Consider the following 72,089-nt stretch of genomic DNA (forward strand, 5'->3'; position numbering starts at 1 on the left):
CCAGGTTATTAAAACAACTCAAAAAATTTCTTATCCAGAAGCAAGAAAATTAGTCGACTCTCGCACACCCACAGTAGGAATTTCCTACTCTGCGGCAGTAAAAAAGATCTTAAAATCAGCAAGTACTCAGACAGAAACACAAACTGTTAATAATAACACTTCGCTAAACTCCACAACACAGACAAATAAACAAACCTCTTCCTCTAGCAGTAAAACCAATGTAAGTAAAACACAAACCAAAAAATCCACCAATGCAAATATGAATAACACTGCTGTTGAACCATCTAAGAAAACTGTCGAAAAAAAGAAAATTCTCGCACGCGCAAAACTTGGGGTATCCTCCAAACAGAGACCCCCAAAACATTACAATTTTAAAAAGGAGGACTTCTTGCTTACCAGCAAGAAGGTTAAACTAACAAAATCGCCTCCTCTTCCCTCTGACGAAGAAGTCGAGGACATTGAGTTTGAGGAAACTCCCCCAACCGATGATGAAGGTTGGGTGGAGGATCTTCCTGCCTCTTGATGTGCTTCTCTCTCTTTGGCCGTTTTTCTTTCTCTTTCTTCTTCATGGCCCTGAATATTTTCTCTTGGAACTGTCAGAGTTACTCGCATAATGTCACAGACATCAAGGATCTTGTCGACTACCTCCAACCGGCCATATTTTGTCTGCAAGAAACATTTCTGTCCCCTGCTGATAGACCGAGGTTGAAAGGTTTTGACATATACCGCAAGGACTGCTTGTCAGGTGACCGTCGTTGTGGAGGAGTGGCGTTGCTAATCGCTAATGATTATGCATCCAGCCAGCTCAATATCAACACATCCCTGCAAGCAGTAGCTGCGCGCGTTCACCTTCACTTGCTGTTTACAATCTGTTCTGTATATATTCCACCTTCTTACGATTTGAGAGGCGTGGAATTGCAAACACTTGTAGATCAACTTCCTCCCCCATTTGTCCTCTTGGGGGATTTTAATGGCCATAATCCTCTCTGGGGGAGTCCAGACTCCAACAGTAGAGGTTTAACAATAGAAAATTTTATTGAAGACAATGATCTTTGCATCCTTAATAACGGTGAAAACACTTATTTTCATCTTTCTACCCAATCTTACCATGCCATCGATCTCGTAATATGCTCACCTTCTTTTCTGCCACGTTGGGATTTTCAGGTAGAGGGTGGTCTCTACTCCAGTGGCCACTTTCCGATCAGGATAACCTCTACTGGACGCTGCGGCCATCAGCAGCATCAGCAAGCTCGACTTCGCATTGATCGAGCTGATTGGGCAGCATTTACCCAGTTGGCAGAAATTAAATCAGAAGACGTAACTGATATTGATATCGATGTAGCGGTAAAGCGAGTAACCGACATTATCCTAAACGCAGCTAATGCTGCCATACCAAAAACCACTAAAGGCAGGATCAAGTTTCCTAAGCCTTGGTGGAACCTCTATTGTCAGGAGGCTCATAAGAAGCAAAAAAAGGCATGGAATACGTTTCGTCGTTATCCAACCACACAAAATCTCGTGGCACTTAAACGAGCTCGTGCTGAAGCTCGAAGGATTCGACGGAAGAGCCAGCGGGACTCGTGGCAGACCTATGTCAGCACAATCACGACGTCCACCCCATCAAAAACCGTATGGGGTAAAATAAAAAAAATCGTTGGCAACTACAATATATCTTGTGCACCCATTCTGGAGAATAACGGTCGTATTTTATCCGATCACAAAGAGGTGGCTGACTGCATGGGGACTTATCTGGCAGAAGTCTCCAGTGCAAACAACTATTGCTCAAAATTTTTAACCATCAAATCACGCAAAGAACAAAAAGTTCTAGATTTTAATTGAAACATTTTTAATCAATACAACACAAAATTCACCCTTCAAGAACTGAATGCTGCCTTACAAAAATCAAAAAACACATCACCAGGTCCAGATGAAATTCACAATAGTATGTTAAAACATCTAAGCAGGTCCTCTTTAGAACATATTCTGCATCTTTTCAATAGAATTTATTCGGAACACAGATTCCCAAAATCCTGGTGTCAAGCAACAGTAATTCCTATCCTTAAGCCCAATAAACCATCTGAAAAACCTGAGAGCTATAGACCTATAGCTCTCACTTGCTGCTTATGTAAAATAATGGAACGGATGGTCAACTCCAGGCTGATATACATTTTGGAGTTGCATCATCTGCTATCTCCATATCAAAGTGGATTCAGGCGTGGTAGATGCACAATAGACAACCTATTGCTTCTCGAAACATCAATAAGAGAAGCATTTCTCAAACGAAAACATCTCGTGAGCGTAGTTTTTGACATTGAAAAAGCATATGACCGTACCTGGAGATATGGGATCCTCAAAACCCTGCACGAGTATTGGTTACGAGGTAATCTACCCATCTTTCTCTCTAATTTTCTAAGAGACCAAATTTTTCGCGTACGTGTCAAGTCTGTTCTTTCAGATGCATTTATTCAAGAAGGAGTTCCCCAGGGAAGTGTACTAGGCGTCACTCTTTTTGTAATTGCAATCAAAAGCTTAATCGAACAACTGCCTCCCGCTGTCAAAGGTACCATGTTCGTTGATGACTTTCAAATATCTTTCACTTCATCGAGCATGAGTATCATTGAAAGACAACTTCAAATGGCTATTAATAAAGTAACACAATGGGCGGAGGAAAATGGCTTTACTTTCTCTGTTCAAAAAACTTTCTGAATCCACTTCTGCCGTAAAAGAGGTCTTCATCCTGATCCAACACTTCTCCTTAACAATCAACCAATAGCTGTAAAAGATCAAGGAAAATTCCTCGGTCTTACACTTGATAACAAACTCAAATTTATACCGCATATACAAGAGTTAAAAAAGAAATGTTTACTAAAATTAAATATCCTTAAAGTCTTATCGAACACTTCCTGGGGTGCTGATACAGAGTCTCTCTTTAGAATCTACAGGGCTCTAATACGCTCAAAACTTGATTATGGATGCCAAATTTATGGCTCCACGGCAAAAAGCTATCTGAAAGTTCTAGATCCAATCCACAATCAGGCACTGCGCATCTGCACAGAAGCTTTCCGAACCTCACCTATCAACAGTCTTTATATCCTTGCACACGAGAAGGGACTTTTGTTCCCTTCCTTCCCTCATCACACTTACCAAATTCGGACAGAACCCCTTAAGCCAAGGTGTCTCTACCGTGCCCGTGGCTGCGTGGTACCGGGGGTAGTCGGTGCCTCAAACGGTTGACGTCAGGGATAGCAGGCGAACCCTGGTGTAAAAGCCTTACCCCTGTGCAGGGGGGATACACAGGGGCTAGACCCCAGTTTTTCCCCTCAGTTCCCAGGCTAATCCATGGATGAAAACATAAAAAAAACCTCTCCCCCTTGTGGGGAGCGTCAGAATGAATCGTATACCTCCGCAAAATTTTTCGTTATCAAAAGAAATGAAAACCTTACATTTACTGCTGTATCTCCTTTTCTAATCAACAAAGCTCTTGTAAATCTAATCGGCGAATTTAAATCAGTAAAAAAAACACGAACAGGCGAGCTTTTGGTAGAAATAAAAGATAATAAACAAGTTCAACTCATACTAGCTATTAAACAATTAGGTCCTTATCTTTGCACTGTTACAGCTCACTCTACATTAAACTTTTCTCGGGGAGTAATTTCAGAGCCAGACCTTCTATTCACACCAGAGAAGGAAATCCTAGATGAAATGAAGGACCAACACGTAAGTGGAGTGAAAAGGATCACTATTAAACGCAATGGCGTAATGCAGAATACGAAACATGTCATTCTGACCTTTAGTACGCCTATCCTCCCTTCACGTGTCAAAGCTGGATATCTCTCATGCCCTGTTAGACCATACATTCCTAACCCGCTACGGTGCTTTAAGTGCCAGCGCTTTGGGCATTCCAAGCTGTCATGCCGTGGCACAGAAACTTGTGCCAGATGTGCTGAGGCCGGCCACGATAGCAATGAATGCTCAAAGGAATTCAAATGTGTCAACTGCAAAGGAGATCACCCGTCCTGCTCTAGAAAATGCCCTAAATGGCTCTCCGAAAAAGAAATACAGGTTATCAAAACTACTCAGAATATATCATACCCAGACGCACGAAAAATAGTTCAGTCTCGTACACCTCTATCTGGACTTTCATATGCTGCAGCAGTAAGAAAAGTATTCAATTCCACCGGTACACAAACAGATCCTCAAATCATTACAATAACCAGCACTAAATCAACTAACTCTCCTAAATCAAAAAATAAACAGCTCAATACTCCTAAGCCTCCACAAAAAAAATAATAATGAAATTCAAGTACAAAGTACACAAATCCCAAGTACAAGTTACTTAACTAAATTAATTTCGAACAAACCAACTGATCAAAAACAAAAGAAAACTGTAGAAAAAAAGAAATTTATTCAAACGCGCGCAAAAATTGGGGTAGCCTCTAAACAGAGGCCCCCAAAATTTTATAATTTTAAAAAAGAGGACTTTTTACTTTCTAGCAAGAAAGTAAAATTAACTAAGTCCCAAATCGAAAAACTCCAACAACCTCCTCCCCAAGAGGAGGACGAGGATGTCGATTTTGAAGATCTTCCGCCATCCGAAGATGAAGGGTGGACGGACCATCCTCCTTCTTGAGTTACTTTTTCTTCTTCTGGCCGTTTCTCCTTCCTTTTCTCTTCATGGCCCTGAGCATTCTTTCTTGGAATTGTCAGAGTTACTCGCATAATGTCACGGACATCAAAGATCTTGTCGAATATCACCAACCGGCCATATTCTGTCTGCAAGAAACATTTCTGGCCCCTGTTGATAGACCGAGGTTGAAAGGTTTTGACATATACCGCAAGGACTGCTTGTCAGGCGACCGTAGTTGTGGAGGAGTGGCATTGATAATCAACAATGATTATGCATCTAGCCAGCTCAATACCAACACATCCCTGCAAGCAGTAGCTGCGCGCGTTCACCTTCACTCGCTGTTCACAGTTTGCTCTATATATATTCCACCTTCTTACGACTTGAGAAGCGTGGAGTTGCAGACATTGGTTGATCAAATTCCTCCCCCATTTGTCATCTTGGGGGATTTTAATGGCCATAATCCTCTCTGGGGGAGCTCAGACTCTTACAGCAGAGGTCTAATTATTGAAACTTTATTGAAGACAACGATCTATGTATTCTTAACGACGGAGAATATACCTATTTCCACCTTCCTACGACAACCTACCATGCCATCGATCTTGCAATATCCTCACCTTCCTTTCTGCCACTTTGGGATTTCCAGGTGCAGGGTGGTCTCTACACTAGTGGCCACTTTCCAATCAAAATAACATATACTGGACGCTGCAGCTATCAGCAGCATCAGCAAGGCCGTCTTCGCATTCATCGAGCTGATTGGGCAGCATTTACCCATTTGGCAGAAATAACATCGGAAGACGTGACTGACATTGATATTGATGTAGCGGTAAAGCGAGTAACCGACATCATCTTAAACGCAGCGAACGCTGCTATACCAAGAACCTCTAAAGGCAGGATCAAATATCCTAAGCCATGGTGGAACTCTGCTTGCCAAGAAGCTCAAAAGAAACAAAAAAGAGCATGGAACACATTTCGTCGATACCCGACCACACAAAATCTTGTGACACTTAAACGAGCTCGTGCTGAAGCTCGTAGGATTCGACGGAAGAGCCAGCGGGACTCGTGGCAGGCCTATGTCAGCACAATCACGACGTCCACCCCGTCCAAGACTGTATGGGGTAAAATAAAAAAAATCGCTGGAAACTATAGCATATCTTGTGCTCCAATTCTGGAGAAAAATGGTCAACTTTTATCTGATCACAAAGAGGTAGCTGACTGCCTGGCTTGGCTGATCACTTGGCTGAAGTCTCCAGCGCAAATAATTACTGTTCTAAGTTTTTAGCTATTAAATCTCACAAAGAACGAAGTGTTCTTGATTTTAATTCAAACATTATTCATCAATACAACACAAAATTTACCTTTCATGAACTAAATATTGCTTTACAAGAATCAAGAAACACATCACCTGGCTCTGACGAAATACACAATAGCATGTTAAAAAATATAAGCAGGTCTTCATTAGAAAATATTCTGCAGCTTTTTAACAGAATTTATTCTGAACATAGATTCCCAAAATCCTGGAGTCAAGCAATAGTTATCCCTATCCTTAAACCAAACAAACAATCTGATAAACCTGAGAGCTATAGACCTATAGCTCTCACTAGTGTCCTATGTAAAGTCATGGAACGGATGGTAAACGCCAGATTGATGCACATTCTGGGGTCACACCATCTCATATCCTCATATCAAAGTGGGTTTAGGCGTGGCAGATGCACAATAGACAATCTAATGCTTCTCGAAACATCAGTAAGAGAAGCATTTCTTAAACGAAAACATCTTGTGAGCGTATTTTTCGATATTGAAAAAGCATACGACCGTACCTGGAGGTATGGGATCCTCAAAACCCTTCATGAGTATGGGTTGCGAGGTAATTTACCCATCTTTCTCTCCAATTTTCTGAAACATCGTTCTTTTCGTGTACGCGTCAAGTCTGTTCTGTCGGATACCTTCATTCAAGAAGAAGGAGTACCCCAGGGGAGTGTACTAAGTGTAACTCTATTCATTATAGCAATCAATAGCTTAATTGACGAATTGCCCCCCGCCGTAAAAGGTACCATGTTCGTGGATGATTTTCAAATTTCTTTCTCATCAACGAGCATGAGTATCGTTGAAAGACAACTTCAAATTGCAATCAATAAAGTAACCCAATGGGCGGAAGAAAATGGGTTCACTTTCTCTGCTCAAAAAACATTCTGTATCCACTTCTGCCGTAAAAGAGGACTTCACCCTGATCCCAATCTTCTCCTCAATAATCAACCAATAGCTGTAAAAGATCAAGGAAAATTCCTTGGTCTAATCCTTGATAATAAACTAAAATTTATACCGCACATACAAGAGTTAAAAAAGAAATGTTCATTAAAATTAAATATCCTTAAAGTCTTAGCGAATACTTCTTGGGGTGCTGATACAGAGTCTCTGTTAAGAATATACAGGGCTCTGATACGCTCAAAACTTGATTATGGATGTCAAATTTATGGCTCCGCTGCAAAAACATATCTGAAAAGTCTGGATCCAATACATAATCAGGCACTGCGCATCTGCACAGGAGCGTTTCGAACTTCGCCTATCAACAGTCTTCATATCCTTGCACACGAACAAACCCTAAACAATAGACGCCTCAAACTTTCTTTAAATTTTTACTTCAAAACAAAACCCTGCACCAATCACCCACTACATCTCCACATTTTTAATCCATCTAATGTTGCTTTATTTCTACACCGGCCTTCGATGACCCCAACATTTGGGATCCGAATGCATCGGGTACTCTCAGACCTGCAGCTATCGGATTTCAAAACCGTTAACACAATAAAACTAATTGAACCATGGTGCGAAGTCGTACCTTCTATAATCAATGATTTCTCAAAATTCCCAAAACAAACTACCGCTAATACAGTTTATCAACAAGTCTTTCATGAGATCAAAATCAAGTATTCTGGTTACAAACAAATTTTCACTGACGGATCAAAAGCAAAGGATCACGTCGGCTTTTCCACAATAATTAATGATCTAGTTACGGCAGAAAAATTAAACACATCTTGCTCTGTATTTACTGCAGAAATAAAAGCTATATTTTCATCTCTAGAATCAATAGCCCAATCTGTTCATAGAAAGTGGGTGATATTCACTGACTCAAAGAGTTCAGTGGAAGCCATCACTCATTGCAATAATAACAGCCATCCTGTAGTCATCCAGTCATATCTTTTATACAAAAACCTTATGCAAAATAATTTTCGTGTTCTTTTTTGTTGGATCCCTGGTCATGTAGGCATTGCAGGCAATGAGGCAGCCGACTCAGCTGCCAGAGCTGCAAGTATCCTGGTCGATAATAGTGTCCCTTTCGATGACATCAAAAACGCCGTCGTTGTAAGTCTCAACACGTATTGGCAGGGGACATGGAATTCAGAAATCCATAATAAATTGCATTCGATCCAGCCCTCCACTAGAGGTTTTAAATCATTAAATATCACCAGGAGAGAACAAGTCTTATTAGCTCGACTTCGCATTGGACATACCAGATTTACTCATAAATATATCTTATGTCATGAACCAGCTCCAACATGCATTACATGTGATGTAAATCAGACAGTGTTGCACATTTTATGCAACTGCCCAAATTTTAATCTAATTCGTTATAAATATTTTAATAATTTTAACCCATCTTTGAAGGAGTTGCTGGGGGAGCCGCCCCATCGCAATTTGTACTCCTTCCTCCAGGAGATTGGATTCTCCTTTTTAATTTAGTGTTTCTCTCGACATTATGTGATTTCGTCCTTCCTTTGTTTTTCAAGATATTGTTTTGCCCATTTTGTGTTTATCTTCAAATTGTTTAAATGTTTTTATCGGCTGCACTTTTTAACACTAGCACTTGAAGTTTTATGCTTTCTTCTTCAAAATATGCTTTTATTTACCTTGTTCTTTAATGAAAAATAAATAGCATATAATAAAATATCATCTGGCGCAGTATAGCCCTCAAGGGCTCTTGCGCCATAAAAATCAAACCAACCAACCAACCAACCAACCAAGTCTGAGATAGCCAAGAAATATTTATGCGGCCGAACAAAAACAACTGCTTTTGCAAATGAACTATCTGTAAACTACAAAGAACAAACTGTTAGCTGCCTCAAGAAGTCCCCCTTTTCTCTCGCTATTGATGGTAGCAATGATAATATGGATGCTAAGTTGTATCCTATCGTCGTCACTTACAATAATGATGAATTATCGAAGCTTCAATGTTGTATTTTGTCCTTAGTTGAACTGGATATGGAATATACCGGAAAAAATATATCCCAACTTATACTGGATGAGCTGAATCGTTTACAAATTCCGTTTTCAAACTGCATTGCATTTGGTTCTGACAATGCTGGAGTTATGCTTGGTGCAAAAAAAGGTGTAGTTTCTTATTTGAAAGAGCAACATGAGGAAATTGTAGTCATGGGCTGCCTGTGTCATTTGCTTGATTTAGCTGCTGAAAAAGGAGCAGCAACATTGCCTGTAGATATAAATCAGGTTATAGTAGATATTTTCTACTACCTAGAAAAAAGCAGTAAAAGGAAAGAAAACCTAAAGTCATTTCAAAACCTTCATAGTGCTGAAGTTAGAAAGATACTAAAGCATGTAGCTTCACGCTGGTTGTCTTTAGGAAGAGCTCTATCTAGAATATTAGATCAGTGGGATGCACTACAGACCTTTTTTCTAAGTGAAGTCAAGTCAAAGCCTTTTACATCTTCTTCACTGGCATTAAATACCATCCCAAAGTTAAAAGAAAAAACTGTAGCCTCGACTTCTCAGGAGCAGACCAAGAAGAGGCCTTTAGAAACCGATAAGGAAATTTGTAACAAAAAGAAAAAAATAAAGGTTTCTTCCAACAAAAATGTTAGACCTACTGAGACCAAAAGTGATGCTAAAACAAGCTTCAGTGTAACTAGAGAAGAAAAACTTTTTTTATTTATTATCATCAGATCTTAACAAAGTTTATTGTTTATTTCTATTAAATTCCATTTTAGATTTTGAAAAGATAAATACTGCTCTGCAATCATCTTCACCGAAAATACATGTTTTAAATAACATCCTGTGTGATTTTTTAAAAACATTGTTTATGAAGTTTTTGAAACCTGTGATAATAAAAGATCAGGCCCTGTTGGAAATAAATTACCACAATGAAGCCAATCAGTTGGCAAATTCAGATTTATTTATTGGTTTCAAAACAAATGAAATGTTGAATCAGTTAACTGATGAAGAGATACACAAATTTTATTCTTCAGTTAGAGAATATTACATTGCAGCTTGTGATTACATGATTAAGAAGTTCCCCATTAATGGAGAGATCCTTAACCATTCTCAAGTTGCAGATTTGAAAAATATAGAAAATGCATCATTTCAAAGCGTTGAGTATTTTGTGAAGAAGTTTTCTTTTTTGTTAGCTCTCCGAGAAGGAGAAACAGAAAATGAGGCATGGGACTGTCTGCGAAAACAATTCACGGAATTGCAAATTGAAGATAGTTCAACATTTAAAGGTGATACCATAGATGCGCAGTTGAACTTTTTAAGTAGTTACTGATTATAATGGTCAACTTAAATTTGATAAAATTTCAAGTGTTATGTTAGGCATTGTTACTATTCCGCATAGTAATGCTGAATGCGAAAGAGTGTTTCGTATTGTAAAGAAAACTAAAACTGAATTCAGGGCTTCTATGTCCACAAAAACATTGGAAAATCTTCTTATTGTAAAATGTCACAAGCAAACAAATTGTTATAAAAATAACTTTAGCCCTGATTTTTTGAAAAAAGCTAAACAAGCTACAACAGCCTTTGTGAAAAGATAAATATTAGTTTACTGTAATAATAAATGTTAATTTCATTTTAATTTTGTTTTAATTTATTTTGTTGAATTATTCTTAATATTAAGTTTAAAAAATAAAATCTTCCAGATTATTCTGAGGATTTTAATTTTTCCTAAACGTAAGCAAGTTAAATTTATGTGAAATTCATAACTAATTTTATACTGTTAAATTTAAATAGGGTAGGCTTGTGTTAAAGAAATGTCTTGTTTGATTTTATTTCGCGTTAAAAACCTTCTGGATCAAAATAAAAGATCTTCTGGATTTTTTTTCTCAGAGGTTGGCAGGTATGTCGTATTAAGTTCATATCTCATCCTACAAATTAATTATCCTTAAACTTATAAGATATGCGTGTACTTCCTTTTTTTTTTCATAACATGAAACACTTCATTTTTAACTGAATTAATTTTCAACAAATGAGTCACACATAATCTACATTAAACTTTAAATTCTCTCCTTAAATACATTTTCATCAAACTATTATAAACGAAATGAATAACAATTTAATAATATATTATATGCTGTATTTAAATTGAGAATATCTCTCTATAATTACAATTTCCATTAACAATAAAGTGAACGAAGCACATAAGTATAGTCTTACACATCGTGTGTAAAGGTTCCAATCCAGATATACCTAGTTCGTAACGGCCTTAGGCGGACTGCATTTTATCGATGTAGTTGTGCAGTTCATAATACATACCGTATATCTTGAGATGATTGACGAACTTTTTGAATTCTGCAAAAAATTCTTCACGGCAAATTGGGCATGACATGTTATTAATACCCCAAAGTATTAAGCATTTTTCATGGCATACATGACCACAGTTCAACTTTACGAATTCATCTTCTCCTTCAATAAGACATATTAAACAGTCTTCTGTAAAGTTGCAAAAATATTGAGTCCGAACTTCAAAGTATGAAGCTTGGTCATTAATTATGAAAAAGTTTTCAATTTCAACTCGCATCCTTTGTAGTAAATTATATATAATATTTCTATCTTCATATGTACTCTCTACACTCAACCTCAAAACTGCATAACAAATATCATCAAATAACTCCTTCTGCTCCTCCATTTTCAGCATACTTGACAAATCTTCTTTCACATACGCACACACTTCTAACGTGCTCGTACAAGCTTTTTAAAGTAAAATAATCATTTCGACTTTCGCTCACCTGGACCTTCAACCTTCGCACCCCTCAACTCCCTCCCACTCTATATGCTCAATTGTGAACAACCCTCTGATAAGGAAAGTGTTTGTGTGTAAAACGTTGACGATGCTATTAGTAAGTGCATTGAGTCATCACCCCTCCAATTTCCCACATTCATTCGAGACCAAAATTATAACTTTGCAATCTGCTATGATTTTAAATATTTACAACTTCGAATATTTCTTTTTAATTTTTTAACTTATATAATAATATTTTTTTTTCACAACTTGTACATTATCCACAATACTTTCTCACATTGTACTTATGAAATTACTTTACATCTATAACATTTACGTACCTGCGAGACTTACATTTGATATAGACATACATTACTTTACATACAATTCACTACAAATGAATTTTTTACAATTTTTTTTTTTTTTTTTGGATTTTTCCCACAATGAATAGACTTTCAATGACTCCATTTATAGCATGTTTTCTAGTTTCGAATCTAATTCATTGTTTTTTTATGCACGTTGAATAAAATCAATGTTCCCAAGCATTTTGTAAAAAAATAATTGTCAGATGTTACTCCTGTCTTTTCAACCTTTTCTTTCTGGGTGTATTGACAAATTTAGGTTCAATAACAGTTTTAGGTACAAAGAAAATAATAAATGACTAGGGGGCTATCGCCCCCTGCTCGCTAACGCTCGCCAACCCCCGGAACTGCTTACGCAGTTCCTTCGGATCGCTTCGCGATCCGAGCTCGTTACGCTCGCTCACCGGTCACCAAATATTGGTCTAGTTTTATCTTTATCTTAAAAAGTAGTTTTTCTTTTCTTAATATGAATATCATAACACTTATTATTTTCATACATTTAAAAGGGGAAAATTACTTTGACATGCAACTCATGCAGTGGATTATTATAAAGCAAAAGTTTGCAATTCCATTATCTTTTGAGAGAAGTATGCAAAGGGATATTTTTGTACTAAATTTACAAACATAATATAATCTTTCTTTCCTACATTTTCTGAATGCAAAAGAAATTGCAGTGAAAAAAAACCCTACAATGTTAACACACTTAAAACCATTTCATGGTCATTAAGTATACTATGTTCAGTGTCAAAATATGTGTATATATATGTTTCAAAATGTCTAACAGTTGCAAAGAGCAAGCAACTTTTGACATTCTCTGAAAGCAGCGATTTAGTCAAAAAATGTTAGAATGAGTGTTTTAAGAATCAAGAAACCAAATCCAGTGGCACGACAGCTTATGAGGGCCAAGGCCTACTGTACCCATCTCACTCCTTCTGACCAAGGGCTCTGGGGTGCTAGGCAGATGTTTTCGTTTAAGAGGTCAGCCTAATGCGGAACCCCCTGGGTTTAGTTCCCAAGCATACTTGGTACTTATTTTATCGACCCACTGAAGGAATGAACAGCTGAATCAATCATGCCCAACCCGGAGATCGAACCGGAACCTGCAGTGTGGAAGGGCTACCTCTGGGCTTCAGAACACTTGAATATAATTTACGAAGAGAGCAGTGGGCTATGGAGTCTTTAAATGAAAGATCTAAACGCGGATTGGTCAGAAATGCTGGCGATACGCTAAGGTGCACAAATTTACACCGTCTTCAAATCGAGAGAATTTTGCAAGTGTTTCCGAATACATTTACGGACTAATCATGCACTTTACTGGAAAAAAAGGGTTGACCTAAGACTGATAATTGTAAAACTGGAGAAAAATATTATTGTACCAAAAAAAAAATTATTGATTATTATATAACACTAATATTTGTCATACCTCGGATATCATTTATTTCATTCGATAGCAATATGCCTTTTAAATTCAAACGTAAACAATTTCCTCTTAGATTAGCCTTCCTAATAACTATAAATAAAACAGAGGGACAAAATGATTTTGTGAAAACATATTAGCAGTAAAATCAGGTTTCCCGATTCAATTTGTTGCTTTACTTTGCCACTGTGGCTCAGTTCTTAACATCAATGCCATTGCAAAAGTATGTGAAATGTTTTGCTCTTCCGGTCTTCACGATTCAATTTGTTGTTTTACTTTGTCATTGTTGTTCAGTTCTTAATTTCAATGCATTGCAAAACTAAGCGACATGTTTTGCAATGAGAATTGTCCAATAAATTCATTTAGTCTATGTGGAATAACATAGTACAGTGAAGCACGGTTTATACGTTTCTCTTCTATTCGTTTTTATCAATTATACGTTTTTTAAATTGTCCCTGGAGGGTCTAATATATATTTTATTTACCAATTATACATTTTTTCATTTGTACGCTTTTTTCATAGTCACTTCAAAAACGTATAAGCGGCGCTTCACTGTATATAAAAAATTTGTTTGGAAAAAAAATTCAGTATTTACAGGTTGCAATTAGTTAAGCTTGACCACGAAAAGAAGGCGGATGACCTTTAAGGGACACATCATTTGTAATAGGTAGAATCTTCCAGAAAGCACCAAAGAGTAAGAGGCATGGTCTCCCTAATCCTATCTATTCCAAAATAATAACAAACAACCTATTACAAATGATGTTTTTGCATTAAGGTCATCAACCTTCTTTTCATGGTAAGTTATAGCAGGGCTGTGGAGTCGGACTGGTTTTATGGTAAAGGAGTCGGAGTCAAAGGTTTAAAATTTCAAGAGACGGAGTCAGTAGGATTTTCTATCCAAATTCGCAGCTCTCCCAATATTTGAGGAGTCACAGCCGGAGTCAGACTAATTTTGGGTAAAGGAGTCATAGTCTCTAAAAATCCTGTAGTCAGAGTAAGACATTTTCCTCCGACTTTGCAGCCCTCGTAAGTAGGGAACTTTATTTTTTGTAAGCACTATGGTTAAGGGCAATTTACCTTTTGACATCAACATTAACTTTGCAAAGGATTTTTTTTAAAAAAAGAAGAAAATCATAATACTTCTCTGGATACACAATAGAAAATTTCTGGGTTTTCAGATACTATGACTTTTGAATGCCCTACATATGACATGTCTGTAACTGAAAAGTGGTTTTGTCAAACTAAAAAAAATTTATCAAAAGTTTGACTCTGTGCGCTATTTATAGTTATTAGGAAGGCTAATCTAACAGGAAATTGTTTACGTTTGAATTTAAAAGGCACGTTAGTATCGGATAAAATAAGTGGTATTCGAGGATATAAGTATCAGTGTTATTATTAGCATTTTTTTAAAAATAAAATAATATTTTTCTCCAGTTTCATTACTATCACTGTCATTTCAACTCTTTTCTCCAGTAAAGTGCATGATTATACCGGAAATATGTTTGAAAATCACTCGATTTGCAATTCCCGGTTCACGGCGTGCGTTTGCGCGTCTAATCCAATCGGCAGCATTCGGAACTGAAAGTAAGTAACACGCCATCTGGCGAGAGAATCTAAATAGGATAACATGCTATTTGCACGTAGATCTGTGTGTTGAGTTTTTGAGCAGCAGAAAAAAAAAACATCCGTGGATATCAATTTATTGAACGAATATGAAAAGATCTCAACCTGTTATGTCTGCAGTAGCTATCGTTTAAGAGTAAAAACTCCTGCTATATCTGATAAACGCATTATAAAAATACTTGTCTTGGCACCGCTTGTCACTTCATCCTATTTACGAATCACGATCATTCGCATCCTGCTTGTGAGACATGCGCGCGCACCAGTGTGTGAGATAACTGATTAACAGCGACGTGTTATTAAACATGTGGAACGAAAAGATGTTTGACAATTCTTATTGCTCTGTTCCACAATGCAAATCAAAAGGAATGGATGTGCCTCGTCCAAATTTCCACAAATTTCCAAAAAATATAAATTTACAAGTTCAGTGGAAAAACAAACTGAAAATAGGCAAACCATTAACGAGTGGAATGAGAGTTTGCTCCAAACATTTTAAAGCGAGCGACTTCTATGGTGCTGGTAAGAATATCTTTTGTTCCAATTAATGTTTGTATAGTTTTTATGCACTGATATTTTAAAAGAGTTCTTGGTCTATTTCGGTTTTTAAAAAGATTAATGACTAGAATGGCTGTTACGAGACGAATCAGTAACTCAATGGGTAACGTATCCAGGAATTTTCCAAGGGGAGATCCAACTCTATTCGATCATACGATAATTTTTAATTATATATATAATATGTGCAGCGTTCCTGCTAATTTGCATTGATACTTTGTTTTTAATTTTGCACTCATAAAGGTATATTCAATTCATACCTACTTGTGTATTATCTGTCAGCTTTAATGATCTCTCTTTCTTTTCTTTTTTTTGAATATATTTGCTAATCTCCTGTTCTAAAAATATTTTTTTTAATAAAAATCCGTTACATGGAGAAATTTTATACAGTAAAATCCCTCTAATGCGGACATAACGGGACAGTTTTTTTTCGTCTGCAATAGAGAGGTGTCCGCAGGACAGGGGTTTAATAATGTTAGTTGCATTGGAACTGGGGAATTAAAAATTGTCCGCATAAGAGGGGTGTCCGTTAGGAGGTGTTTCACTGTATTTCTGTAGTATAATAGACACTGCTTATTGCTAATTTAAGTTACTTGAAGAGTAGAATTCGACTTTTATCAATTTTCCTCTATTGAAACTGATTTTTATTTGCATAGTAAAAACCAATAATCATTTTATCAGAAAGAATTTCCTTTACTAATTTATTCGTATGACGGTTGAATTTTTGTACAGGTTAGTAAGAGAGGGTGGGGGAAGGGTCTTTTTTTTTTTCAATGTACTGTTTGAATTGAGTTGAGTGAACTCTCTGACAGGGGGAAATTAAAATGATGTGCCTACCCAATACATTTTTCATCTCTTATGTGATAGCTGTGTCGTCACAAATTTTTGTTTTATCAAATAATATAGCTAATATTCCTACATTAACTACTATGAAAAGCATAAGCCTATTGTGACAAAGCTTGATGTTTGTAGAACGCTTGCCTGGGGGCAAGGGCTAAACAAAAGGGTAGCAAAGTAATCTTCTTTGTCCCACCTATTGCTCTTGGGCCATTTCAAAGTACTTTGTCCAAATGTAGCATCTATGACATGAGACGTTTTTTGCCATAACTGTTTAATTCACTGTTTGGTTAGCACCTTGTTTTATTCGGAGTTTGTGTGTTGATAGGTCTAACTCAAAATAAAATGTGCAAAACAACCAGTTTTCGTAAAAAAAGTGTGATGTTGCAGACTCTGGAAAAAATACTCGGAAATGGCCCATTACGTATTCTGTTATAATTATATTTTGATTAAGCAATAAATTAATGGGATTTTTTTTCTCTACAGAGTCTTGCCTTAAAAGGAAGATGAGAATGAATGTTGTCCCATCATTGTGCTTGCCGGTGGGTTCTGCCAATACTTCAGTGAGAATTGCAAAGCAAACTGAAATTCGCATTAAGAGAAATTCAAGTTATACCAATATATTAAGGTTTGTTTCTTCTATACTTTTTATGTTTTAAAAATACATTCATCCTGTAGTTAACTCTTCAATCCACAGCTTGAGACCCAACACCGAGTTTGTTTTTTTTTGAACTTGTACTTCAGGTCAATAAATTTATATTGTTAAATAATTATTTTTAAAATGTTCATTAAAAAGAAAAGGAACAAATCTGTTATACCCCCCTCTTGGCGACTTTTTCCTGTTGGCGCCAAAAAAGCGTCGCCAAGAAAACTATGTATGACGTCATATGTCATACATCGTTCTTAGCGATGCTTTTTTAGCGCCAACAGGAAAAATTCAAATTAAGTTATTAATTATTTAATGAAATTAATGCATTAATTTTTTTCCGTTGTTTCTCCGGGATACGAGCCCTCGGTCTCATAGTACTTTCGTAATGAGACCTCGGCTCGCCGGCCCTGCCTCGGTCTCATTACGAAAGTACTATGAGACCTCGGGCTCGCCAGGACCTCGCTGCCGCTCGGTCCGTTATCCCTCCGACTTTTAATATACATACAGTCGGATATAAGTCACAGATCTCCTCCGTTAAGTATACAATAAAGTCACAGATTTTATGTGAAATTAACACCATTTTTGTGCTACAAAAATGCCAACCAGACCAAAATACAAACTACCAGAAACACACTAAAAACACAATAATTCAAAATATGTTCACTTACCTTTTTTACTTTTCTTTTACTTCCTCACGTGAGGCAGTGCACATATGTTCCGCTCTTAGGGAAATTATCCCATTTTTTATTATCATTACTTTACAAAAATATTTAAATTATGTTTGTTTTGACAAAAAAAATTCCAAAAAAAACAACCTTATTTTACTTGTATTTTGTACTCCACCCAATTAATTTCGCGAATTATTTCCAAAAATTCGTAATCTCCTCTATTTTCAACTTGCTAGAACTAAACCATGACCCACTCCTGATCGTTGCTTCTTTTCCACAAACAACACCCCCAATAACCTTTCTACAAAAAAAAATTAACCCATCTGAACATTTTTTAGTTTTTTTAATTTTCATAACAGAATTACATCTAGAACATAACATTTCATTCTTAAGTAAACCAATTTCCCTTAAAAATTCTAAAAAAAACCTCTTTATTTTCAATTAGTTTAAATATAAAAAATCTATTTAGGACTCCGGTACGTCCAAACGTTGGACGACCTGACGAAAAAGAAAAAGAAGATTCATTCAAAAATTTCAATTGATACATTTGGACAACATCACAAACCGAACTCATAATTAAAATAGAAAATTCAACTACATAACATTAAAAAACAACAAGAAAAAGAATACTCTAAAATAAAGTTTGAATTGAAACTTTATTTTAGAGTATTCAACTTAAAATCTCCCTAAGAGCGGAACATATGAGCACCTACCTCCTACCCCCGTGCAAAAAGACAGACTTCGAGAAACTACTTTCCAGCGTTCAAGTTGCAAAACCAGGGTTGCCAAGTTGTCGCCTTATTGGCGATTTTCGTATCGAGCGAAAAATTAAAATCTCGCCAAGAGGGGGGCATATCAGAGGAGAGCCAAAGAAAAATACTAAACTAAAACTATTCAGTGTAAACAATGTGAAAAAGTAAAGTTCTGCTGTACATAGTATGGACATTTTGTTGGAAAGCAGCAAAAACCATCCCCACTAATGTGTTAAAAGATTACTTTTTAGAATCCGGAGGCTGGCAGTTGACCTCTCTCTTGACCCTTCTAAACGACAGGTCTGACTGCTGCAAGAGAATTTTCTGATTCAATTTTATGCTCAGAATTTCAACAATTTTAGAAGTAATATCCTTCTTTAAAAAGCTTCATTTGTGTTAAATTTTTACCCATCTACTTCCTTTGAATATTTTCTTATAAATAAGCAACGGCCACTTCTTTCACTGCTCCCTCGGAATACTTTTGCTGCTTATTCAGCTCCATTTTTGTTTAAAGAGTCAACTCTCAATTCAAATTGATTCCTTGTTAAGAAATTTGTTAAACTGAACCAATTCCATGCATTTGATGGTAAATCTACAAACAGGCTTCCATTTAGTGACTCTTGACTCTGAAATTTAAAGTTTTTTTTCTTGAACCCAAGTTCGGGGAACCTGTAGTTTAAAACTCGAAATTTTTTATCAAAAAAAGTTGTCAAGTGCTGTTCTATTTTATTGAATGTCAAAAGTCCTGTAGTGTACATAGACTTTGGTGCTTCCCCCCCCCCCACGAGATTTATAGGTGGGCCTCCCTCCCACAGAATAAAAAATATTTTTTTTATCCAAACTTATTGTAATTTTTTCAGAGCTTGCACCCCCATGTCTCTTGTGCTCCCTCAAACATAAGGGGTTGCGGGGAGCAGGGTACTATGTACGCCACTGTCAAAGTCACAGAGTCATAAGTTTAATTCTAATAAGAATGCTATATGTCTTTTTATTTTTTTATCACCCCCCCCCCCCCCCCCCCCAAACATGATTTCCTTCAAGCTGGAAGTGTAATCTTCATTATTTGATTATTTTTTCTTCTCTCTTGGGAAGAAAAATGAACATGCCGTAGCTGGAGAGGAGATACCACCTGCACAGCACTTCTGCTTAGATGATAGCTTTAATGAGGAAGAAATAAATATAGCAGAAGCCATGCTAGAGCTGGCAAATATTCTCCCTTCTAGTCAGCAGGAAGAACCCGTGCGGCTTGTTGACGCTTGTGTTGGAGGGACCTCTGGCGATTTAGATTGCAGACCCTTCAAAATAGATGCCTTATCAGAATCTGCTATTAATTCTTTGACTGGGATTAATTCCAACTCACTGTTGAGAAAATTGGTTGATCTTTTTGAAAACAAATTTAAAAGATCAAGAAGCAATCATTCATTGACAGCCAAAGAAGAACTAGTTTTGACAATGATGCGCATACGGGTGAATATCAGATTTGTAGTCTTAGCTGCTTTATTTGGCTGCACTCCACGAACATGCAAGAACATTTTTGAAAATTGTGTACTGAGATTGGCTGCTCTTTTGAACAGTGTTGTGAAATTTCCCGATCTGGAAGAAATTTCCAGAAATATACCAAGATGTTTCTCAAGTTTTCCAAACTGCAAAGTTGTTGTTGATTGCACTGAAATTTATGTGCAAAAACCCAAATGTTTAACATGTAGAGTTACGGCATATTCCTATTATAAAAAAAACCAAACTGTCAAAGTTATGGTAGGAGTTACACCAGGAGGCATAATTTCATATATTGGAAAAGGATATGGGGGTAGAGCCCCAGACAAAGCAATTTTTAAGGAAAGTGCAATCATCAATTTTTTGTGTCCCTCTAGGGACAGTGTTATGGCAGACAAAGGATTTCTGATTCAAGACATTTGTGATGAGAATTATATTAAGCTGATTCAACCACCCTTTTTAAAGGATAAAGAGCAATTTTCTGCAGAGGAATCTAAAGCTACAAAAGAAATTGCTGCCGCTCGTGTCCACGTAGAAAGGGTTATCCAGCGAATCAAAGTTTTTCAGCTCTTAAACAATCAATTACCTTGGAATTTACTTCCACTTTTTGATGACATATTGGTAATTGTTGCAGGGTTGGTGAACTTAGGTTCACCAACACTTGCTAATATCAGATTCAATAAATAATTTAAACCACAGATATTTGTAGCAAAATGAACTAAAAAGTAAATCTTTGGAAGATAAGTATATAAAGAAATTTACCTAACACTTAATTTTGACGTAATGATAAAAAGTGCGAGGGGCTTCTTGTCGGTACTCCACCCTTTTTTAATTACATTAAAAGTAAAAGTTTAGTCAGTTATTACTCTATATATTATTATCATCCAAAGATTATTGTTTACTTTTTAGTATATTTAGTTACAAAAGCTTGTTTTTTTGTATGTTAAAACTATTATTTCATTATAAATTATCTTTAAAAATAGTATGATTTTGCTTTGATTTTTTATCCATGTTTATGACAAAGACCGATTTTTTTACTGATTGCCTTCGGGGCTTTAAACATGCTAACTGCATTAGTAGTAAATTCTGTATTATTCTTCATTAAACAGAACATGTTATACTAAATTGTATTTGTTTATTCAGGGGTCGTAGTTACATATTTTCTTGCTAACTCCTGTATTATTTTCATCAGATGTTAACTGCTGCCCAAAAATGCAAAAATCTTTGATCCGTTTCTTTCTTCTTTATCCTCTGCACTCGTTCATATTGGCAATATATACAAAATATAGATGATTTTACTTGCAACGTTTAACATGCTTTTTTTTATCAATTAACTTTTTCTTTTAATGAATTTACTTTGTGAAATTTTAATAGTATCATGTGTTAACTTTAAGTGTTCTGCTGTAAATGTTGTAAAAACTTTTAATTTTGTTGCATATAATCTTACATGGAGTTCAAATACTCTGCTTTTGACATTGAAAACGGAGCGTCTTTAATTATCTTTTTAGCAATCAATAAGAGATGCATTTTTGAAAACACATTAGTTAAAATTTGATTTTTTTAAAAAAAATTTTGTTTTACAATAAAACGCTTTAGATAATCAGAAAGTAGATATTTTGATAAAGAACGGTGTTTTCTAATAATGTCTCGTTTGACTAAAAATTGAATGAAGTTCTCTTAAATTGTATGTGGAATTCATATAAGCAGGGGCCAATGTAGTAGGATTCTGCTGATTTTCCAAATGTGCTCAGAGGGTTTATTTTCTTGTTCAACTGTTTCACTTTAACTAATTCCTGTGGTTACAAGGATACATTAGCTCTCAAGAATATATGTTACTCTTATCATTGCTGTGACTGAATGCATTGTAAAATTGTATTGATAATAGCGGTTTCCCCCTTTTCTTTTTTTTGTACATGTGCTGCAAACGTATTAGATCTTATATTTCTCTACCACACTGCTCTATTTTCCCTTTTAAGCTCTTATTCATTTTCTCTCACTTGCTATGACCCCTGTCCATTGCAAGTTTAAATTTTTGGTTTGTGTTTATACTTTTATAACCTATTGTTTATTACTTTGTACAGTAACTTTTTCTTCAATTGCTGTTTGTTTTCGATACAATAAAACATACACATTCATCAAAATGTAAGCTTTTATTTACAATAAATGGCAAGGGATGAGAGCGTTTAGAGAATGAAAAAGAAATCTAATAATTCATTGCAAAAGTGAGCTACAGACTATATCCAAAAATACTATGTCCAATATAGAATTTGGATAGAAAAAGACAATATCCAAAACATCAACAAAGAAAAAATTTCTGAAAAGGAAGCAAAATGTAAAAAGGTCTGATTTACCAATTTAAAAAATACATTGAAAACTTTCTTTCCCATAGAAAGTAATTTACAATTAACTTTCAACTGTAACAAACATTTGAAATTCTGGAACATACCTTACCTTTTTATAACGAAATCAGTTTTGAATGTTGACTATGCATTTCTGTGTACATGGGAAGTTTTATTAGTAAGGTAAAGGGGAGCAAAAATATAAGAATAATGAGATACATTAATATTTATTATTCTTATGAACAAGAATACTTATGATAAAAGATACATAATACATTTATAAGGAAACTAGGGGGATACCGCCCCCTGCTCGGTATTGCTCGCCTCGTGATCCAAGCTCGCTCGCTGTATGCCAATACATTAGCCTAGCTAAAATTTTCCGTAAAAATTAAAGTTGGTACTTGCATTTAAGTCACCATCCAGTTAACCAATATGAAAATGACGTTAATTTGTCTGCTTTAGCCAGATTTTTGACAGTTTAACTTTGCTGTATGTAAGATGACTGCCTTGGCAATGTGCACAACTTTACCATTATAGATACAAAAGTGTCTGTCATTGCTTTGGAGAGATTGCACTTCTACCTGTTGGTCCGCGGAAAGTATTTTATTTCCCTTCTACCACCCATTGGAGAACCAATGAAGGCATTCCCCTATCCGCTACCCGGGGACGCGCCCTCTAGGGGTTACAGGCTCCCCCAAGGGATGTATTTACATTATTTACACTCTTATATATTTACATATTTACACTCTTATATTCTAATCTGCAAACTACACATTAAAAAATGGTAAAAACTGATTGAAATATACATTTTTCAATTTCTTTAAATATTTTTCTAAGAAATCAGCATCATAATCCACTTTGACAGAAATATATGACTTGTCATATGTGCAAAAAATCACAAAAAGGCATGATTTGGTCGATGTTAAAAATAGACCAAGCTGGACTTGACCATAATAAGTATGTCTTTTTTTGAGTTTATACTCATTATCAACAACATTAACGTAATCAACAGTTGGAATTACACGAAGAGCTGTTTCACTTTTTCCTAGAACTGGACATTTGATTTCTAAGAGGCAGACTTCTCCATTGTATAAGATAAGTCCATCAGGACTGCAGCCCATCCATGGCTCCGAAGGATGGACAAGAAGACCACAGTCTATCACTTGTTGTGTTTCTTTTAGGAATTCCTTGCAGATTCTTTCAGCTTTGGACCCATATTTGGTACTAGCGTTGCCCATAAAACTGTTATTGACTGTATTGTGAATTTTTTGTTTCCAGTTAGAATTTTTCCGCGAACCATAAGTATATAGCCCATAAGAATTGGAGCCTGTTATTCTTATCTTACGGGCTTGCAACCACATGTCACGTTGTTTGCCATGGCCTTGCCCTCTTGTCTCTTTCTCCAACTGTATGGCAGCCTCCTTTGTTATCATGACATTATTTCTGTAAAAATCCTGAAATAAATGAGAATAAATGCCATGAGACTTTTTTTTAAATTTTTTACTATGCTAGAGAGGGAAGGAAATTTTTAGGAAATACTTTTTGTTGGGCAAACCTAACCTTGCAGCATTGTGAAGGCTACACAGATCCTAATCTCGGCAGTAAGATGATGCCAGTTCAGGTTTTGTCCCTTCTTTACATAGCTCAAAAAAAAAAAAAAAAAAAAAAAAACGCGAGAAAAATTATGACAGTACTAACATTATAGAATTTTTTATTTTTATGTTCAATAATTTGTACACCAACTACTTAGCTTACGCATATTTGTTACATACAAAGAGGTATTCCAAAACATAACTAGGATAAGCAGTTTTCCTTAGTAATTCATAGAAATTTCAAAATTTCAGTAAAAGAAACAGGCACAACCAGAAAGTATTTTTAGGGTTATCACAATTTATTTTTCACAACACTCGATCAGTGTTTTCTCTCTCTCTTTACATCAATATATAATTATCATTAATGTTTAGTAAAATTCCATAAAATTGTATAACTTTTGCAATTTATTCAAAAACTGTTGCAAAAACATTGTTCTTATGCGAGAATTGAAATCACGTTAGAACTTTAAAGTACTTGAAACAACAATATGGAGGTAAGATGTTCGAATTAATAAATGGAAATCAATACCTGTTATTACTTCATTTTCTATATTAATGAAATAAATCAAAATGCCCACAAATTTTTATCACCAAAGGATCTAAACTATTCATATTTTTAAGATCATTCAAGGAAAGAAAAAAAAGAAACATGTTAAAATGGCATGAAATCACTTAAAAATACAACAAAATAATTGATAAAATCACTCACACTTAATGAGTCCTAAATATACATATGTACACTTATAAAGTTGTCTACAATACAAAGTTTTTTAGTACTAACTGGCCTCATCTAAAATATCTTGTTCCCTTTCCCCTTCAGCATATCTAATTCGTTCCTCGAGAAAATTCCAATTTCAGTAAAAGAAAATAACTGATAAACTTAGAAATTAAAGAAAGGGAGGAAATATGATGGAGAATAAAGGTAAGCACATACAATTTTTTCCTTCATAAAAAGTAAAAACAAAAAAGCGTCTTGCAAAAATAAATATGAATATTTGTTCAAAATTAAGAACTTTAAATGGCCAACAAATCACTGAAATGAAGCACTTTTAAGGATCTGCATGAACTTTGTTATTATACACAAGGAAATAAATTAATAATCAATTTATGCAGAATTACTGATAACAAAGCATAATAAATTAATCATTCACTAATTTAATTTGCTGACTTTTCCCAAAAGACACAAAATAAATAAACATTTTCTGTTTAAAATTATCATAAAATAAAGATACACTATTAGAGCTTATAAAATGTAACCAAATATTTGGTTACAGCACATCTTAAAAAAACAAACCAAATAAAAAGGATACAACTCCAAACAAGTAGTATGTCTACACTAAAAAACTACTACAGAGGAATTGATCGAATGTCATACACAAAACCTTTGTCGTATACCATTCAATATTATCAGACACAGAAGAAATTCTGATGCAAATTCATTCGTCAAATATATATACGAGGGTTGTCTGAAAAGTTTCCGACCTAACAAAGAAAAACGATATTTACCTTCCAAGCCGACTTTTATTTTTCAACATAGTCTCCTTGTAAGTCCACACACTTGATCCAGCGATGCTCCCATCCTTCATATCAAGGTCGGAAACTTTTCAGACAACCCTCGTATATATAACAAGAAAGAAGAAAGATCAGTATACACATGATTGCAAAAAAAGTTGCTAGCTAATAGAAACAAAGATAATGAAATGGACTTACAGTTTCCTTCTCGGTTATTTCCTCATGTGTCATGCAAGAAACAACGATTGGAAAGTTGAAGATTTCTGCATGATGTTTTTCTAATAGGCCGTTAATTGTACTGCAAAAGTAATACATGAAATTAACCTGATAATTTCCCTAAAATTTTACTACATGTTAAAGGCATCAGTTGAAATTTATTCTATATTACTTTTGATGCAGAAAATTTTGGAATAGAAAAAATGGAACATTAAAAACTTATAGACTGAACTTGCAGCTTTTTCTATGCAGCATCAATATTTAAATTATTAAATTAACTGATAAGACTGCTGAAATTTTCAGACAACTGTCCGAGCATCAGAATTTTATGATTATGTATTCAATAACCTTCTCAGTCAATTTTTATTTCTAAAATCTTCAAAAAATTAAGATGAGCACTGATAAAGATTAATATTACTTTTTACGAGAGGTTTGAATTGGAATGCAACTAAATTGACATTTTAAAATGGAAATGCCAAAATGAGGATTGAAAAAGATCGCTACAACATAATATAAAAAAACAAATATTGAAAATAATGGAAAATACAAAGTTAGTGATGTTCGTTCAAGTGATAGAATTACATTCTGAACAAAGCAGAGGAGTTTTACATAAGCGACACTATCGGATTTCCAAAAGCATAAAATGGGAGACAAAACGTAAAAAACAGCCCTGATATTTACATTTTACCCAGATAGCTCAAATTTCCCCCGATCCTAGATCATACATAGTCTTCCCTAAGATTCATGTTGTACAAGATTTGGTTGAGCGTATGACTGCTAATATTAGAAAAAATATCTTTTGCCTCTAATTTCTGCTTTTGATGATTGCTCAATATCAACTTTGAAAGTGCAGCAAAAACTTAAGATGTACAGGTGTTTGGGAACATTTATTCAAGATAAACAAGGCTGGAAAACATTAAATTTATTCTAGAAATGCAGGGAAAATGAAAAATTTCCACGTGTAGAGGTTTTTGAGATGGGCAGGTTTGAGACAAAAAGGTTTGACTGTTTTGCTCAAGTTTAAAGTAAAATTATCTTGCTACTTTAAATATTAGTCTGCTGATGATACATTGAAAAATCTAGAACTATGATATCTCCCCGAATAACTTGTAGCACTTACTTCTCTTTGTCTGGCATCTGTAAAACAATTTCATCAAATGCTGCAGCTCGGTGCCTTGCAACAGCCGATTCGGGGCATGCAGAAAGCAACTGCTCAGAGATAGAAATTTCTTCTTCCTCAGAGAACCTCAGGCTTTGTTTCCTCCTTTTCACGCAGCAAAAATCTTGTACAGGCAAAGAGGGATTGTACTGTTGTTTTATGGAGCTTTTTTTTTCGCTCCACTTACACTCAATATCGGTGCATGACAAATCCTCTAGAGCGGTCACATCATATCTTAAAAGAACAAAAAAATAGCAGTTAAACACAATGAAGCTTATGGTAAAAAATATGGTTTCCAAGGACGCGTCAAACTATAATTTTTTGGTGGGAGAAAATTCTTAATTTGCAGAATGAAATCCTAATTTTATTGAACTATAAAATACAAACATGCACATGCACATCATTAGGTGTCATTAAAAAGCAATTTAAAACTTTTTAAAAATAAAAAGTAATCAAAAACCTGCCACAATGGATCCAAATTTTATAAATTGTCAGTAAAATTTGACAAATAATAAGGAGAATTTTGGAAAGGTCATGGTAAACTCCCATCTGGGTACCCCTGATGGTTATTTAAAAAGCATCTCCAATTGTTTAACATGAAAAGTGTAGCAAAACCTCTCCCTACATTATGTTTTTAAAGTTTACAAGCTAAAAGATAACAGAACTATTGCCTACCTGTTACAGTACAATAGAGTGGCACAGGTGTGCTTGCAAATGTACTGTCCTGCCTTACAGGTGCATTTGAAAGGGCCGATAGTCAACTTTGATGCCGATCGTTTTAATTCCCCAGTTACTGTGTGGGGGAAAGAAAACAAAGCGGATGTTTGCAAACAAAGAGATAATATGCCATAGCTGGAACTATCAGTCTTCGTTTTTCCACAAGTTATGATGTGGCCGGCATTTAAAATTTGTTCTGCTTCTACAATACAACGCGACCGTTCACTGCCGGACACGTAACTGAAAATGTCTACAATCGACAAAGTTTCCATTTAAAAAACAAATCGACAATTGATGAAGAAATAAAAACAAGCTTAAAATACACAAATTGAAAAACAATAAGCAAATAACAGAATCAACAAGTCTAGGTATTTAAAAAGGCTACGCATTCCAGAGTAACGTTAGTGTTAGCTATTCATAATAGACATAAACAACACGGCTTCTTTTGTAAATAATATTTGAAAAAAATGATCAATGCATTGAAAATGAGACAAATTTATCAAAAAAACGAAACAAATGAAGCTTAAACTGGAAAAAAATGGGCCCGAATAACTGTAAAATCGACAAGAATAAATACTAAGCGGGAAAAGCAAATCATCCCTAACAAAAGCATAAGCATTAGCATTGACGTCTGGTCACGCCCCCTTCCTGACGTTTGTCTTCTGTTTTCCTATTTAAATAGCGCCCCCTATAGTTACTTTCCGTTCCGAATTTCTTACCGCTCAGCGTTTAAATCTTTCATCTAGAGACTCCCAAGCACACTGCTTTCTTCTTTGTAAATTATATTCAAGTGATCGAAAAGACTCATTCAAAACTCAAAATTCTAACGCTAGACATCTAACGCTAGAAGCGAGTCGGCAGCACTTGTAAACAACGATCGTAAACAAAGCGGATCGTTGCCAACGGAGAGAAAGAAATAAAGGCTCGTTTTGCGCCACGCATAAGCGTTTTATATATATAGATACATGTAAAAAGTACTTATCGTTCATAGTTGCGATACCACTCATTTATTTTTTTTTTTTTAGATTCATATACAATAAAATAATATCATTCATTCGGAGGATTTTTACAGACGTACTGCCTTTCTTTTCTCACAGTAGGAAAAGAGAACGTAGTTTACAAGTTTGAACAATGACATGTTGGGGAAATTTTTCTTCCTTTCACCTGTATTCGGTGTGGGGACTTATCACGCATAGAAAAGTCAATTCTTCCATGCAGCTCGCTTTGTTAAGTGTTTATCACAACCCATTCTGCACGTACTATTTCTAATCGAACTAAGTGAGTGTAAAATTCAATGGAGTGTAAAATTGAATTAGGAAATAAAATAAATTTTCGCGAAGAGTGATGGATTTTTAATTCAGAAAACGGCAAGATATTTAATTTCATTTTTGTCTGCGACCTTTTTTAAAATAAATTATTCGATCTTAATTTATAAAAACAAATTGTGAATACCATGTTCGCATGGAATTGACCTTATCGTTTCTGAACAGCGCTCGCTAACAGAGATGTGACGTGTTATCATTGCTTGCTATGAGCGTGATATCAGATGAATCAGAATCACAACATCAGAGAGGGGGACTGATTTTACATACGACACTGACAAAACGTAAACAAATTTTAATTGGTTAGAAACAATGATGTCACTTTTAAGAAAGTATATTGGGCCGAAACAATGACATCACTTTGAAAATACATGATTGGTCGACATAGACAACAGTCTTGATTAATGAATTTAAGCTTATTGGTTAACGAATTGGAGTCATCGCGAGTATAAAAGGGCCTTGATTACAAAATTAGTCACTTCTGAGTTTTACCTTGTGTTAGCCAGACGTTTTCCCAACAGCAGCTATTGCCTTGTGCTTTTTCAATCTTCGCTTTTTAGATATTTCGTTCCTTTTTTTTTTTTTTTTTTGGAGTTAGATTATTTTTGAGTGATTCAATCGTTTAGTCGTAGAAATGGAATACAACATGGAAAATGCTGCTTCAACTTCTTCTTCTTCCGCAAGTATCTTCTCATTCTTAATTTAATTTTACAATTAATTTTAGTTTTAATTTGTAATTAATTCTTAATTTAATTTTGTAATTAATTCGTTTAACTTTGTGATTCATTTCGGATACTTCATTTAACTTTAGAAGTAATTTCTTAATTTCTAATCTTAATTTTATTTGTAATTCATCCTTAATTCAGATACTTCATTCAACTTTTTTAATTTATTACTTTTTTAAATTTAGTTTTATTTCTTAATTTATTGTTCGATGACTTAAAACGAACTCTTTTCGAAGTTTATCGATTTTGCGTTTGATGAAGCCGAGTGGGATAGAATTATGGCTTCAGTTCCTGAAACATCCCTCGGAAATGGTGTTGCACCACCTCCTGGATTTGCGACAATTGTAAGTATGATTTCATATTGATGCATTGTAACCATATTATTGTCGAATATTATTCATTATTTTCATTATTTTGAAACAGGCTGGTCCTAGTACTGCAGAAACTTCTGTTCACCAACCCGCTGCCTCATTACCCACTCCTGATAATCCCTCCGGCCTCCGGGTCCAAGCCTATGCATGTAAGTACAATTTTATATTTCAATGATATTACATTTCAGACTCTTAACAAAATGATATTGATTAACATGAAAAAATGTTGTAACTTGTAAAAATCTTTTGATTCTTTTTCATAATACAGTAAACTCTCGTTAGTACGCCCCCGCTTAGAACGACTTCCCGCATATATCGACGTTTTTTTTCGGTCCCTGGGACCAATATGCTTTTAATATTAAAATCTATCCGCTTATAGCGCCCCCGCTTATAACGACTTCCCGCTTATTTCGACGTTTTTCTAGAGTCCCCACAGGAAAAATCCCGTATATTGCGTCCGTATATTGCGTCGCTAGTAAACTTTTGTATCTTCGCGTTAAAACATGAGTTCTGTTACCGGAAGGCAACCAGTTCGACTACTTTATTCCGACCCGTGAAGTACGCCTCTTTGTCCCTGTTCGCATTCGTTATCTCGGAATTCCAAGAATTTCTCACCCCCTCCCCCTCACCTAAGGAAAAGGTCCACCTTGTAAAAAGTCAAAAAATCATTGATGGGGAGCTCTCAGATCAAGTAAGTATGCTCTGCGAAAATACTCAATTTTATCTTAAATCGCCTCCAATGTTGACCATTTTTAAATGAGGCCTTCTAGTAGTATGGTTAAATAATTTTTCACATCAGTTGAAAGATTAAAAGAAATTCAGAAAAAATACAAGCTGGGAAAGTTTGACAAATTCTCGTAGAAAAGCATTGCGCGCCCCATTTGCCTGTGCCGATACGAAAGAGCGAGGAATGGCAGGAAAAGGCAACCCGGATTCGTTTGATCTTCGCCGCCGCGTCATCTCCCCTCGATTCTAGCTCCATGACAGGAAACAGGCTGGCGCATCAGCCATTCTGGTTCCAAAGGGTTGTAAGGAAATTTGAATTCGCCAAAAGAGCGGTGCTTTTATTGGTGCCAAGAGAGCGATAACTACGCCATCTACGCTACGTGCTGTGAGGGTCCATTCGGTTACTTGTTCACACGTTAAGAAATGGCTAAAAGAAAAGCTCTTAGTTTCGATGAGAAATTAAAAATTATACAGCAGTATGATGAGAAAAAAGGAGTTACGAATAAGCAGCAATTTGCAAATGAAATAGGAATACCTGTATCTACATTAAAAACTTTATTAAAAAAACGGGAAGAAATTGAATCCAGCGCCTTTTCAGGCATCAGTAAAAGACGGAGGGTACGTAAAGGCAAAAATGAGGATTTAGAAGAAGTGCTGTACCAATGGTTCCAGCAAGCTCGAGGAAATAACTTGCCGATCAATGGACCCATTATGACGGAAAAAGCCAACGAAATAGCCAAAGGCTTGGGCATAAATGATTTCTCTGGATCAGCTGGTTGGCTGGATCGATTTCGAAAAAGATATGGCATTAAATATCGTCAAATTAGTGGTGAAGCCGAAGCCGTAGACGACGACAGCATTGCTCCCTGGATAGAAAATCTCCTCCCTAATCTACTAAAAGACTATGCACCTGAGGACGTATATAACGCTGATGAATTTGGATTATTTTTTAAATTAATGCCAGACAAATCCTTAGTTTTAAAAGATGAAAAGTGCCACGGAGGTAAGCTAAGTAAAGACAGACTGACTGTATTAGCATGTTCTAATTGGACTGGATCTGACAAGTTGAAGCTGATGGTGATTGGAAAATCTAAGTCACCACGGTGTTTTAAAAATGTGCGAACTTTCCCGTGCAACTACAAAGCACAGAATAGAGCCTGGATGACTGGGTGTTTGTTTACTGAATGGGTGCAACAGTTGGACCGAAAATTCGGTAAAGGAAAGAGGAAAGTCCTTCTGTTTGTGGACAACTGTCCCGCTCATCCCAAAGGAATCCCCCTCAAAAACATCAAGCTCGAGTATTTCCCCCCCAACTCTACCAGCAAGCTTCAGCCATTAGATCAAGGAGTCATTAAAGTTTTGAAGCAGAAATACCGTAAAAAGCTGGTACAGCGTTACTTACGTGAAATTGAATCAGGAGAGGACTCTTCCTGTAAAATAAATGTGTTGGATGCTATCCATTATGTTTCGGCTGCGTGGGATGAGATCGCGCCAGATGTGATAAGAAATTGCTTTCGAAAAGCGCATTTTGAGAGCAAATCTAATGAAAATGGCCTGAATGTTGCGGATTTTCTGGACATCGAATTTGAGGAACAGTATCCTGGATATTGTTCAGTTGATGATGATTTGCCTATCACGGAAACTCTAGAAATTCAGGATATGATTGACATGGCGAAAGGTAAGTAAGTTAACTTATTAAATTTTTTCCTTTTTAAAGTTCACCCTTACTTCAGTTTAGTATTTATTTTACTTTCTCATTTAAAGATGGAGAATTCGAGGTTGATAATGAGGAAGAGGAAGAAGATGAACCTCCCCAACTTCCCTCTTTTATTAGCGCCTGCGATTCCGTAAGCGTTTTGCGGCAGGCGCTCTCTTCTACCGAAAACTCGGAAGCGATGCTGAGAGAACTTAACAGGATTGAAAGTTTTATAATAAGAAATTTTAGGAAACCAACTTCTTATGATGGAGGAAAGCAACTCCTTATGGAGAATTTTCTTACAAAAAAATAATAGCATAGATGTAACTAAGATGTAATAAAGTTGTAGAGGTTAAAATGCATACGCGTTTCTTTTGCTTTTAGACTGTTATTTTTATTTCAGCGATTAAAAACGAGTCATCAGATTTTTGTAAGGTATGTTTTTTTTTTTTCCTGTTATCTTCCAAAACGGCATTTTAAAGAGTTCTGCTTATAACGTCGTCCCGCTTAATACGACGTTTTTCAGAATCCCCGTCAACGGCGTACTAACGAGAGTTTACTGTATGTAAAAAAAATTTTCGTTACATGTAAAATCTTGTCTTAGAAAAAATCTTTTGATTTTCCGTTACACTTATAAATTGTTCATTTCTAGTAAAAATCTTGTTAAAAAAAAAGTAATCATGTCTGAAAAATAGTATCATTCGTTTTTAAACCTCTCTCTCTCTCTTTTACTATTTGTGTTTTGTTAATTTTTAAAAACTATTCAAAGAGAGAGGGATCCATTTTGGATGGGAATCGTATTTATGTGTTTTCAGGTGCGCGATTAATGGGGGAAAAAAATTGTATGTGTGCACTTTTGAATGTCTGAGAAATTGATGAGAGGAAAATTATTTTTTGAAAGTGAGAAAAAATTTATTTGATTACAAGTTTGAAAATATATATGCTAGAAAAAATTAAAATCGCAAGATAGAAAATTTTTGTTTAATTATTTTCAAGTTTGAAAATATTTATAATAGAAAAAAAAAATGCGTAGAAAAATTTTTGCGTTTGAAAAAAAATATTTTATGTGTCAGAAAAAAATTTGAGGAATTATTTACAAGTATGAAAATCTTGCATGTAAGAAAAAATCATTTTATTCGTTTGAGGGGGGGGGGATTGTTTAAGAAAAAAAAAAATTTTGCTTATGAAGTTATTCTGATTGTTTGAAAATTATTTTGCTTATTGAAGAAATTATTTACAAATAGATTAAAACATTACATGCGAAAACTTTGTATTGATTGTAATCGCATGTTCGAGAAAAATTTACATGCAAATAAAAAGTATTTCTTTATAATATGTAATTATTTACAATTTGGAAAAGGGAAAAAAATGTACGAGAAAAAATTTTTTCGTTAGAAAAAAATTATTTTTATACTTTTTATAAATTTGAGAAAAAAATTATACTAAAGAAATTTTACATGTGTGTAGTACACGAAAAAGAAAAAATAATTGTTTAAGAAAAAAAAATATTTGATTCTGAAGTTATTTTGATAGTTTGAAAATTATTTTGCTTAAAAAAGTTTATTTGGTTTTGCAAAAGAAAGAAATTATTTTCAATTCTGAAAAATTCAGTTTAAGAAAAAAAAAGTTATGCAGGATTTGGAAATTATTTTAAAAAATTTAGAAGAAGCACACTAGAAGGAAATCTCTCCTCTCTCAATGTGGAAAAATTTTCACTCTTTGTACAAAACTTCTTTTCAAACACTCATGCTGAAAGTTAAATAGCCGTTTCCCTTCTCATACATTCATGCTCATTGACGCGTAAAATGCTTTAGACTTTCGAATGTAATGAAGCGTTAAGTTCTCCGAGGGCTGTTTCAATGCTTTGATCTTTTCGCCTGCCGCTGGGTCCCTGCTTCCACTGGTAAAACTAGTTTCTGACGTCACGGCGCTGACAACGCGTCAGCCAGGATGGAGAATGTTGCTTTTTCTTCGTAGGGTCACTACAGTTTTAGTACGTTTAACCCGCTCTTGTATTCTCATAAAATTATTGTTTCAAGAATGTCAAGCTGTGCTGTTGCGACCTGTAAGAATCATTAAAGGAAAACTAAAGGTGAATCGATAATTTATCATGTTTTCCCAAAAGATCCCGGTATTTTAAGAGAATGGCTGCAGAAATGTAAGAGGAATGATAAAGTTAATGTTCAATTCGTAAGGATCTGCAGTATTCATTTCAAAGAAGATGATTATGAACTGGATCTGAAGAATAAGCTCCTGGGATTGCCAGAGAAAAAAATTTTGAAGCTGAACGCAGTGCCAAGTCTTTTGTTACCTTCAAATAAATTTCAAGAGATTAGTACGGATAGAGAAGAACGCAAACGGAAAAGAAATATTCGAAAAAGTGCTGTAGAGCGATTAGAGAATGTCAGCTCCAAAAAAATATGCTTAAACTATCCAAATGAAACATCACAACTCCCCGCAATTAACGAAGAAGCTGATGAATGCAATTCCTGTTCCAGATTAACAGAAAATAATATAAAGCTTCAGAAAAAGAATGCAATGCTTGAAAATGAATTAAAAGAAATTAAGCAGCAGAAAAATATTTTGCTGAGAAGGTACCGAAAAAGAAGCTACAGAATTTCTCATTTACTCAATGAAAAAAAATCTCTGAAAAGAAAATTAAAAGCTGCCGAAGAAAAGAACAAGAAATTAGTACAGATGGAAGCAAGTTGGAAAACTGTTCTAACAACAACGCAAATTGAAGCGATTGTGAAAGAAAATAAGAGATTAAATTGGAAAGCTGAAGATATTTCCAGGGGTATTATATTGCGAGCTATGTCAAGAAAATCTTATGATTTCTGGAGGACGAAAATTAAAATTCCACTTCCAAGTGCTTCCACTTTAAGAAGATGGTGTTCAAAATTTTCATGTGAACCTGGGGTCTTGAAAAACGTTTTATCACTCATGAAAAAAAATTCCGAAACACTAAGAATTTCAGAAAAAATATGCATACTTAGTTTTGATGAAATGCATCTGGACGGCAGATTGTGTTATGACAGCGCAGAAGATCAAGTTCTTGGCCCATTCTCTAAAGTTCAGGTTGTACTCGCTCGAGGTATTATGTTTCCATGGAAGCAGCCAGTGTATTTTGATTTTCAAAAAACAATGACAAAGACTTTACTCGAGGAAATTATAATTGCATTGGGAAAAAAATGGAATTAATGTGTGCGCAATTGTTTCAGACATTGCTGGTTCAGCTACTGTTTGAAAGGAGTTTCAAATTTCAATAGAAAAAACATTTTTTCCAAACCCTTTTCATACCAGTCGAAATATTTGGGTGTTTTCAGATCCATTCCATTACTTAAAATTACTCAGAAATCACTTTTTGGACCATGTTTTTTTGTTAGAAAATGGAACTGTACTTAACTCAACTATCGTAGAAAATGTGTTAAGAAAAGATAGAGGTGAGATGACACTATGCCACAAGTTGAAAGACAGTCATCTCACAGTGAAAGGCAACGAGTTGCCACCGCAAAAACTTTGTTATCTGCCACTACAGCAAAAGCAATTGACTTACTGACAGGGGACAAGAATGCTGCTGAATTTTTCGAACTCGTTGACTCATTTTTCGACGTAATGAACAGCAGTGTTAGACAGCCACCAAGTCATAAACCCTTACAAGCAGCATATGGAAGCGAGGAGCATTTAGTCAAGCAAAATGAAACCCTGAATAAAATGAAAACTACAGTATCTTCATTTAGAGTTGTTGGGAAGAATTGTTTATTGCCTTTTCAAAAAGCAATTATAATCTCCATAACTTCACTAATTGGGTTATTTGAAGATTTAAAGAAGCATAATTATAAATATATTTTAACCTCTCGACTAACCCAAGACGGATTAGAAAGTTTGTTCAGCCAGATAAGAGGAGTAGGAAGTTTTTTTGATCACCCAACTCCCACAGAATTCAAAAGTCGCCTAAAAAACCTTTTGTTGGCAAACAAACTCCCTACTTTATCTTCAAAAGCCAACACTCAAGAACAAGAATCTGTTCCCTGCTATTTAACAGCAAATGTGTTAAAAGATGCTTTTGCACAAAAAGATACAATAACCTCAGAAGAGGAAGATGAAACAATTTGTGAGAAAATTTATGCTGATGGTATTCCAATGTCTTGGCAAGTCGACGTAGACAGAGCTTCAACCTGCCTATTATCCCTTCCAGAACATGAAGCCCTTAAATATGTATCAGGATATTTAGCTTTCAAAGTGAAAGATAAAGATTCCTCTCTCGGATGTTTGTCGGAAGAAGATGGAGCAATTAGTTCCGTATGGATTGATACAATTTCTAAGGGAGGATTGACGAAGCCAACAGAGGAATGGATGCACATTATTGAAGATTTTGAGGGTATTTTCAGCAATATCCATGGAAAAGATAATATCTTTAAAGCAAAAAGAGTGACAAGGGAGCTATTTGATATTTTGGCAGAAAAATATCCAGATGTCTGCAAAGATGCAATCAAAAGATATGCACGAGTCCGGACATTCATCAGAATAAGATATTTGAACGAATTTCGCTAAGGGAAAACGAAGCCATAATAAGAAGCAAAAGAAGTGGATACAACCAAATGTAACCCAATCTATAAGTTCCGCAAGCTAAATGTTATATTTTTTGAAGAATTTCTATTCCTAATAGCATATCAAATATCCACTAATTACAGTTTTTAGTCTTTCATATGTAAAAAGTTAAAGGCGGCTTTAATAATCAATATCAACTCATAATGTCTTTTAGCACATTAATTACAATAATCAGTAATTAAACTTTAAAACTTTAAATTAAACTACACAATTTTTAAACACGCCAGCTTCAAAAGCTGCCAGTCCTAAGCCTGGGTAAAGTGTGAAGGAAAATTGGGTAAAATTATACTTGCACCAATGTTTTAATTTGTTGTATTCATTGCAGTTTAATTCTAAAAGAAACACAAACAAAAATAATTTTAGCTATCTATTAAGTTGGTACGACATAAAAAGAAAAAAAAAATAATTTGTCATGTTTTCTTCATTTTTAAGCGAGCTTTTTTACTTATCTCAACAATGAAAAATTATATATTTATTTTTAAGCGAAGCAAGCTCAATACCTAAATTTTTTTAAGAAGACTGTTCTTCAGAAAGCACTCGTAAACTTCAATGTTTTTAACAGCTTTACTGCAAAAATTAGTTGCAATTTTTTTTGGAAAGAAACGAAGAAAGTACGCGTTTTCTTTAGAATGCATATGTTTTTAGGTTCATCAGTATAACGCTTACTGATATTTATAAATCGAAAAAAAGTAAATAAATTTGTAAATTTTATAATACAATGGAAATAAAAAAAATCAAATTTTTATCACGCTTCAAAAAAAGGAAAAAGAGATGAAGATTTCTCATAGCGTTTACTGATATCAGTAGTTTAACATTGAATGGGGGAAAAATGTTTCAGCGTGATGACGTCACGAGCCAATCGGTTGGGTCCAGGCTTGGAGTCAATTACGAGGAAATGTAATCGATTACGATTATGATTACGGGCACAAAAAAAAGGGGGATTACAATTACGATTACGATTATAATCCTCTGGCAAAACGTAATTACGATTACAGCAACTATCCGATTATGTAGAAAATGTAATCGATTACGATTATAATACGCCGATTATGATTTTGATTATGATTACGGACTTGCATCAACAACGTGATAGTTGAAAATGATTTTTGATTTAATATAAGAGATAATTGCAACTACTGTGTAGTATAACCTAAGATTATTTATTTTGTATTATTGCGCTGTTACAGGAAAAGAGCAATATATGAAAGATAAAAAAAATCTAGGAAGTTCAAATTGCGTACATTACACAATGCTACAATGACTGTACAGGTATAGGCATACTCTTATTCAAATGTATACACAGTGCATATTGTTTTTGACTCAGCTGTTCATTATTATTTTGCCATTGCAGTAGTTCTGTTTTAGCCCTGGCTTAAGGGCAATACCTTACTGCTAAACTTCTCAACATTTTAGAGCTTATAATTTCTGAAAATTGTGTGGTATATTTCAGTATTGTATTCTCAATTATTTAGTATACTGTTAGTTAATTTAATACGCAGCTATTTAAAAGAAGAACCTCGTATGGTTCTTTATGCAGAAAAACTGCAAAGTAATAAAATACGCAGAAAGTGTAAATAAAAAATACGGAACTAAACAATTGAAAATTAAAAAAAAGGAATTAAATGCACTTAAGTGTAATTAATGTATCAAAGACGTCTGTTTTTTTCTTTTTTTTTTTTCATTCTTTAAGAAGTAAAAAAATTTCCAGCAATGCTAAACAATCGTTGAACTGGAGCAGAAGACGCAGAAATTAAAAAAAATACTTGGGTAGTATCATTTTTAGCAAAAAGGATACATATGAGTGTTAGACCCCTACAACTCTACACTGTAAAAAAATTCCGAAACGTTACTGAGTATTTCCGTGTAACCTTTCGGGATTTTAATCGGTTTTATACACTTCCCGGAAAAATCAAGTATCATTGTCTAAAAGTTTCCTGAATTGCGACAAGTCGCACGAATGCCAACTTCTCATTGTTGTGAAAAATATTTTTAGCTCCTAGTTTAAAGATGAACTGAGCGTATTTATATAGTCTATCGGTTTCGCCCGGAATACGGCCTGTCCAGACTGATTAAGCTCCTAAAGGGAGTAAAGAAGTCAATGGACTATGTAGCTTTGCCAGAATTGCAGGCGAGTAAAATTCATGATACTTGCTTGCAATTCTTTCTTATCTTTGGCCATGTTTGCATTACCACAATTGGAACTTTCTTGATAAATCAGGAAGTTACCAATCTACTATATTATGCGTATCAATGTTTACTTTAAAGTTCCAGAGACACGACTGGCTTTAAACGGGAAGACTTCGGGTTTTTTCAGGAAGTTTCCAGGGTAATGTCAGGACGATTACTGAATTTTAGCGGAAAACGTTCCTGGTTTTTACAAGACATGTTACTGAGAGAAATTGGGCACATCAGCTGCCCATTATTTTATAGGAACGTTTCTGAATCGTTTTTACAGTGTACAGGATCAATTTTATGATCATTTGATAAGCTATTTGTATATGCATTGATTTCATTTTTGAATCAATCATTTACTAAAGAAATTGCACTTTTACAAGTGCTAAAAGGTTTCAACTTAACACTCATAAAAAATAAGATTGGGCATAATATGTTTTGCTATGATTTCCACACTTTTTAGTTATACAGCTTTTTTTTTTTTTTTTTTGCATAAATGAGCATTTCATAATAATATTTATGCATCACAGTTTTAATGCAGCAGTGAAGTGCAAATTTTCTCACTTTAAAAATGTGGCATAAAAAGATAATTACATTTCAAAATTTGTTAATTCCTTGATACAATAAAACATAAACAAATTTTATAAAATCTATCAATGCAAACTTTTTACTTTCATACATACTCATTAATTAGAGATAATATCAGTTGTAAACGTATAAACATACATTTAAGATAAAACTATGCGAGAAATTATTTTGAAAGCATACAAAAAAAAAAAAATCTTATTCACCAGGGTTTAGATTGCATGTTATGTAGCAAAAAATAAAAGCAATACCTACAAATGCGAATTAGGTTTTCTTTTGACAAAATCTTTTTTCAGTCATTCACTATTTTTTCATGAAAGTATAAAAAAAACCAGCAGCTTTTGTTACCCGAAACTTACTTGTACTTTTGATATCATTGTACTTTTTCTGCTATCATTCTACTTTCTCTTCTTAAGGCGGCACACAGTGTGGCATAGTGGGCAAAAATCCACCGAACTCGCGGGTTTTGAGCTAGGATCTTCTATTATGGCTCAAAATGCGGCAAAATTCTTCGACTATTTTGTAGTGGTGCTACAATTTTGAATTTCTTAACCCTCTAAGCCCCGCAGAGCTCAGAATGGACCCAAGTCGCGATTTTGAAAACTAAAAAATATGACCATATTTTTTCCCTGATATGTGGCTCTATGTTTAGTACAAATCGAGGAATTGGATGATAAAACACAACTTTTGATCGCTGCCGCGTGTTTAGAAATGCTTTTTTCCACCGCATAAGTCATTAAAAACATGATTTTTCAGGTTTTTTAGTTGAAAAAAATGGGTTTTAACGGTCTTCACACATCTTTCACGCAAGAACAAATATATATTTTAATTCTAAACTACAACTTTTCTATCATTTTCCAAAGTTCAAAAGGTAAAAACCTCCCTAAAACACCGAAAATTGCTCAAAATCCGAATTTCAGCTTGAGATCCTACCATTGCCCATTTCCTACCATTTACGAGAATACATCTGTGCAATAGTGGCAAACAGCTTATTTTATATGTATACATTTATGTGTAATACATTTTGAGAATAAATCGTCTGTGTTCGAATAAAGACCTTTACATTTAGAATTTCCTAATGCTTTTGATGTTTTTAAGAGAATTTAATGCATTAAAGTAACAGTTGAGCAAACGGTGTAAACGCAAAATTGGTATGTTTGTCTGTTTCCTTGGATTAATCGTAATATTAGAATTGTAACAGGTATGTTTACTCTTCTACATAAGTATACAAAATGGAAAACTTTGTCCTCTGTTGCATAAATAAGTATTTAAACAAATTATGTAAATTACATTTTTTTAAAATTAGTATCTGCGTGTTAGACCAACAAAACAACAATAACTTTATTATAAAGTTTGATTGAATTTATATTAAAGTTAAAATAACATGTCTTTACTGTTTTTCATACTTCTAAAGTGAAAGCTAATGGACACATGTTTGTAAATATTCGTTTTTTTAAATTAAATAATGTGAAGTAAAATCATGCTGTCATTTATCCTTTCAGTACTACCTTAAATTTAGTTGCATTATAACCTATAAATGATGTTGTTAGGAACAACACAGAGGCTAAAAAGGTTCATCTGAGAATTTTTTAGTTTAAAACTTAAAAATTTTAACATGTGTTTTTACATTTTAAATTAGAATTTCAACAAAAACACTTACGTAAAAGAGTGAAAATACCTGTTACAATTAGATTATTACGATTATTCCAAGGAAACAGACAAACATTCTAATTTTGCGTCTACACATTTGCTCAACTGTTACTTTAATACATTAAATTTTCTAAAAAAATGAAAGAATTTGAAAATTCAAAATGTAAAGGTCTTTACTTGAACGCAGACGATTTATTCTCGAAATGTATACACATACAAAATAAGCTGTTTGTCGCTATTGCACATTGCCAATGGTAGGATCTCGAGCTGAAATTCGGACTTTGAGCGATTTTTCGGTGTTGTAGGGAGGATTTTACCTTTTGAACTTTGAAAAATGATTGAAAAGTAGTAGTTAAGAATTAAAATATATAGTTGTTCTTGCGCGAGAAATTTGTGAAGACTGTTAAAACCGATTTTTTCAACGGAAAAACCTGAAAAATCATGTTTTTAATGACTTATACGGTGAAAAAAAGCATTTCTAAACACCCGGCAGCGATCAAAAGTTGTGTTTTATCATCCGATTCCTCGATTTATACTAAGCATTGAGCCACATATCAGGGAAAAAATATGGTCATACTTTTTAGTTTTCAAAATCGCGACTTGGGTCCATTCTGAGCTCTGCGGGGCTTAGGGGGTTAAGAAATTCAAAATTGTAGCACCACTACGAAATAGTCGAAGAATTTTGCCGCATTTTGAGCCATAATAGAAGATCCTAGCTCAAAACCCGCGAGTTCGGTGGATTTTTGCCCACTATGCCACACTGTGCGGCAATGCGCTTCATTTGATTGCCTAACATTGACAGATGAAAGAGAAACTGATGAATGACCAATTGGGAAAGTGGGTGGGACCCACGTTGGGAAGATTTGGAAAGACATTCCCAAGAAGCCCTGAACGGTTCCTGTCAAGCCCACAAGGTACTAATTGTACTAAACACTTAAGATAGGGCTCGATTTATGACTCTCATTTGTAAACAGGGATGAGTGAGGACGAGCACTGAATAAGTCCTGGCACTGAATAGTCGTTTAAAGAAAGAAGTCGTTTTCTATGTTACTATTGAACTATGTTATCTTTCCATACATTAGTAAAAGGGCGGCTTAATTTTTTTCTCTTTTAGAAAGTCAAGATTACACGATTACAAGGGGGAAATTATGGATTATTTTACTTAGATTACAGTTACGATTACGCATGAAAATCCTGATTATGATTTCGATTACGAGAGTATCCCATCGACTGATTATGATTATGATTACACAAAAACGTAATCGATTACTCAGATTACGATTAAGTAATCGGCGATTACTCCAAGCCTGGTTGGGTCCCTGCTTTTTCTCCCGCTTGAAACAGCCCTTCTACTTGGACTCTCTTGGATTTCTTGCTTTGTTGATATTATGTAATGCGCGATTACATTGCATGTTTTTAAAGAGGGGAAATTGTTTTTGCAGATTTGCGATGGGGAAAATTGTATTTCATATGTTTTTAGGTTCGCGATTTTTATATTATGTTTTGGAAATTATTATTTCATGTGTTTTTACAGGGACATGATTGGGAAAAAATTGTATTATTTTTGGAAATTGTATTTTATGTGTTTTTGTGGACTTGCGATTGCATATTATGTTTCGAAATGTATACTGTGTTAGATTATATTGGAAGTGGGTAATTTCAGGTGCGCGATTTGGATTTAGTGTTGATAATGTATTTTTGTTAGGATTTTCAGGTCCATGTTTTGGTAAGTTAGGTATTTGTGACGAGAATATGATTTTTTGACTTTCGTTGCGAATAGGTTTTCGTAAGAGTTAGGAGCTGCAACAAAACATGAACCAATCCGTGTGATTGCCATTACAGATTCAATCTGTTCTGTGTCCCTAAATTCAACTAAAAGCCCACCGCCGCGTAGTTCCCCAACAGATTGACACTCTCCCACCAAATGATTGGGAGCTCCATCTATCAAAAAGGGGGAAACCCCAAATTGAGGTTCGGATCGCTGCGCCCAACAAGAAAAAACCCAGCTGCGCTCGACAACATGCCCCGACGCCCCCCGCAGGGGGGAGAAAGGTTATCTATATTATCATCCATAAACAAACCCGGGAACCAGGGGGAAAAGATGGGGTCCAGCCCCTGTGCAGCCCCCCCTTCCACACAGAGGTAAGGCTGCGCACGACAGGGCTCGCCCGCCATCCCCGAAGACTCCCGCCCGAGGCACCGACCACCCCCGGCACCACGCAGCCATCAGCACGGCCGACACACCCCAGCCTAGGGGCCCTCGCCCGAACTTGGCAAGCGTGATGAGGAAAGGAAGGGAAGAAATGTCTCCTCCCGCCGACACTCCGCCCGAGCAACCGGGGGCTCACCACCCGCCCCGAACCCACCACACCGCAAGCCCCCCACCACGACAAGGTAAACGGACACGGGGGGGGGGAAGGCGCAACCAGCTGCGCCTCTTGTCGGTAAACTGTCCTTTCCCCCCTACTCACGCTCTCATTTCTATTACTTTCTTTCTTCTTTTATGCAAGGGCATTTTTTGAGCCGTAAAGCAGTCACAACTGCGAGTTTTTTTCGAACAAAATAAACAATAAAATTTCGATCCTTTCCTTTCATTTTTTGTTTGGGTTACAGCAGTCGAAGCCGTTGAAACTGGCGCCGACTTATGTAAATAGCGACTATCATCTGTTTTATTTTTTACACTCGGAATTTTGTTTTTATCTTTTTCTACCGAACAAAATGATTTGGTGATACATAAGCGTTCAGTGCTAACAACTTCAGATCGGAGAAATTGAATTAAAAGGTCGAGGTCATGCGAATTTGTATTACTGTTACGAGAAATTGAATTCCTTTCTCTTTCCCATGCTATTAAAATTTGTTCAGAAATAGAGGCTTCGACTTAAGGATAAAGCATGCATGCGTATTTTTCCTTAGTCACACCTAAGTTTTCTAAACAGCGCAAATGAGTATCTAACTGATGAACTAAGTTTGTGAAAGACAAATTTTGAGATTGATTTAGAACCAATTTCCACAGTTCGCGTACATATAATTCAATAAGCATTTTATCATCCGCGAAACGTGCTTTCAAGCTTTAGATAACAACTTTATAATCACTTTTAGACACTTGATAAGACTGAACAAAATCAAAAGCCTTGCCTTTTGTTGTTTGCATTAACCCTTTCAGGGGCGGTTCATCAAAATTTATACTCGGGTAAGAAAAAACCTGCAGGATGAATTGCAGTAGTCTCACATATGACGGAAATAAGTTTAAATTTTTTTTTTACTGTTCCCCGTATTAGAGTGGGGGCCGGTTGCACAGTGCAACCGGCGCCCCTCCAGGACATTGAAAAATGTAATATGACTTGGTTTCATTGAAGAACTTGGTCATCTACAGAATTTGAGATTGCATGTTTTTTCTTTTACCATTACTATTTTTAAAATATCTATGCACAGGGCCGCCGCAATGAAAAGTACGGGAGGTCACTGTGACCTCCCTCAAAAATCCTTATTTTGCAAATTCGGAGACACAATTGTAGCACTTATGAAAAAAATATTTAAAAATGAAACAAAATGAAGAAATTTTTTAACTAACATGCATTTTTAATAATGGATTCACAGACTTCAAAAATAATCAATTAATAAAGTAAAGTAAAATTAAAGAAATCATATTTTCATACCATTACAAAAATAGATTCATTTTTGGTGAAACTTTTGAAAGCATGTAACACCTTTTTGAATCATGCACAAACCAACATTGCATGTTTCACACATCCATCGACTCCTGTGCAGTTTTTTGGTGGTACTGCAAAATGCACACCTCCGTGGTTTACATTTTTTGGGAACATGCTCCACATTCTGAAATCGTTTATCGTCAGGGACACAATGTTTATGTTTTTTTTTTATAGGAACAGGACTGGCACTTTTGATTGCACTTTTTTTGTGGCTCAACCGCATTTCCTAAGGATACCAAACATCTGATAATTTAAATTCTAAAATCCTTAATCAGACTAAATTCAGGCTGAGCTAGGATGCTGCGGACATAAAATAAATGAATTTACGATGACAACATCTAAAAAAGTGGAAGAAAATCCTATGCCACCGTTTTTTGCTTTTGCGATTAATCTCATAGATGCTTTTGAGATGGTCAAAATGATCAACGTAGCCCATATGTTTATTGTAACTCCTCACATTTTAGGACATGGCACTTTAACTCCCCCCCCCCCCCCACTTTTTTCTGTTCTTTCTACGAAAATAATGTCTGTTGGGTTTCTTCAGTGGAAAGCATTGTTACACATCGTTTATCTTTCCACTTAACGCACACTATATTTTCATTGTTTACTGCCCAGTCGAAATTTCCACGTTGCATTTTTTTTTTCAGCAGTCAAACATTTAGGTAGATTTTTCTGATTTGCTTTCACAGTCTCAGTAGAGTAAACATTTTGGCTTTCAAGGAATCTAAGTAAATCATACGATGTGAAAAAATTGTCCATGAAAATTCTGTGGTTGTTTCCATAAAGTTTTTCACAAAGTGTCTTGACCACTCTTTCCCCTAATTTCTTTTCCACTTCTTTTATTTTTCCAATATAAATCTAGAACTGGCAAGCAAATTCACTTTGGTCACACCGCATCCATACTTTATATCCTCGCTTTATAGGTTTTTTGGGCATATATTGCTTCAAAGAGCTTCTCCCTTTGAATTTTATTATCGATTCATCAATCGATTGATATTTTCCTGGTCAGAACACTCTTACAAATTTTTCTGACAAATGCAATAACAAGGGTTGCACCTTGTACTGTTTGTCAAAATTTTCTGCACCACGCTGTGGCTGTAAACTGTTGACATTCAGGTGAAAGTGAGACAATATCCACGAGAACCTCTTTACCGACATTTGTTGGCAACGCTGTTGACATGAAGAAATTCACTCGTAGACCAAAAATCTCTGTAACTGGGAAGCGTATGAACTTCCAAAAGCAGGTTGATGGCCAAAAACTTGTACATTTCAACCAAACTAATTGGAACATAACTCTTTCCAAGCTGGGTTGCGTATAAATTCGTTTGGAAAACCATATGTTCGATGAAAGTCACTGAGAGCAAAGCAAAAAATAATCCTACAGGAGAAGGATCTTCCATGTTGATGATTTCATTAGTTAATCCGAACTTTGTAACAAATTCCGGGTTTTTTTCGAACTATTGGACTTTGTTTGGTCCAAGTTACATTTACAGGGCATGACGGACCTGGTGAATCTATACTTGTCTCTTCTGGTTCATCAGCTTCATCATTATCATCGTCTATATCATCAAGAAAATCATCATCTAATGGACATGGATCATTCCCCACGTCCTTACTAGGGAAAACATGATCATCATCACTATTTTCTGTGATCGTAGACTCAGCATCTGATGGAAGCTCTTTCAATAAAGTCAAGGTTTCAGAAATGCTCAGCCAGGCACGGGGCATTTTCTTCAAGCAATTAAACTACATACTTCTAAAAACTTTTAAGCATTTTACAAATTTATATATGTTCAGAAGATTCTTACAACGAAATCAAAAGCAATACAAAAAATCAGCCTATCAAAAAACAGAAAATTCGAATCTGAAGCTCTCTGATTTTCTGTGAAAGATAAGAAATAATTTCCTCCTTTATCAATATACCGAAGAACCACCCCATTCAACACATGAAGAGGCTAGACTATTTACAATACAAATCTTCAAACATTTCCCCAATCCCCCTTTGCGAAAGCTACTCCTACACATCAGACAGAAAACAGCTGTGAGAGAGAATCAGCTGGAAGGCTGTAAATCAATTGACACTACTTGTTTAGCGGGGCACCGGTTGCACTGAGGAGCCGAAACATAAACATTGAAAATTACGTAGGTTAGAATGTTCTTTTTTGGAAACTAGGTATACTTCAACGATCCTTGACCAGTATTTATGAGTTTCATTGCCTTGGATCTGAATATTTTTTTGTTATTTATTTTTAAAATAATTTAAACAAAATAGTGCCAAAAACAGCTTTTGGTATATACCCTGGCTTCTACAGATTAAGAATTTAGGAACTATGGTGCTGCCAGCTATTAAGAGTTATTGAAAGTAACTGTGATTTAAAACTTCAATTAAGAAAATTAAAGTTTTTTGTGGGTAAAATTTTTAATTGAAAATTGCGGTTGCACAGTGAAAACCGAATACGCAAATTTAACGTCATCCTCAATTTTTGGATCCTCGTCAATTTTTTGAAACATTGACCAAAACGAACACCATTGTTTGATATTTCCGTCGAATTCAGTCAATTGCAGTTTCCGTAAGTTTATACTCAATCGGTCTGTTGACGGGGAGATGTTTCGTTCTTGCTGTACTGGATTTTCAAAAGTTTTTAAAAAGTCTTGGTAACGAACTTTCGCAGAGGTGAAATTATCCCGGTAGTTTTCAATTTGCTCAAGTTCATTCTCCACAATATTGTCCGGTTCCGCGCTCGAACCCGGATTTGAAGAGAGGTAAATAATGAAGAATTCTTCATTCTCATAAAGACGCTTCGTCTTTTCCTCAAGCTTGGCATATGCCAGTGAAGCAGATTGGACATCGTTTGCTGTGAAGCAGTTATCGAACTCAGTTATCGTTCTTGTTACTGTTGAGCGTAGCACCAGGGGTGATAGTAACTCAACATCAAAAACCCTGAAAGTGAAAATGAAAAGCAACGAAACCCTGAGAGGTTACTAACACTATGTGTTTCATTTCCAGGGGTATCTTCAATGAGGGGAGGGGTCATATTAACACAGATTGAACCATAGAAATTTTTGAAGGAGTGCTTTATGGTGTTTTTCTCCCTTTATTTTTTCTTTTTTGAGCAGCGCATCCCTGTCGTGCAAATATCACAGAAGTTGAACATAAAAACAGCAAATAGGAAACAAATATACACTCACCTAAGTAGTTTAAAGAAAAGCCAGAAGTTCGTTTCTTAACATGAAAGGAAACTAATATTGAAATTTTTGACAAATGAATTATTTTAGTCATATGAAATTTTATTCTATGATGCAAAAATTAAAAATTCCTTGAAGGCCTCTTGTATACATACAGAAAAAATCAATTAAAAATAACTTAAAATGAACAGTGAATATAGAAATGCTCAATTTCATTGACAAAAGGTCCACTTATTTAAAAAAACGTCCAATTTTTGTTTGTTTTGTTTCAGTTCTGTTATCTTGTGACAAACTCCTTTTTTTCTGTCTTTGTTTTTCCTCACCAGAAGTAGTAGGTGATGCAGTTTCAAGAACATGATTGCTACTTGTACTACTCGATGCTTCAGATGGATTTACAGAAGGATTTTTTGCCTGAAGTGTCTGCTGATAAGTAGCCCAACTATGCAATAAATTTCTTCCAAAATTTCCTTGTAGCGGTTCATGCACAGGATCATTACTGCCGAATGTATCACAGGTGCTTGTGCCCATAGAATGCAAATAATACTTGACAGTTTGTATAGCATCTAAACTTTCCATATTTAATGAAGTTCTGCTATCAGTGACTATATCGTCCATCCAGTTGAATGCACTTTCAACTGATGGCCCGTGAAAACAAGACAATACAGCTTTGATCAGTTTTGAAAGTTTAACATATTTTAGGCTATCTCCATTCTGAACACTCATAACATGTGTCCAAAACGAAATCAAATTATTACTCTGCTGAGATAGAGAGCTATCTATTTGATACTCTCTTAGTTCTGCATCTAAGAGAGGTATTTCTTCTTCGGGAATTACAGTAGGCAATAATTTTGCCAAATTTATGATGGCAGCAAATGTTGTTGTTACCCCTCTTAGAGTAGGATTAAGGGCAGATAAATTTATTAGAAGTGAATTACTCAACGGCATTTTTTTTTTCATATATTGAGCACATTTAGTATAAGCAACTTTCAAAACCTCTTTTAATTCTTTAAAATCAAAACTAGGATCATTTCCTTGATTGGCATTCATCCCTGTGAAAATTTGTTTATCGGGAAGAGAGTTTGCTCTATCTGCGATATTAATCTTTAAAATGTCATTAAATGAATTAATATTTGTAACTAATTCATGCTTTAAGAAAAAGGCGAAAAATGTTTTTGTCAAGTTAACCATTTCCACATGCAGTTCATGTAAAAGGCATTCCTTGCTCTGGAATAATTTTACATACCTGTTAAAATGAGGTAGAACAGATTCATAGATTCCTATGAGAAACAGAGTCTTTTTTTGTTCTTCAAACAGTCTTTGAGTTATTCTGTTTTTTCTAATTCTACCTTCTGCAGTTAATCTTTTTTTTTCAACAGTTTTTGAACTTTTTTAATTGATTCTATTTCTTCTTTACGCAATTGCTTCTTTTCATAAATCTCTTCTAACTGTTCCTCATATAATGGTGTACTCCATGAGAAGTAAAAAATTAATAATGCATCCCATAAATGTTTCCCATAAAAATGCTCGCAAGGCAGGGAAGGAGGAGAAAATGCGCAAAAAATAAAATCACGGAACAGCATTTTGGGAAACCCGGAATGCTTTTCCGGAAAACCCGGAAATCCGTGGTAGCCCCGGAAAACTAACACCCCTGGTAGCACTTTACGTTGAAGCAGGCAGCTTTTTTTCCCCCATTTTACTTGTTTTTTTTTTTTTTTTTTTTTTTTCTTCTTTTACGTTGGGCGCCAGAAATGTTGGAACACGAGTAGGGTCAAGTTTGATTTAATGGAAAGAGGACCCAAGTATTATTTTGTGACAGCTTTTATTACACACATCACAAGAACGACAGCATATACACGAGGACAACAGAATACAAGAATGGATGACTAAAAGTTGAAGTGGAAGTACATTCTTCCCGCGCTCTAATAGCGCCCTCTATTCCGTAATGGGGGAGATGCAACAGATGGGACAGCATCAGGCTTCAATTTGACACATTTTCCAGTTCAAACAAAACAGCCGGCTTCAAAATGAGAGTTGCACAAGACACTTAAACGGCTAGGGCTCCAATTTTCTCTACGCACGTCTTGGATCCACAACTGCAATATTTCAGGACGACTGAATGGAAACCTGAAATAATAATGAGAAACTTGAAGCTTCCTAGTATATTTTAAATGAATTCATAACTAATTATCCGTCTAATACACTCAATGTATACTTTCTCTTATGTGAAACATACAAATACAGTGTTTTTGTGCCTTTTTTTTTTTTTTTTTGAAAAATCACCATTGCTTATTGTTTCCATTATGCACATATCACACGATAGAAATTACAGGACATAGCAACCGAAGTAGCAACCGTCAATGCTATCTGGAACCGGTTTTTCTACCCACTTCCAATAACGATTGCTCCAAAATACTCGTGTGCTATTGAAATTCGCAGTTGCTCTTCGAGGAGCAATTTTTTTCCTCCGCTAGAAAAAAAAATCTCTCTAATTTTAGGCAAGTTACAAAAGAACCAATCAGAAAGCTGGAATTTCATGACGTCAAGCACCATCGCTATCAGAGCATTTTCAGTCATGGCGACAAATAATAACATGGAGGTTCGTGAGTGAAATAACGGAATTACTCATCATTGAAATCAAATTAAAGGATCATTTATGGAACATAAACTCTGGTGCGTACAAAATTCGAACGCTCAAGCGAGTTTCCTATGGAGAAATTGCCGGGAAGATGAAAATCATATTCCCGGCTCATGCATCCCTGTTCACTGGAAGTAAGTGAACTTTTTATGTACTCTTTTGATTTTGTTTTGAAAATGTTTTATTACTTTAACACTATTAGTGTTATGATTTTATATCTTTTGCTTTTACAATCATTTATTTGTAAATTCTGTCATTGCTTTGAATTCTTCTCAGTTTTTAATATCAAAATATTCGTCAAGAAACTCACCAAGTTTCTTTGGTGTGCAAGGTTTTCATTTGACGTTTCACAACTAAAAGTTTCATGTGTTTTTAATTTTTTTTAAAACAAATCATTATAGATTCACTGAATTTTTTTTTACTATTCATTCCATTTGTTATTTATTTTAAATTTTATTTGTAATTTAATAATTTAAGTTGAACCAAAAATCATTTCTAGAACATTTTGATTTTTATTATTTATTGTAGTTTGAAATTGTAACTTACAAAAATAAACGTATAGGTGGAGTCTTTGCTTTTTTTATTGGATCAGTGTCAATAATTTTGATGCTTTTACAGTTTAATCCCGATTGAACGATTGTCAAGGGACTGGAAAGAGATATCGTTAAATCAAGGATATCATTAAAGCAAGGAGCATAGACATTTAATGCCGTCAAATCCGGATCAGTGAAATGTATCTTTAAATTGGGGAATTTTTTAAATGAAAGTTATACTTTTAACCTTTTTATTTAATGGTCGGTGTATCTCGATGAGATAATTTTTTTGGCAGCGGTCTTTTTTTTTTTTTTTTTTTTTTTTGGTGGCACATTCAAACATTTTTCTTGTTTGGCTGGCTATTGTACAGGGTGTTTCAGAATGAATAGCGGGGTTTTAACATGTTATAATATTTATTACACCAAACTTACAGCCACAAGTGATATATCAAATGAAAGAGAGACTCAAACAGTTTTGTTTGTTGGCATCAGCAGGGGTGTTAGTTTTCCGGGGCTACCACGGATTTCCGGGTTTTCCGAAAAAGCATTCCGGGTTTCTTAAAATGCTGTTCCGTGATTTTATTTTTTGAATGCCGGACATAACGTCCAAATCCAAAACGTCCATGGACATAATGTCCATGACCAAAACGTCCAACGGACAAAACATTCGAGAGACATAACGTCCGACGGACATAACGTCCAGCGGACATAACGTCCAACGGACACAATGTCCGACGGACAAAAGGTCCAGGGACAGAACGTCCACATTTTTGGACAGCTAGGACATAACGTCCAGTTTTAGAAGTTTATTTCTAAAATTTAATTAATAATAGGATTGGCATTGAACAATAGGTTATACTCAAATAATATTCATAACATCGTTCATTATTCCGATTTTTAAAGAAGTAAAACACTTAAAAACGTTAAAAACCGTTTTTGTTATATCATTAAAATAAAATGTCACTGAAAAACATCAAGTTACGGGAAAAGAAAAAAGTTGGCTGCAGTGCATCTACCTTTATTAATCGACGCCATTATCTCTTTTACATACTTCCTGCCTCTCCACCCTATACAAAGACCAATTTACAAAAAAAAAGGTTTGAGCAAGGTAATGAGAGGGGGAGGGAAATGGAGATTTGCTACTTCCTTTGATTTTGGCGGTCGCCCCAAGACATGTCTATTGACATTTACACCAATTCCATATGTGAAGTGTTATTTTATTGTCCTTGTTTTTCAGAGTTCGGAAGCTTGAGTATATTACTGTATTTGCGTTTTTCTCACGTTGATCCTTGATCATCTGTTGTAAAGTGTCAGAAAATTTTTGATTTTCAAAATCTCAACTTTCAGATAAGAAAAGAGACCAAAAAAACAATCAAATTACTTTGTTTAATTCTTGGAATTCAACTTTATATCAATGCATATATTATTTTCTATAGATTGAAAACATGAAATTGGGATCTTTCATATCTTGCTATAATGAATTGACAACCATCTTGAATTTCCAACTTATCTTTCTTTTCTCTGGGAATACATATAAGTATATCATAAATTATGGGGAATTTCTCAAACGAGTTTTTTAACAGCCAGAAGAATGATTTTAGTACTATTTATTTTGTGTGATACGAAATCTTCTCTCCCAAAGCACAGTATGAAAAAGTACGATTTTTGTGTTTAATATAAATTTTTGTAGAAAGTACAAATATTTCATAACTGAGGAATTTGGGGCATATGAAAGAAATGTATGTCATACATAATGTGATACAGATCAGAATAACAATTTTCAAATATTTTTGCTACTTCTTATAGGAGGTTTTTTTAATTCTTACTGCAACTGCTAATGGCGTACTGCAATATGGCGTTTATTTGTGTTATGCACCTATTTTCCTTCATAATTCACGGGAATTAACTGTGATTCTATCTTTTCCTTGCAAATTTTACGTTAATTTTGCTCTTCTTCACTTTTTCTAATTGTTACTGTTATGATTACGCTGCCTACATCTCTTAAAATACTTATTGATTCACTGTTTGGAGAAGGTATTTACTGTACACACTATCAAAATGCTACGAGATGCTGGTTTTTATTTCTAAGCGATCTAATGAGATTTCTAACACTAAAGAACCAAAAGTTTGGCCCCTAGAGATTTTAATCCAGAACTGTTACAACAATAACAATTTTCAACCAAATAGCAATAATAGTAATTTTATATGATTTAATCTGCTTCCTTTTATTGCGCTAAGATTCTTTTTTTACTGCAATCTAAAAGACTGAAGAAATATGTATTAATTTTATTTAAATTTTTCCCCCTGACATATTTTTTTTTCTAGTTTTAATGATATCTTCAACGTTAAGAGAACTAATTCTTATCTCCACTAATGATAAGCCTTAAAAAAGGAACCAAAACTTCTTGATCTCTAACTTTAAAGTTTCAATAACTTATATTAATTTATTATGCTTACAAGAGAAAGCTGTAATTCGGTTACTATAACACATGACATATGTAAAAAAAATCTGCTAAATGAGAAGACTCCCTAAAGAAATTTAAATTTACAATAAATCTCACGCAAAACGTTTTTTAATGCAAAGCAAAAGCAATCACGACTATTGTGATTGTACAAGTATAAGTAATATGATTTTATTGCTTATGTTTGTGATGCATGGTTACCAAGTGAAATCTTACCGCCTGTTGCAAACAGTTATCAGCTGCTTTTGTCGGATATCTTTTCATCCAAAAGCTCAATTCTTTTGCATTGAAAAAGCGTTCCTTGTAAAGCGGAAACACGTGTATGCCGTACTGCAGTAATCTGACAGTTTTGTGCAATAGAACGTTATTTTTGATTTTCGTAACCATACAGTTAAACATTCTTCAAACACGCACACAAACAAACATTCTTAATATTAAGAAATAGAAAATAAATGTGTGCTTTTGTGTTTGTCAGATGTGCGTTTTCATCCTTGAGCTCATTTATTTCACAATAAAAAGGAAGGTCCTTTTAATTCCGAAACACATGTCTACAGTTGCAAGTTTGTGCATTTTAGCGTTTTATAACTATTTTTAACTCTTAATTTTAGTACTTAGTTGATTGAATCAACTAAATTTTAAAATTTTGATAACATTTTCTACAGCAGCAGTTTAACACGAAATATCTCTGATTAGAATAGAAGTAAAATCTCGCGATTAGTATCTCGATATCTATTATCATTGTTAATTTTCTAATACTTTTTATTGTGAGAAGAAACGTGTTTTCATTAGCTCACGCAAATAGTTTGCAGTTGCTTTGTTATAAACAACTAGACATAAAACTGCCGTTTTTCCGGAGAATGCAAAGTCTTTCATTTGCGCTAAGTCGATTTTTTTTATATGCCTGTTGCAATAATGCTAAAGGCACAGCCTCTAAAAAGTGTAAAAATGCTTGAAAACATTTGTTTTCGGCACTCAGAAATTGCCTAGGTTCTAGAAAACGTCAGACGGTCTCAAGAAAATATCGTTGACCCTCTCTTCCTCTTTTTTTTTCTATAGCTCAAACGCTGTTTTTATTACGACAGACTAATCGCTCCGATATAACGTAAACAAATTTTCAATGGAATGAAAAATATTTTGAAGGTTCCGTAGTACAGGAGTTCTCAACCATTTGTGCCCTCTTTTGAACACTGATGAAGGTCGCACCCCCCCCCCCCCATTCTTCCTCCACGCACACACCTCTACAGTGTATGGTTGATAAAATTGGAATTCAAAACTGAAGCTACATATTAAATGAAAACATAGATAAGTTCGTGCACAAAATTTGTTATTAATAATCATTTTTAAACTTTTAATATCACTATTATTAGAGTAGCTGAAATCAAATAACCAAAGAACTATAAGTGCAAGTAAATTAGGATCTCGGCGAAGTTGGTTTGTAATACCAGTATTTTTCACAACTTCTATGTGGGGAGTAATACTACCAATTTATCCTTCACAAGTTATTTAACATTAGATTGTAACTGTTACAAATTACTCCTCAAATCAATTTCAGTGTCCATTCTTGCTGGTTATTTTGACTTTAAATATTCAAATATGTTCTGAGAATCCAGATTTAAAGAGTATATTTGGGGATAAATACTATGAAACCTAAAAAAAAAAGAGGTAATATCGAAATAATTTACAAGTCACCACAACATCTTTTTTTAATATCTACTTTTTTTTTTGCGTCGGTCAGCGCAGTGGCGCACCCCGAAGAATTTTCTGGGAGGAGTTTTCAAAATCGCAAAATATTGCTCTTTTTTTCATTAATTTCTAATGTGAAAATATCATTTAATACATTTCAGAAAAACAATTGCTATGCTTCAATAATTATTCATTATATCATTTGCTTTGAAAGATCAATAATACAGGGGAACAGTGATTATGGTGCTAAGGTTTTTGTAACAGATTTTGCAGAAATTTGGTACTCTGAGTTCAAATATGACATCAGACTATGCCCAGAAGCTCAAATTTCCAAGATATAGCATTTAAATATACATAAAACGGGTTTAAGTTACACATATAGATCAACTAAAACACAGATTTTTCATTCCTATTTGCATTGTACAAATAATAGAGATTGATTATCAAACAGTGCAATTAGGCTCTTGGACATGGATACCTAATTTTTAAGAACCTCAAAATGACTAAAATTGTTGTATTCTTACATAAGAAATTTTTACCTTAATTTTTCTCCTTTATTTATGTACTTTTTTTACATGTACTTAAGTGTGGGATACTCTGTCACCCAACACATATTTTGGAGTGGCAAAATACCTCAACACCCCTGAAATTGTGGTTCCCCGTTTATGTTTATAAGGTTTGACTTCAGACGATCCCCCAAAAAATGTATTTCCGGTCACCCGCTATATTTTTCGGGCCCTGAAAATATTGTATACGAAGATCCAGCTCATCACACATCGCGCGAAGCGAATATATGCAAACCAAGAACTTACAAATTGGCTTTAACTTGTTGAAGCGATATTACTGAACTTGTTTAGCTTTTACAGCATCTGGTGGATTTTCCTTTAAGTTACTAAACTGCAGGCCAACAATAGGGTAAATTAGTGTCACTCCTACTACTTTTGGAAATATAGTCATTCAAAGCAAGTATGTTGAGGTGTATTTTTTTCATTTATTATTTTTTTTAATTTATTTTATTTGTTTATTTATGTATTTTGTTAATTTAATCTTAACACACCCTGAAAGTGTTTTCGACCATATTTATTTTTAAATTATTTAAAAAAAATTAACGTTTAACATAAACAGCTTTGGGCAGTAAGAGCGTCTTATCTTGAATAGAAAATGCTCGTTTTGATATAGGTACAGGTGGATCTATTGTGCATAATATGTTGAGATTATCATACTAATACTCGCCTTTTTTCCAGTGAAATAAATTTAATTATTCCCATCCTTCTTGCCATGCATTTGACCTTTACTTGCAAACGGTCAACTTCTACTATTTCTTCGGGATACCATGTTTTCCCAAGATTTAATGCTACAAAATTACCAGATATCAATAGAGTTGACCGTCTTTCTGAAACTGGGTGACTTGATTTTTTATGTTTTCTTTGTTTTAGTCTACGTCATCCTCAAATTATGTTTCAGATTCTGAATGCTCGCTATATAATACAGTATGTTTATAACTAGTATTTAAGATATTTTGTTATAAATAGTTGCATTTTAAAAATAAATAACAGATAAAAAATTAGTATGGTTGAAAAATATGAATATTAGTACGGCTATTTTAGCCTATGATGCACATTACGCAATACGTTCATCTGTCCCTATATCGATTTACTGTGTTTCTGATGCTTTTTATAAAGCTTTTTTTTATATACAGCATTAGAAACATTATTTTAGGTGTCACTACTGTAATACTACTTGGTCACTGGTGTCTGACACTGGTGTCTTACTAATATTAAAGATTAAAACAAACCGTGCAAAAAGCCATTCAAATTAGAAAAGTCTTTTTTTAAATAACTCCATAACATACTAATTTCGAATGATTATATTTTCGAAAGTAATAGGAGTGACACCGTTTTTTTAGTTCATATGTTAGACGAACATGTTGGTTATCAAACTTAATTAGTTTCAGATCTCTGCTATGAGGGCGAGAGTAGTAGTTAGGTTTTAAACATTTGCATTTTTGTGAAATTTATCACATAAAAGTTGCAATATCTTCTGGCGCCCTTATAGTGACACCAATTTTATTACTTATTTTTGATGTATGCAAATGTAGCTAGGAATTTATGTAAAAACGTTGGTGTCATCATGAAGGCGCTTTTAGAAAATTGGCATTGAATGTAGTAAAAAAAATCATTTTCGGTCATTTTTAAACGGAGTTCGTGGCCGTCGCCCTCGTAGTGACACCGATTTGACAGCTGTAATAGTATCTAAGAAGACCATATAATAGTATAGAATTTAAAAATCCATGTCATTATAGGGGCGCTTAAAGCAACAAGAACTTTAAATCTGCAAATTTGAAAAACACGCAAAAATGTGCCACGTCCCCTAAATTTAAAACTTAAATTCCTCAAAAACGGAAAGGCAGACAAAGCTCATATTTTGCACAAATATTACATTCCTGATAAGGAACAACATATGTGAAAATAAGAAAAATTAAAAATGTTAACAATCACAAATGCCGTAAACTGCCTGATTCTTACAGACAATGGCTCTTAGTAGGTAAAAATTGAGAGTTCTGCTGCAGCCGGGGGAGCTGAGGAGCAGCTCCCCCAGCCGTTCCTTCCCTCCCCACGTGACCGCCGCGTGAGTTGAGTTGTCCGTGAAAGATTACAAGGTTTCTGGTTGTCCTGACAACCAAAGTTTTGGGATGGCAACACTTCGTAGAAGTTTTCGGATGGCAACACTCGTTGCTTTTTTTCGGACTTTGAATAATTTCGACGAATGGTTGTCAAGACAACCAAAGTTTCGCAAATTTCGGACTTTGCCGATTTTTCGCAAAAATATTTTTTTTTTTTTTGTTTTTAAGTTGATGGTCCCACCATCCAGCCCGGTGTATTTGATTAATACACCCCATCAACTATTTTTTAATCTGCTGGTGCACACCAATGCAGTTTGTCAAAGAATTTGCCAAAAATTTCCTGAAATAAAACACAAGAACAAACCAAAGAAGGACCCTAGAAGTGTTGAAATTTCAAGTCAAGCGAAGCGACTTTCACTTCTACAGTCCTTAACATTTAAAAAATGAACTCACCGAAAAACGACTTCTTCATTTCTTACCCCTTTTTTTTACACTGTTCATTTTTCCGCTGCTTCATTTCATGCACTTCCACTAAGTATCTACTAAAATAAAATTTCTAACGACATATACATACAATTTTAGTGCACATGAGTAGATTATGTGAGAATATCAAACACTCACATACAATTTATTGCACATGCATTTTCTTATACACTTTATACAATAATATGAAATACATTGTAGGACTTTTGCCGGATCATAATTAAGAGTTCATAAAAATTCACTCATTCATTAATCACTTCCTGACACCTGGGGATTTCATTCAAAGCCTCATTGACCGAGGGGTTATTTGATGCCCAGGTATCAGTCACCTTTCTCAGCTTAGCTTTGAAATCATTAATCACAAACATTCATGCAAATTCACTCATACAAATCCATTCGCTCACATTTACGCACACATTCATCCACAACACTATATAGAAACATCAAATTAAATTTCATTAAGTTGAATCTCAAGTCTCAAATTAAAATTCATTAAGTTAATATTAACATTTTAACTTAAGAATAATGTTTTAAGTTTAAAAATGCTGAAAGGGAATAATTATTAATACAAAATCATACACTATGGTACCATTAATAAAAAAATAGTGAAAAATAAATATCAAAATCAAATTTGTTAGTTAAGTAGAAAAAATAAAAGTCAAAAATAAAAATAAAAAAATAAAATTCAAAATGAAAAAAAAAGACAAAGTTGTTTGGCCATTAAATAAGAAAAAAAAAAGAGCTCAGCTTCTCTCATCCATTTCAATATCTAATCTTCTATTTTCAATATTCAATCTTTATTTCTTGAAACTTTCACTTTCAATTCATATTATTTTTTCATGTTCTTCAAACTTCTCATTCAAATCTTCATTTTTTCTGTATCCAATTTTTTTTTCAAAATTATCATATTTTTCAAAAAATATTAACAAGTAATATAAACTATGCACAAAAATGATGTGACTCCCACTCAGGTGTATTTTATTCGATTGTGCCCATAAGCTAAAGTATTGATATGATCATGTAGAATATATCGCTTATCATCAAATGGGGAGAGAGCTGTTTTATTTAACTTGATTGTGTATAGCTGATGCCGATCACTCCCGATGCTCATCATCTCTTCTCGAGTTGCTAACTTATTCTCCAAGCAATTTTTATAATCCGCATGGCTAATGCGGTTTTTCACAACTCGACGGGAGACTCCCTTGGCCGTCTTTTTCTCTCCACTTGCAGATTTGATTGAATACATTTTCGATCTGAGACCCACAAATTCTTCGATTTTCGTCCTTGAAGCATCCTATTTTTTTGTTTACTTCACTATATAGAGGGTGGGTCTTCGGATATTCTGACGTGTCATACAGGTGTCAATGCTCCTTCATATCTTCATAAACATCATCAGTTTCTATTTCGTACATGAGTGAATCAGTGTCGGTGAATAAAAGTTCAGCCCTCTCCCCATACACCTGCATAATATGATTGTAATGAAAGTCACTCATTAAAATTTTACTTTGTTCCAAAATAACATAGCCCAAGTATAAAGGACGATTCAGAAGAATTGAGGTCTTCATTCTTTCAATACCCACTAGCTCGTCAGAGAATATTTTAAATGTGCGGAAGCTGGGTGCTGCAGTCAGCCTCAATGCCCTACGTTCAGTGTGTGCCAGCTGGATATCTACCCTATTTCGAAGGTTCTCCATGGTTTTTCCGTACACCGAGTTATTCATTAATTTGAAGAAATCCTTCTCGAAAGAATTGGATGTCATCTTTCTCTTCTCGGTGTTAAACTCTATGTACGGTCTGAGCCAAGGTTTTTGACTGAACGCAAGGGCACGATGGACTTTTTTCAATTTTAGCCCAAGTGAGAGATATAATTGTAGATTCTTGTAATATATCACATAATTATACTTGTCACGTAAATTTGGCACCAATTTCTCACAAGGGTTAAATTTATGACTCAACATATCCAATGCTGTGGTTGAGAGCATATTTTCCATCACTTTAAATTTCTCTGCGGCTAATGGGTATAAGTTATGTCTATCATGCAGCTCAGCCCCATATTCGAGATCCACCTCCAATATATATCCCCGGTCCCCGGATGATGGAATTGATGTGATCCACGCTTCATCCACCTGGCTGGCATCTATTCATTTAAAGTCCCCATAGGGAAGTGGCTGTGACATAGCCCAGCCATATAAGTTGTTTGCATCCAAATACATGATGTATTTCGATGGGCTTGATAGGTCATAATCGGACATGTACTTGTTGTTGGTTTCTGCATATCTCTTCGAGATGACGGAAATACCCCCTCGAATGCCACGTTCAGTAAATAATTGCATATCTATATCCGTAAGTAATTCAAGGGGTTGATTACGCATCTTCAAACAGGCTTGCCATGCGAGACCGGGTTCAGTATATGTGTTACAGGGGTCGATACTGTAGTACTGCTGACAAGTCTCCCTAAATTTTTGAAAGATATCTCCGAGTTGGAGGACATCAGAGACGACATACAAATCATGGTATTCACCCAAAGTCTTCAAATTAAATTCTTTCCACACATTTTGTGCGTGGTTATATGACTCTTCTGATATATGTTCTTCCATCAGGAACTGTAGAAGGATGCTTTGGGTGGTAATTGTTTCTCTTCGAATTTTTTGAACGAATCCATATATTCATATGGATAGACCCCTTTTTGTAAAAGGAGGTGGACCTTGTCTGTCGGCATGCTTTTATGCAGGAGGTGAAAGTCGGAGGGTGAGAGGGTTTCCACTAATTTTTCTAACGATGTAGGACTATCGAGAAAAACCAATGCCACATCTTCCCCTCGTTTCTCATTTTTACAAGTCATAGAGAATGATATGTACTTTTCCATATTGATTGGGATGAGCTGATAATCGTATTCTTTGAAATCACCCAGTGTCTTTACAATATGATGCGCATCATAATTTTTCAAATTATGAAAGATCACTGGGATCATTTTTCGCATTCTGTATTTGAGGTTGCAACTATTGTGTGCTGCCCCTCTGTATTTTCCTGTGAGATGATCGTGGTCTCTCACACGATCGCTGTGAAGGGTTTTCTGGCAAATATGACATGTGATTGCCATTTTGAATGCTTTTTCTTCTTGAGGGGAGAGGGTCATTGGCTTCACATTATTCTCGAATTTCAACAATTTCTCTTCTCTCTTCCAACAGTTTCTCGACAAGATGTTTGGCAGCATCTTCGCCTCTATATTTAAAAATAGGCTTCATCGCTTCTCTACCGGTCCTACAATGAGATATGCAAATCCACATGCATCATGTCTTGCCATCTTTTGTGTATATGATGATGATGATGATGAGGTTGTAGGTTCGATTGGGACGATGAGCGATTCAAAATCTGCCTAAATAACATAAGGGACTGGATGCGATAGTGAATGTTTTCAAATTGAAGGATGTTTTCACCTTCTGCTGGCATCTTAACACGTTGGGGTGTGACATCTTTGCAGTACTGCAAATGCTCTTTCAACAATCGGTCACTTGAAAAACGATGGAGGCACCGATAGCAGTAGAAATGTGCACCGTTGTACTTCGTCAAATCCCCCAACAGTCTGCTCATACTTCTAATGAGACAGAAGTGTTGCCTTTCTTCATTCGCTATTAATAGCAAGTTGATTGCATCATCATTTTCACGTTTTGAAATAAAAACTGGAAACACCTCGTCATCCTCACAACCGAAGACATTGATGCGGAGATTATTCTGCTTCTCAATGCTGGGAATTTCCGAAATGTGGACGGGAAATTTAATTCCATTCATCTTGATTTATTTTTTGTGAGGTGTAGTGAGACATACGTTCGGGGTTCACGGGAAATTCATTTTGTGTGCTAACAAGCACCACAGCAGACATTTAGCGTCCTCGTTTTGAATGTTCAAAACAGCTTTTTTGGCTTGTATTTTTTTCGAAAGGGGGATGTAGCTGCGTCCAGCGAGAGGAGTATATTTGGCCGTTAAAACTTCCACATGAATCACATGATCGAGAGTCCACCCCGACCCCAATTGGAGAAACTCTTCAAAGCTTTTCTCGACTTTCGAGATGGCTCCCTCTAGGTGATCTTGAATTGTTTCTTCAAGGAGTTCAATCTGGAAAGTACTCCCAAAATATGAAGTTGTCACCACCCTTTCTCCATTGTCAGCCATCCTCGAGAGTTGTGCTTTCATCAAAATACGCCATTTAAGAGCGCGCTTTTCTTTCATTTCTTCCGCAAGCAGATCATGGATTTGGGGTCTCAATTCCCCGAAAGTCAACTTGACGTCCCCCTCGTTTTCTTTGCGGGGGAAAGAAATTCAGAGGAGAAGACTCCGAGTGCTGTTCTGCGGGTGGGACGGGAGCGTTTGGGGGTGGGACCCTCAACGAGTGATTTTCGCTACGTGGGACCAGCTCTATGCATGACACGTAAATGTTGCATAAGATTTGATGTTTTTCTAAACATTTGATCGCAATGGGGACATTGCAAATGGGGTTGTGCATGTACCACTCGAATATGAGCTCTTAGAGTGTCTTGACGGGTAAATGATTTCCCGCAATCATCGCATTTTATTATCATAGCTTCAGGTACAGCAACATGTGTTCTCATATGACGATTTAAATGTTCTTTGCGAGTGTATGCTACGTCACACTCAGTGCATACAAATAACTTTGCAGCCGAATGCGTTTTCATATGCCTGGTCAAATTCTTCTTCTGCGTAAAAACCTTGTTACATGTTGAACAGACCTATCAAAGAGACCAGAAACCTCTTTTAGAATCACGCTTACTCAAAAGCAAAAATTTTTTTTCCCTATCACTATTCTCAACTGAACTATTCTCAGCGTTCATTCACAACAATGGTCTAATGCAAACATATTTTCCTATCTCTCCAAAACTCATTGTTCATCGAAAGACTAAAACCTATTTATTTTTTCTTCTCAACGAAAGTCAAAAACCTATTTTCGTCACAAATAACTGACTTACCAAAACATGGACCTGAAAATCCTAACAAAAAATACGTTCTCAACACGTGCAATCGCGCACCTGAAATATCCCCTCCAAAATAAAATATGCTATCGCGAATCTGAAAACACATAAATACAATTTCCAAAATAACATACTATAAAAATCACACGCTTAAAATTTTATACTTCCAAAAATATATTTAATACAGTCAATAAAAGTCATGCAAATTTCCCAATCGCGCACCTGAAAACACATCATTTCCAAAATGTGATCGCAAATTAGCAATTTCCCCCTCCCAAAATACATTTAATTCTACACATAATGCTTTCTCTCACTTTCATTTTGTCAACAAAAGACGAGACGAATTGTTTACACGCCATTGAAAATGCGAGGGAGACGCGATAGGGGTGACTCATTCAACGTTACGGGGTAAAGAAAGGGTTGGAAAAGAAAATCTCTCTCTTGCAAAACTTTTTCTTGCATTATATTTTCCACGCAATACATAATTTTTTTTCTTAAAAGGTAATCATATAATTTTCAATCTTGTATATTTTTTTTTCCAACATAAATATTTTTAACTACTTGTAAATAGTTTTTCATTCAGCAAAATTTATCTGAAGCAATTTTTTTTTCTTAAACTTGCGATTTCAATCAATGTAAAGTTATCAAACATAGTATTTTTTTTTTTTTTTCCAATTTCTTCCTACATGTAAATTTATCAAACATGTAAATAAATTTTGCCCAAGTATTTTTTTTTCTCAAACTTTAAAAAAAGCAAACAAATAAATTTACATTTTTTTTTTCTATCATAATTTTTTTTTAACTACATGTAAATAACTTTAAACTAAACAAAATTTTTCTCAAATAAAAAATAATAATTTCAATGTTCCAAATTCTTCTAACGCAAAATTCTTTTTACAAACTGTAAATAAATTTTTATCAGTGATACAAAGTAATTCAACTTGTGAAAAACATAACTTTTTTTTTTCTCTCTATGTTACGATTTCAATCATTTTTCCAAAAATATATTTAATACAATTCTTAATCGTGCTCTTGTAAAACATAAATACAATCCCCCTCCAAAATAAAATATTCTATGTAATTCGCAAGTTTAAATACACTGCAAAATAAGCATTAATTAAATCATTTTCAAAATAAGAGCTTAACTTAAAAATCTTGCTCCCTTCGCTTTATCAACAAAGTGAAATTTAAGCATCGGACAATATGGAGAGAGAAGAAAGCGCGATTTCACTGTTTGTTTGTACACAAGGGGTTGGGGAAAAAACGTTTTTCACGCCTCACTGAATTTTCGGAAACGCGTTTACAAAAGGGTTGTCGCAAAGCTTTTTGAAAAAGGAGATCCGTTTCTCTTTCACATGCATAAACACTTCTTTAGCAATGACAACTCATTTCTTTAGCAATCAATGTTTCAAGAATGAATAACTATTTTAATTATAAATTTCCCATGCAAATTTTTCTGAATCGCAAATATTTTTTTTTTTTCAAAACGGATAACTTTTTTCAAAACAAATAAGTTTCAAAAATAATTTCTCTATCATATTAATTTTTTCTCAAGCAAAAAAAAAAAAAAATCACATACAAACTTCTCAAACATGGTAATCAATTTTTTGAATTAAATGATTCAAAAAATTTAATTTCTCTCTCTCTCTCTCGCTGATAAATGTTTTCAAATATTTTCTTTCTTTACTAATTGTAAATAATCTTGTTTTCCAACTTTTCAAACATGAAACACTTTTTTCTCTCAACCAACAAAAACATATTTCACCATTCCAAAATATTTTTAATACAGTATATAGAATGTAAAATTTCCCAATCGCGCACCTGAAAAAACACATAAATACATTTTCCCATCCAAAATGTTTTAACAAATGATACTATTTTTCAGACATGTTTATATATTTGTATCATCAATATCTATCAAGATTTTAACTTATAACAACACGTTAAAAAATATAATTTTAAAATGATATGGTTTAATTTACAAGACAAAGTTTTACATCTTATAAACAATCAAAAAAGATTTTTCATGTTATGAAAAAAAAATCGAATGTTACGGAAAATCAAAAGATTTTCTTACTACATTTTGTTAATAGTCTGAAATGTAATATCATTGAAATGTAAAATGGTACTTACATGCGCTGGCTTCGATTCTGAGGGGACAGCGGGGGTACACATCGAGGGAGCAGGTTGCACAGCGGGAGGTGCCATGGTACTAGGTCCGGCCTGTTTCAAAAAAAAAAATAAATAATAATAATGTTACAAATTCTTTAAATAGTGATTATTGTAGGAACGTAACCTGTAAATAGTTTCCCGTAATGAATATACAACCCCTTTTTCATTCGGCTAAATTATACGACCCCTATTTTCTTTCTTTTCATTGATAACGGTCTACTACTTTACAGAAGCGTGTGGAATATTTGAGAAATTTCTTTTCGGTGTATTTAAGCCGTTAGCGATGGATAAACAGTTTCGATTGATTTCGAACTGAGAAGATTTTTGCTCTGTTTATAGCGAGGCATTTCGCTGTGTTTTCGTATTTGGAAGTAAATACGTGTGTAAACGTTGAGTTTACGGTGTTGTGTGATAATTGCTTAATTGCTGATGAATAATTTAGCAGTTGTTGAAGATCTTTCCTGTACATAGTGTAAATAAATTTCCTGTGTTTTTATCAAGAACTGTGTCTTCATTTCAAGAAAGTGGAAGTCGCACCAAATCCGTTACAATTTGGCGCCCAACGTGGGGCTTCTTCTGGACTTTCTTAGAGTAAGTGTGACTTTGGACATTTTTTCGTAAAGACTTTTTTTTTGAATTTGGACTTTAATTTTATGGTGATTACTCGCGCAATGGATGAACAATTAAAACAACTTCTTGATGCAATCAACTCTGTTAAAAATGAATTGGCGACTAACCAGGAACAGTTAAATAGTGATTTAACTGCTAAAATTACTACAAGTCAAAATGAAATAAAAAGTGACCTAACGTCGATGAAAACCATGATGGAGAATCAACTAACCGCCATGGGAGATAAAGTTCATGCTCTGGAAGAAAAATTTGATACTGTGGAAGAGCGTATCGCCAGTGTGGAAAATAAGTTGGAAGAAGAAGACAAGAAATTTACTTCATTTAAGGAAGAAATAATTAAAGACATGGAACGGAGATTGGCGACCGCGGAAAGCAGCTCTGTACAGTTTGGCGCTCCCACATCTGTTGCTCGACCGTCCATTAAACTGGCCACATTTGATGGGAAAAGTTCGTGGCAGGTATACAAGACCCAATTCATGATAGTGGCGGAAGCGAACGGATGGGACTCTGCTACCAAGGCCTGCCATCTTGCAGCATCCCTGAGAGGTGACGCAGCGGACATTCTCCAGACCCTTCCGGACAGCCAGCGCCTGGATTTCGCCGCCCTCACATCTGCGTTGGAGCTTCGCTTCGGTGAGAAGTGCCAGAAAGATTTCAGCCGACTCCAGTTGAAGTCCCGTTTCCAGAAAACCGGGGAAACCCTGCAAGAGCTAGCGGCGGACGTCGAGAGATTGTCTCATCTTGCTTTTTATGACTGTCCTGCGGATGTTCGAGACAACCTGGCACTCAACTACTACATCGACGGGGTTCGAGATCCGGAAATCCAGAAAGCTCTACGGATGGCGGATGTCAAAGACCTGAGTTCTGCCGTTGTGTATGCGATGAGATACGAGGCCGCCCAAGAAGCAACCCGTGTGGATCGCCATCTAATCCGGACTCAGGAAGCTGATGAGTCTGATTCCAGGTCGTCCCACCTCGCTGAACTTGAGAGACAACTCGGTGACTTGACAAGACATTTGAGCAGCATAACAGCCCAAAAGAAACAAGAGCAGAAGTGCTGGAAATGCGGTAGTGAAGGACACCTGCGAAGGAGTTGTCCGGCTCGCCAAGCTACGCGAGGGAAGGAAATCACAACCACTAAAGCTCTGCAGATTTCCTCTTCTAGTAGTGGCAGTGATGGACTTTTCATTTACGCACATGTAAATGGGAACCCCTGCAGACTGATTATTGACACTGGAGCCAATGTGACAATCATTAGAACAGATGTGGCTCGTGAATTTGGATTGAAACTGCTGTGGACCTCGCCACGCGTAAGTCTCCAGACTGTGACAGGTGACAAAATTGAGATTGACGGTAAAGTGGACTTGGAAATAGTGTTTGGGAATGCCACCTACCATCATACGGCATTCGTCGCTAATATCACGGACCCCTTCATTCTCGGATTGGACTTTTTAAAGAAATATGACTTCACTCTCGACTTCAAGACTAATGAGCTGCACTCGATGAGAGAAGACATAGCTGTTTTCCCCGCAGAAAGTGATGTAAAATCCGCTCATCAAATAATAGCCCGAACAGATTTATCGATTCCCTCAAGGTCAGAATCATTAATACCTGGCTCCATTGAAGAAACCAATAGTTTTCGATTTGGACTCATTGAATACCCTAACCTAAGCAATAGCCTAAAAGGAGTGCTGGTAGCATCTACGCTTGTGGACCTTTCTAAGGATGTAATTCCCGTGAGAGTCGCCAACGTGAGTGAAAGGCCAAGGAATATCCGGAAAGGTGAAGTGTTAGCAACTTGTACTCCAGTAAACTGCATCATTAGAAGAATCAATTCCCCCGAGACTGTGTCTTCTGAGTCCTCGACATCGAAGTTAATTGGGAGTGCACCCTTATCGGAGGATCAAAGAACTGCTGCGGAACAATTGGTGGACGACTTCAAGCATCTGTTTTCATCTACATCGGAGGATGTTGGCCGTACGAATTTAACGCAGCATAGGATCTACACTGGAGAACACCCCCCTATTAAACAGCATCCAAGACGACTACCGTTCGCTAAGAAGGAAGAGGTTGAAACTCCCCTGAAAGAGATGAAGGAGAATGATGTAATCGAACCTTCATCCAGTCCTTGGGCTTCTCCCATCGTCTTGGTCCGAAAGAAAGATGGCTCCACCAGATTTTGTGTCGATTACCGACGGCTGAATGAAATCACCAAGAAAGACAGTTACCCTCTTCCACGGATAGACGACACCTTGGACACTCTTTCCGGACACAAGTGGTTTTCGACCCTGGACTTGAAGAGCGGCTACTGGCAGGTTGAAATACACCCTGATGACCGAGAGAAGACAGCGTTTACAACTGGACAAGGCTTATGGCAGTTTAAAGTGATGCCCTTCGGCCTCTGCAATGCACCAGCTACGTTCGAGCGTCTTATGGAGACAGTGTTAAGAGGACTTTCCTACGAATCCTGTCTGGTCTATTTAGACGATATCATCATCGTGGGACGCAGCTTCGAAGAACATCTGGCAAATCTTAGGAAGGTGCTGCAAAAGCTTAAGGAAGCCAATCTGAAGTTAAGCCCGTCCAAATGTAATTTGTTCCGCCGGGAAGTGAACTACCTTGGTCACATCATCTCTTCTGAGGGTGTGCAAACCGATCCAGAGAAGGTATCTGCGGTCAGGAGTTGGAGTCGTCCCGAAAACATCCATCAGTTGCGAAGTTTCCTGGGGCTCTGCACGTACTACAGGAAGTTTGTGAAGGGTTTTTCCAACATTGCACGACCTTTGCATAAGCTGACGGAGAGCAAGCAAAAGTTTGAATGGTCCAAAGAATGCGAAGATGCATTTCTACGACTGAAGGAGGCCTTAACATCAACGCCTATCCTCGCCTATCCTCAGCCTGAAAAATCCTTCATCCTGGACACTGATGCGAGCAACGAGGGAATTGGAGCTGTTTTATCCCAAGAAATTGACGGAAATGAACATGTCATCGCTTACTGGAGCAAATGCTTATCAAAGTCGGAGCGAAATTACTGCGTCACCAGAAAGGAGTTACTGGCCATAGTGAAAGCTGTAGAACACTTCCATCATTACCTCTACGGCCGAAAATTTCTGCTTCGGACAGATCATGCCTCGTTAACTTGGCTTTTGAACTTCAAGAATCCAGAAGGCCAGATAGCCAGATGGATACAGCGGCTCCAGGAATATGACATGGAGATCAAGCATCGAAAAGGGTTATCTCACGGTAATGCTGACGCTTTATCAAGGAGACACTGTCCTGAGAACTGCCACTATTGTTCCCGAATCGAGAAACAGTATGGAACGACTAGCCCTACCGCCTATCAGGTGACAGTGACTCCAACATCATCAGAACCTGATCCATGGAGTGATGACCAAGTTCGAAAAGATCAACTTGAAGACCCCGACATAAAACCAATTTTAGAGTTCATGGAAAGTGACAGTCGACGCCCTAGCTGGCAGGACGTTTCCATCTTCAGTCCTGCAACAAAAAGATACTGGGCTTTATGGAACTCACTCCATTTACGGAACGGCGTGCTACACCGGAAATAGGAATCTGACGACGGCAAGACATCTAGGTGGCAGTTACTACTTCCTCGATCCAGGATTTCAGATGTTCTGAAAGAAATACATAGTAGTGCGACTGGAGGACATTTTGGTGTCTTGAAAACTCTCAATAAAGTTCGGGAGCGCTTCTTCTGGAGCAAGGCGAAGGATGACGTGGAGAAGTGGTGCCATTCTTGTGACGCCTGTGCTGCTCGTAAAGGACCGAAGAAGAGAAGCAGAGGGAAGCTACATCTGTACAACGTTGGAGCTCCTTTCGAACGAATTGGGATCGACATCCTGGGTCCTCTACCAAGAACTGCTGATGGGAACAAATACATTCTTGTTTCCATCGACTACTTCACCAAATGGCCGGAAGCATATCCCATTCCAGATCAAGAGGCTACTACCGTAGGAGAGACTCTAGTCCAACATTGGATCTCGAGATACGGAACACCTTTGCAGATTCATTCCGATCAAGGGAGGAATTTCATCTCTGCTGTGTTTAAGGGCCTATGTCAAATTTTCGGAATTGAGAAAACTAGGACAACACCACTACACACGCAATCGGACGGCATGGTGGAGAGATTTAACCGCACAATCCTGAATAATCTCTCACTTATGGTATCCAGAAATCAACAGGATTGGGACAAGAAGCTACCTTTGTTCCTGCTGGCCTACCGCAGTGCTGTCCACGAGACTACCGGATATGCCCCATCTCAGATGCTCTTCGGACGAGAGCTTCGGCTACCTTGTGATCTCGTCTTCGGTCGTCCTCCGGATGCGCCTTCATCGCCTGAGGAGTACATCCAGGATCTCCAGGCCCGGTTGGAAGACGTTCATAACTTCGCACGAGAGCGAATCAACATCGCGGCGGAGAAGATGAAGACCCGATACGACACAAGGTCTACTGGACATGAATTCAACGAAGGCGACAAGGTTTGGTTATGGAATCCCATCCGACGGAAAGGTCTTTCACCCAAATTGCAGTCGCATTGGGATGGACCCTACAAAGTCGTTAACCGACTAAATGACGTCGTAGTGAGGATCCAAAAATCACCTAATGCAAAACCTAGGGTTGTACATTATGATCGGTTAGCCCCATACTATGGCCATAGTTCATGAGTATTACGTAAACAACCATGGTTGATAGCATAAAAGTTGTAGATAATTTTTTTTTGCTTTTAATGTTTAGTAATATTTCTTGTTATTATTGTGTTTCCTATGCATTATTGGTTATTATTTAATGTGTGTATTTGTGAACATGTGATAGAAGTTTGGCACCCTTTCTGGGGATTGTACTGCCCGGGACGTGCAGTCCTTAGGAAGGGGGCAATGTTACAAATTCTTTAAATAGTGATTATTGTAGGAACGTAACCTGTAAATAGTTTCCCGTAATGAATATACAACCCCTTTTTCATTCGGCTAAATTATACGACCCCTATTTTCTTTCTTTTCATTGATAACGGTCTACTACTTTACAGAAGCGTGTGGAATATTTGAGAAATTTCTTTTCGGTGTATTTAAGCCGTTAGCGATGGATAAACAGTTTCGATTGATTTCGAACTGAGAAGATTTTTGCTCTGTTTATAGCGAGGCATTTCGCTGTGTTTTCGTATTTGGAAGTAAATACGTGTGTAAACGTTGAGTTTACGGTGTTGTGTGATAATTGCTTAATTGCTGATGAATAATTTAGCAGTTGTTGAAGATCTTTCCTGTACATAGTGTAAATAAATTTCCTGTGTTTTTATCAAGAACTGTGTCTTCATTTCAAGAAAGTGGAAGTCGCACCAAATCCGTTACAATAATAATGAATACATATTCATCGAAACAATATGATAACAATGCATATTCTTTAAAACATCAATATGAAATAATACTTACAGTTGCTTCAAATCCTGGCGGTGGCATCACGACCGCTGGTCAGAGTATATTTTCAGGTATCGCGCTCATAATTTTGTCCCATTCACAAGCATCGATACCGAAATCAAACATCTGAAAAAGAAAAAAAAAATCCTTTTGAGTCATCGATCAATAAATGAAACATTAATTG

At 35.6% G+C, this 72,089-nt stretch overlaps 2 protein-coding genes across 2 annotated transcripts; one reads left to right on the plus strand and one right to left on the minus strand.

The window, feature by feature from the left end:
- Nucleotides 1-20,427: 20,427 nt before the first annotated feature.
- On the minus strand, nt 20,428-26,921 carry LOC129230296 (uncharacterized). Its single transcript, XM_054864695.1, has 5 exons — nt 26,761-26,921; nt 25,623-25,722; nt 23,618-23,774; nt 20,568-20,699; nt 20,428-20,480 (listed from the first exon to the last, which is right to left on the minus strand). The coding sequence occupies exons 1-5, from the start codon at nt 26,775-26,777 to the stop codon at nt 20,428-20,430; spliced, it is 459 nt and encodes a 152-aa protein (XP_054720670.1). The 5' UTR covers nt 26,778-26,921.
- A 4,162-nt stretch (nt 26,922-31,083) lies between these two features.
- Nucleotides 31,084-36,443, plus strand: LOC129230297 (tigger transposable element-derived protein 4-like). The gene is made up of 3 exons (XM_054864696.1): nt 31,084-32,338; nt 32,425-32,507; nt 36,417-36,443. Exons 1-3 carry the CDS (start codon nt 31,084-31,086, stop codon nt 36,441-36,443), a joined length of 1,365 nt encoding a protein of 454 aa, XP_054720671.1.
- Nucleotides 36,444-72,089: the final 35,646 nt, after the last annotated feature.

The sequence above is a fragment of the Uloborus diversus genome, chromosome 9, assembly GCF_026930045.1.
Source record: "Uloborus diversus isolate 005 chromosome 9, Udiv.v.3.1, whole genome shotgun sequence".
NCBI classification, from domain to species: Eukaryota; Metazoa; Arthropoda; class Arachnida; order Araneae; family Uloboridae; genus Uloborus; species Uloborus diversus.

Bases quoted from the DNA above. Each gene is read 5' to 3' on its own strand.
- LOC129230297 (XM_054864696.1), top strand. From the start codon at position 31,084: ATGGCTAAAAGAAAAGCTCTTAGTTTCGATGAGAAATTAAAAATTATA. The intron at 32,339-32,424 runs GTAAGTAAGTTA...TCTCATTTAAAG, and splicing joins TATGATTGACATGGCGAAAG to ATGGAGAATTCGAGGTTGAT. The intron at 32,508-36,416 runs GTAAGCGTTTTG...ATGTGTTAAAAG, and splicing joins TTATTAGCGCCTGCGATTCC to ATGCTTTTGCACAAAAAGAT.
- LOC129230296 (XM_054864695.1), bottom strand. The intron at 23,775-25,622 runs GTAAGTCCATTT...CATTTATTTCAG, and splicing joins AAATAACCGAGAAGGAAACT to GATTTTTACAGAAATAATGT. The intron at 20,700-23,617 runs GTTCGCGGAAAA...TTTACTTTTTAG, and splicing joins TTATGGGCTATATACTTATG to TTCATTTTGCTACAAATATC.